Genomic DNA, 70521 nt, shown 5'->3' with positions numbered 1-70521 from the left:
CCTGGTGCTTAACTTTGGGTCCAAAGACAATCCTCGGAGTGGCACTTTTAAACTCATGTTTATCTTGCCACCAGGCGTAGTATCTCACTCTAATCTGACTATCAACAGTTGTACAGGCAGACATAGTTACAGAACAAAGGGGATAAAATGTTATGTCTGTATCCAAGTTTCTGTATCAAAACCATGACTAATGTTGACATCTGGTTTTAACATTGACAAATTAAGAGAAGTGTTTAGATGTGAGGTATCAGGCATTTGGGAAGATGAGAAAGAGATTAAATTAACATCTTGTTTTGAGGGTCTGATGCTAGGCAAACTATAAAAAATATTCCAATAACTGTACAATCAAATATCCTCTAAATGTCAGTTTTACTGGACTCTACAAACTCATAATGGATGTCCTGTGATTTATAATCAACTTTTCAAAAGTTTTTTAGACTTAACAAAAATATATTTTCTGAAAATAATTATTCCAGATTTTCTGAGCACTGGGTGGTCTGAGGGAAAAACATGTATTATGTAAACACACACAGGTAATCTAAGACAGAAATCTAACACTTGAGCACTTGATATTTGAAATCAAAATAATTCCCTTTCTGTGTATTAACCCCGAATATACCTCCAGTTATCACTCACAAGCTTGTCCTGCACTGCATCGCAGCGACACAGTGACACATGCCCTTCCCATATGAAATCTCCCTCATCAAAATTATATACTGCATGAAAAGTTTTTTTTAATGTATATATAACACACAAGGATATTCAATATATATATGTTTTATACTGTATGTATAAGCAAAATAAAAGCCTTCACAAAATAAATCTCTGATTCATTTTACAATATGTAAAACAAAACAAAAATCGTTCTTCTAACACGATTAAAAGTGTTAGCAAGATTATTTTACAACAATGTGCAAATGTCGTTTTATAGATTTTACATTCCCGAAATTATTTTCTTTGACGTTAATAATAATTTTCACCCATTTCCAAATTGATTGTATGTTTTCTCATATGTTAATGGGTAGCAGAATTCCCTGTGGCTGTCCCCCAGAACTGTCCCTCTGAGCATCTGAGCATTTGGCTGGTATGATGAGACCTAACGGGCTCTAGATTTAAGACAAACAACATAAGGCATGGTTTGGCATCGAAGAATCCTCTGTCTGAAGATCGGCAGCAGAAACACTTTTTGTCTGTTATAAATCATAATTTTAATACGTACTTGCTGTCTTGGAAATGGGTTGCCACTGCAGTGCTGATAGTAATGGCCTCAGAGTGACTAATGTTCTCTCTGTCTGAGCGTTCATGGTTGAGATGACAGCTGCTTCTAGCAATGTCTACTAACAAGACCAGAGTCTTCCGGAAGAGAACTGACCTCTCCTGCACGCTGAGACTGTGTCTGGGAGCACGGAGGACTGATACATGAATAGGGAACCATTCGTGTGTGGCAAATTTTATGTACAGACCAGACCAGACTACAGCACACCAACTGAGCCTCGAGCTACATCTGTGTCTCATTGAGAAGCAAGCAAACTATCCTGGGACCTCCGGTTGGAAAGCCACCGGTCTCCCAGCTGCTCAGAGATGGAGGTGAGAGACTTCAACTATTAGGCTGTGGTTTCTACATACATTTGCACAATATAACTCCATAGAGACTGAGGATTAAATCCTGCTCCAGGCTACATCTCTCCCTTTCTCCCCCTCTCTGGTCTATGATCCATTGTTTCCTTGCTTTCTACTTGAAAGTAAAGAAAAATTGGGATGGGACGGTCATTCTTATCTAGAAACATCCATAAGGTAATATGTATCAGGAACAGACAGGACAGCAGCCTTTCTGCTGCTGCTGGTGATCTGTGAAGTTGTCTTTCTGTCTGTCTGTGTCCCTATGAGGAAGACAGACATCTACATCCAGGACAAGGACAACAACCGCTGCCATGACATGGCTGCGTTGCCTAGCATCACCCTGGAGAGTCCAGATATCCAGCATTTCGACAGAGGACACAGAGCATTTGGGACAGAGTCAGGCAAACAGAGATACTGAAGGTAGAGTCAGAGACTAAACTATATGTGGATAATAATATGTGGATCCATAAACAGTTAAGTCTCTGTGAAGTGAATATGGCAACTATAGCCACTCTGCCTGACATCAACCAGAGATAGACAAGAACATTCCATTTGGCACTTCAATAAACCTATGCACAGCCATATATATGTACATACACAACAGTGTATACAGCTATATACTGGGCATGGCATGAACCACACATTACAGTGACGGGGCTGTGGTAATTTGGCAACTAGTTGTATAAGGGGCCTGAAAGTAACAAGGCTACTTTATGTATCATACAGGACAGGTATGTTACTGACAATGTGTCAATTTAGTCAAATTACAGTAGTGATACACAATGTGATACATGGTGAGTGGTACACGATGATAGTGATTAAAAAATGTTTTTTCTTTTTTATTGGATTTTAATGAAAAACATGTCATGTAACTTCAAGGAAATAAAGTGCTTCATTCATGTTCTCGGATAAGGTGTTTAAAATGTAGGTTAAGTCCCAATAACAATGCTCATTGGCTCCCTTCTAATCTAGTCTGTGTGTGTGTGTGCTTGGGTGTGTGTGTGTGTGTGTGCTTGGGTGTGTGTGTGTGCTTGGGTGTGTGTGTGTGTACCCATTTGTAATGTGTTAGTTCATGACATTCCATTCAGTTGGGAAGTAAGCGGAAGGGAATTCTGCGGATCATATTCAAAGGGTGTAAATTCACCCTGGCGCATGGGCCTATACACACTCAGACCAACCCCCACCCCCCCACCCAAATACAAACACCATCCGAGTATGGCCTGGCACCGTGTCTCTATCTCAAAACACTGCAGGACATTGATAACCAACACCCAAGATAGAGAAGCCTGACCTCTGACGTCAATACGTTTTCAAATTAGATTTGGATTTGTTTCGATAAGAACATTGAATTTTCAAAATTGATTTGTCAAAGGTTTCTCGCTTGTAACCCAAGGTGACAACAGGTCAAGGTCACGTGGTGGCTGGTGCTACGTTGCTGTGGGAACAGCAGGAGGAGGTTGTTTGTCATCCGTGGTCTACATCATCAGCCCAGTGTGTTCTACATCACACTCTCGAAGATGATGACCTTATTCTCCTCGGTGCCGGGAGAGAGGGAGGCCAAGCGCTTGATGTCTGTGTCAGGCGCCATGTACTCCAGTTGGTGAGCACCCCACACCGGCTTGGTCAGGTGGTCCCAGCGCTGCAGCGGAGACCAAAACAAACATGCAGTCAAACAACAAATCACGATGAGGACCACATTCTCTCCGTCTGTCTCTGTCAATGCCTCCCTCTGTTAGTCCTATGTCCCGTACCTCTTGGAAGGAGCCCTTGGCCCTGAAGAGCTTGTAGAGCACGCTGACAGGGATGCAGAGCATGGAGGACAGGGCCATGCACCAGCCAATCACCTCGCCCCACCATGGATACACGTACACATTGTTGTAGGTTAGAGGCTTGTAGTTCACCAGGTGGAACAGGAAGATACCCTGGGAGAGAGAGATGTGGAGAGAGTGGTACTGTGAGAATGATACTGTTGGTAATGATGATGTAACGTTTGAACACTTTTGTTAGCGTGTAGCGGTGTGCCGACTGTGCAGGTCTTACCATGCAAACACATGGAGTGATAAATGACCAGCACCACTTCATATAGGGGAAAGGCCGGTAGCCAATCATACGAGCTATGTCATCCATAAAGCGGTCAGCACCTGGAGAACACCATATTGTCACTCAACAACAAACCAAGACTTCTAACTCCACAGGGCTACAGCAAAACTATGACACAAAAGAGTAACTTTTCAGATGTAAACTGTAGCTTCTTAAGAAGCTTTAAGTGTTCAGTCAGGTAAAGGCGGTGATGTCTTACCGTAGACCCAGGCGACAATTATGCATTCCCAGAATGCCTGCCACAGCAGGGTCATACCGCTGGCTGAGTAGTAGTCAAACAGCTGGAAGACGTACATCCCTCCCTGCAGGACACGCAAGCACACAAGAACACATCAGAAATGATGCTTCACAATGATGGACTCACAAACAGGTATTAGATCCTGGCTTTGTCCAATGAAAGAACTCACCTGTGTAACCATGGAGAGATCTATGATGAAGCATAATAAACAGCAGATTGCCACAGCGATTTCACGTCGCCAGCGCATGTAATCCTTTCCCGGAAACAGATCCAGAATGCCTGTTACAAAACCCTCCACACCAACAAACTGGAAAGAGACAGAGAGAAAAAGAGAGAGGGAAATCGAGAGAGAAGATGAGAGGGAGTGTGTGTGTGAGAGAGAGAGAGGGGAGTAGGACTAAGTGGTACATCCTCCTTCATTGTAAGTCCTTAAGTGACGAAACGTATCAAGGTCAAAATGTAGTTCCCCGAATTCCCTCTATAAATGAGGGCACACGGGGTTGTCTGATGTTCAGTATGGGAGCAGTGTGTGCGGAGTGTGTGTTCCGGGCTGCGTACTGCAGGTGGGTGCTGTGCGTACCTGGCTGTCGAGTCCCAGCAGAAGCAGCATGAAGAAGAACAGAGCCGCCCAGACGGGCGCCACGGGCATCAGGGACACGGCCTTGGGGTAGGCTATGAAGGCCAGGCCTGGACCTGGGGGGAGGGGGCACACATCGGCGTCAGACACTCAGCTCTGCAGCAAGGTCACACCAGGCCCTCCACCAGACACACACGCACACACACACAGATGCACAAAACACACGCTCTCCAGCACAGTGGGGTGGGGGTGGGTGGGGGGTAGATAGAGAGGGGGAACGGACGAGAGTGAAATGAAAAGAAAGAACTAGAGAGAGAAAGAAAAGAAAGTGACAGTACATGAGGAGAGGAGGACAGCGGGGTGAGGAAGGAGAGAGAGCGAAGGGGGGGGGGGAAGAGAGAAAAAGAGAGGCGCAAAGAGAGAGAGAAAGAGGCACCTTAGTGAGGTGCCAGTGTGCTAAGTGGTGTGACTGTGTCCTGTCTGCTGTCTTCTCTCCTGTCTCAGTAAACTTTGTGTTTGGACAGTATCATCAAGGCAAAGCTTGTTGTTAATTGTTAGTTGTTAATGTTTCAGTACAGTAATGTTGTGTAGGGTGCAGTCTGAAGGTTTTGTGTCTAATGTCATTACTACTGTTTATAAAGGCCATTCTGTTTAGCTTTCATTTTAGACTAGGTAGTAATGTTAGTAAGGTACTTCCTCAAAAACCAATCCCGCTCATGCTTTGAAATGCTCTTTTAAAGCTGTCTAGATCACTACTGTAGTTAATGAGAGCTACAGTTACATTCATTTAGGTGGGGTGCGTGTATATGCGTCACACAACCAGCAACATGCAAACTATAGCATTTAGTGTTACCAACCAAGTTTAAATAAACCTAAATATTTAAACTTGTGTAGCTTGACAGCTCTATCACTCTCCGCGGATTTATTGAACGACTAATGCCGCCCAAAAATACATATATCGTTTCACTAGAAACTATGACACTACTGTGTAGTCTAAGAAGCAGATCTTCCAAACAGCAGGTTATTTATCTGTGGCTTTGCTGGACTGGGTGGTGAAGACAGCATCGCCACGCAAGTCTGAAGCTACTCTTGAGCATGGTAGGTTGACAGGCCCTAACCCTTGATGATGAATGTGCTGTATGTATGCTGCGTATTACACATAGAGTACATGTACTGTATGGATGTATGCTATGCTATGCTCTGCTCTGCTCTACTATGCTCTGCTCTGCTATGCTATGCTATGCTATGCTATGCTATGCTATGCTCTGCTCTGCTCTGCTATGCTATGCTCTGCATGAAGGTGTCAATGGTCTGGGTTTGTGTTATGTTTGGTGTGTGTTTGTTCGTGTGCTTGTTTGACTGTGTGTGTGTGTGTGTGTGTGTGTATGCATGCGTGTCTTCATAAAAGACCATGTTCGACATTGGAAACCTGATGACTGAGGGAGGTGAATGACAGCCAGATTGTCTCAACTACAGATAGTCATGACAATGACTGCAAGGTTCATACACAGAAAACCCAAAAAAATGACTTGAAACAGAAATAAGGTTTTCAAAAAGGCTACCGATGTGTTTGCAGCGTCTACCTACAAATGGTTTTGACTTGTGTGTGTGTGTGTGAGTGTGTGTGTGTACACACCATTACCCAACTGAGTTAGTTCTAACCATTAATTTTGTTTTACCAGATCTGAGTTTAGTATGGTTAGGGATTGGGAGCTGGTCTACGATTCGTCAACTGTCTGTCCGCTGATTGTAGTGGATTGGTTGCCTTCTCTAGCCCTGTCCTCGGCTGGGCGGTGCCGGAGATGCAGTCTCTGGATGCTGATTGGTGCTAGAGTGCAGTCCCTGGTTCTGATTGGTGCTGGCAGCAGGATTAAAGGTGTGATGCTGTCGTTAGGGAACAGGTGTTTACCTTCTGCAGGGGTCTGCTCCAGGAGGCCTCTTGAAAGCGAGATGAGCTCATCTCAAGAGGCAAAGATCCTGGTTAAATAATCCTTAAATTAATACTTAAATAAATCGAAAATATAGATATATAGAGATATGATGTCAATCACAAGTCAGATAGAGATGGGACTGAGTAAAATCAACGTAAACCCTGTTAAAAGAGGATTCATGATAAGGGGACTCGTTTTCTCTTCCTCACGATTGTACAACTGGCAAAAATGTCTAACGAGACTAACGCTGAAGCAAACACATCTGACCATGAGTCATTCATGTACCTGAACACACACACACGCACCCACACACACTCACTCAATACACACTCACTCAAAACACACACACTCACTCAATACAGACACACACACTCAGGCTTAACTCCCTCGCTTTCTCTCTCACAAACTCACACCGCTACTGCATACACACACATGTCCAACACTTCTGCACTCAATCATTGGCACAAACACACGCACGCACACACACACACGCACCAATCGCACACACACAATCACACACAGGGACTGCACACATGCAGAGTACCAGTGTAGTAGAAGTTGAGTTGTAATGAGGGTCCAACCATCCACGTCCTCGAGTCAAACCCAACCCACTGCCACCTCTTTCCCTCTAACCCCCCCTCCTCCTCCTTTCCTCTCACCCTCTCTAGTCCTTTTCTTTCCCTCCTCTCTTGTTCCTCTCTACCACAGGCTCGCTATCTCCCCCCCCCGTCTCTCTACATTTCTCTTCCTGTTTCTCCAGCCCCATCTCACCCTGTCGTTGCCTTCCCTCAGCCTTATTTGACCCATCTCTCCCTCCCCTCCACCTCTCTCCCTCCCCTCCACCTCTCTCCCTCCCCTCCACCTCTCTCCCTCCCCTCCACTTCTCTCCCTCACTCTCTCTCCCTCTCCCCCTTAGGCGCTAGCAGATGTACTTCACATCAGTACCGATGCCACCTCCCTCTGTGATGCTGGGACTAATGGTATGAGGGAAGTATTATTGGAATCTACTAGCAGGATATTGGAGACCCATTCTTCTCTTGCTGAAGGCAATGGGTTTGGCCCAGAGCTGTGACAAGGAGGGGTTCGTCTGGGTTTATGTTCACTAATGTCACATTGCTTTATGGAGGGCAGCGCAAGAGTTTTCATTGTGGCCGCTCTTTCATACATAGGCCTCCCACCAAGCTGCTATGTCCTCATAGCAACCCCCCCGCAGCAGCCTGGCCCTGTGGTGCTGATGCGGTTACCATGCCAATGGATGTAGAGGATGTACAAATACGTACAACAGCGCTGCTATAGACTGAAGTGCACCAGGGATGACTGCAGGACCAATCAGGGCCAATGCATTGCACAGTTGAGCGACCTCTGTTTGCCTCTCTGGGTAAGCGGTATCACTGTACATTCTGTACGCTCACACCTGGGTCGAGGTCAACTGCTTGGGTGTTAGCTGGAGTCTGTCTGGGTCCACAGATGGGAGGGTTCATATTTCTAACAGCATTGTGCCGCAGACAAGAATAATCAAGCACACACAAGTAAGTGAAATCTTTCTAAGCTAGTATTTCGACCCAGGTCTGCTGAACAGTATGTCTTCATCTGAGCCAAATTGAATAATTGATTGATGATGTATAGAATATTAGGGTAGTAGATGTAGAATAACTGTGACTCAACACTCCTGCTGCACTTTCAGGTAAGTTCCATCCAAACCCTGAAGTATTTCCAGTAGGCCTTATCACACTCCTGTCACCATTGGTCATTAAGAAGTTGTATTTTATTCTTGTATCTGGTATTGGAGTACCATATTTGTCGTAAGTCAAGTAATTGATCAATACAGTCATGTTGACTTTTAACAAAATTATTTTCATTGGGGGGGGGGGGGGGGGTTAATGTACTTATTCTATTTTGGGATATCTACCTTGTTCATTTGGAAGGGATCTGGAAGGAGTAGTCTGTTAATACCAGATCATTTAATCAATATTGAAATGTGTTGATTGCATTACTGATTGATTAATTGAATATTTAAAAAAAAAAGATTTGATTTATTGGTTGTTCTTGAAAAAGAGACCCTCAGACGAATTATGGAGTTGGAATGCAGAATGAGAAAATACCTGGATCAACCTAGCAACTGTAAGTAACCAAACCACTGTTCTCCTCAGTGTCAGCGCTCTCAGAATGATGGAGGTGTGAGTGTGTGGGTTAGGCTGACATGCAGGAGCAGTGAGACATGCCATGTGGAAGAGGTGTGCCGCACACACATGCCCCTGTTCTCCTGCCTCTGGGACACAGCTACCATGGACAGAACTAGACTAACTGACCAGCTGTCAAGGGCTTGACCACCCAGAAATAGCACCACCCATTAGTTAGTGTTGGTTACCGTGGGTAACCAGAGCTCCCATATTAGTTGACACACACGCAGACACACACTCTTCAAACTAAAATGTTAGAGACAAATCACCACTATAGACTAGTCATTCCGTACCACGTACTCACAAACACACACACACAGTTTAGTTTTGAATAGTTGTCCAGACAGAGACACACACACACACATATACAGTACACATAGAATACATGTAACACACACCTACATACATTTTTTCTTTCACACACACACTCTCTCTCTCTCACACACACTCATCCACTCACATAAACATAAACATACATTCTTGAACACACTCACACATGCATACACCCAGACATGCACACACAAATACACGTACACACCCGCTGCCACACACTCACACACTCACTCACACACCCACACACCCACACACCCACACACTCACACACTCACACACCCACACACTCACACACCCACACACTCACACACCCACACACTCACACACTCACACACTCACATCACCGACACACACTCCAACTCTATAGCACCTGTTTCCTAGTAAAGGCAATACATTAACAGTTGTGAAGCAGTACAAGTACATACACAGTTCATGTAAAACAGTATTCACGTTGAATATAATAGATAGATCAAATTTGATTAAAAAAACATTTCACATCACATGTCCTTGGTAAACATGATTTCATCATTTCACATTATTTGAAAGTCCCTTTCATTAAGTTGGCAACAAAAGCATGTCATAAGTAAAACAACATGCACTTGTAAACTGTGAGTGTGTGTGTGTGTGTGTGTGTACACATGTGCTAGTGTCTGTACCTGTTTCTGCCACTTGGGAGATATCCACTCCTTGCTCTTTGGCCATGAAGCCCAGGATGGAGAACACCACGAAGCCAGCGAAGAAGCTGGTGCCGCTGTTAATCAGAGCCAGCATGAAGGCATCCCTGCAACAGACCAAAGCAATCAACTACAGATCATTGTATGGGCACACACCAGAGCAAGATACTAAAGATTTGCGCTAGCATGGAGTCATCCATGTCCATGTCTTACTTGTAGCAGTCATTGTTGAATCTGTTGTAGCTGCCCAGGGCGGTGAGAGCGCCCAGACCAATAGCGTAAGAGAAGAAGATCTGAGTTCCTGCATCGATCCACACCTGTGGGGGGGGAACAGGAAGGACAGACATTTTTTGTTGTTGTTCATTTTAACACACGCCACCTAGATAAGGGTCGACACAGTAAGCTCTGGCCACATATGAAAAGACAGAACCAATCTCACCTGCGCCTCGCCCAGTTTGGACCAATCAGGTTTGATGTAGTACATGATGCCATCATAGGCGCCGGGCAGGGTCACGCCCCTCACCAGCAAGATGATGAGAACCACGTAAGGAAAAGTAGCTGTGAAGTAAACAATCTGGAGAGACATGAGGAATACAGAACTCTTGGAACCATTGTAACACTTGGAGCATTTATATTTCAGGAACATGTCATACATCATAAAACTACAGTCAAAGATTTGTGTAAAAGAAAAGTGTATTACACAAGATAAGTGTTGTATTAAATGTGTTGTGCAAAGCTCAGGTGTGTGACGTCAGAGTATGGCAGTTAGTCTGAATGTGAGCCCTTACCAATACAGTATATATATATATATATATATATATAGACAGTATATATATATATAATCCCTGGCACCAGTGCCAAACTTTGTTCTCAAAGATCTGCCTGCTTGCCAGCCCCCCTGCCTGCCCTTGCTCCTTTCCTGTTTGTCTTTATCTAATCAGTGAAACATTTCAAACATTTCGACCTTTGGCCCCTACAGTCACATGAAGCACAGGGTTATTAAACGTAATCACATAAGGTTAACCACAATGGATTATGAACCTGCTAGCTGACCTGCTGTCACCGGTAACGGCAGTCAATTTTAAGGAAGTCTGTCTGACTAATACACACGTGGGAAACTTCTCAGACTTAGACTCCCCCGAAACTCTTTCCTCCTATCCTCCTCTCCATCAACCTCATTCTGAACTGAACTACACTCCTCCTTTCCTCTCGTTGACACAGTGTTATAGAGAAAAGAGACATGTTCAAACAGCCTTTTATGTCATTCTGGAGCCCTCTTTGACCCTTCAAACATTATTGTGTAACTTTACTGGAATGATAATCTTATTTGATATCACCATTTTATCTAAATAAACCTACACTTCAAGGCTATCAGTTTATGTTCTTAGTGCCACCTATGAATCAAAGCTGATTATGATCTGGCAGGGATCACGTAGCTCTGAAGTATGCACGGGGAACCAGTCACGTCCCACTGCAGACAACCTACCCTCCTCCACCAATCGCAGCTACGCATGTGACAGGCCACAACCCCACCCCCCACTCTTTTGACGTTGCTATAGCAACACTCTCCCTCATCATTTTCAGGATGCACGTGACAGTGGGAGACAAGACGCTGTGTGTGTGTTTGTGTGTGTGTGTGTGTGTGTGTGTGTGTGTGTGTGAATCATTACACAAGGTTAAAGAGAAGTCATCACCCTCTCATTCACTCATGACTGTGAGGCCACAGACCATGTGACTTTGACCACAAATACACTCCCTAATATCTCCCCATAGATACTGAAGTGATACTGTACAAAACCTTCAGTTCTAATCTGCAGTATTTGAGCTATGAATGCAGACTGACTAGCACGTGAACCCTTCAGATCTGGTCTGGCTCTTTCAGCAATACAGATGTTATATAGCTAGCTATATTAGCCATACTGCCATTCTATAGCTAGCTGTATCAGGCATATAGCCCTACTGTAGCTAGCATTTTCAGTCCTAGCAAACTGCTGTAATATCCCTATCTGGCTCCCTACATCTCTGCCCTCTAAATACGGTCTATATTTATCCTTATTGATGCCACCATCCCCCTCCCTGTGCAGGTGCATTAGGAGATGTATAAGTGTGGTGCAGGAGGTCAGTTAGAAGCTAGCAGTGACTTACTGATCCCTAGAGACAGTGAGAGACTGATAAATCAGCTGATCTGTGACTGGTAGCACAACCAAGCGGATCAATGAGCTAATGCTACGTATGAACTTAGCTCTCTACAGGACACCTCCTCAGGAGTTGACAGACGCACAAGTGAAACGGAGGAGAGGGGATGTGGTTACCTTGCCAGTGGACTTGACTCCCTTCCAAACACAGAAGTAGACCATCACCCACACAGCCATCAGGCACAGCAACATCTCCCAGTTAATCGATCCAGGGTGGTCCAGCCCTTCTGAGATGTTCAACACCTTATTTCTGGAAGACAGAAGGGGGGGGGAGGGGGTGGGGGGCATGGGAGGTTTAGAAGACAGGAGGCGTGAGGAACCTATCCCAGCCCTACCGTGCTCTCCCGGCTCATCCCTTCCTCCACCTCCCCGGTCCTAACCTGTCCTCCCCGGTCCTTCCTTGCCCTTTCCTGTTCCCCTCCACCTCCCCTGCCCTCCCGTGTCACTGCTACCATGGCAGTGTACCCTGGCCCTCATAAATGTCAGCCTGGAACACAGAGCTGCCCAGTCATGCAGAGGGGAGTCACATGGACAGCTTAGCCATGAGGACTCGGCCTGCCGCCTCCTCACACATGATTACAGAGAGCACTGCTGCCTAAATAGAGCCGTTTAACGAGCATTGTCACCCTGCTCCTTATAGCACAGCTCAAACACACACAGGGTGCATGCACACACACCAACACCCACACGCACACACAGGCGGCACACACAGGGCTCACATAGGGCCACGAATGCTAGAGAACAATTAGTGCAATTCGTTCTCTAGTCACGACTGGATTTCTGATGACTTCAAGTTGAACTGACAAATGTGCTTTGTTAAAGCAATTAGCTTTTAATCCTAGTGGTCTTAAATCCCTGCTTTAGACTGAACAATGTTATTTCACAGCATCCATACTCCTGATTTAATTTCAAAAACAGGAAATATCACATTGAGTTTTCTGTTGTTGAAGTAACGTAGCCAGGACTCCTATGACGCCAATGAACAACAGGTCTGATTGTGGATCAGGCCATCAAACAAGTGAGAGTAGTTAAACAGTGTTTACACCTGTTGAGAAGTCCTCAACAAAGGGCTAATTGGGGACTTATGGCTGGGCTTACGTCCTCATAACTAGGTCCTCCAACCAGAATGCTTCTTAATGCTTAATTACACATCATCACATTGGTAGTTATTCCCTAAAATGATATATATAATTTAACACTTGGCGGCAATTACATTAAGTGGCAATTGCAATAGCTTCAACAAAGCTACCTATAAAGCTGATGGTCGCAGCTAAAAAAGAACATGCAAAAAAAGGCAACTAACTCCCCAAAATGTTGCTATTTGAAAGGGCTAAAATACTTAATAAAAATGCATTAAAACCTTTAAAAGTGCTACATAGAACATAAAGTCCAGGTCAGATGTCATAGCAACCTAGAACCAGATATCTATTGTAAATGTGCATAATGTGTCTTGAGGAATCCTAACCCTTTATAGCACTGACACACCAGAACCAAAGTAGCACATTAGAGACTCACTCCCAGAACTCGATGATGGACGAGCGACCGTTGGCCAGCTCCTCGCAGGTCATGTTGCCGTGCGTGGTGTTGCCGTGCGTGATGTTGCCAAGCGAGCTGTTGGTGTCGCAGCGGTAGAACTCAATGCAGTTCTCTGAGTTCCAGGGGTTGTCGCAGGTGGACCAGGGCAGTGTGGAGCTGAAGGACTTGATGAAGTAGTAGAAGCCCCAGGCCAGCACCATGATGTAGTAGGTGTTACAGAAGAACACAATCACCATGGAGGCATAGCCCAGGCCTGGGGGGACATAAACAAACAATCAACAACTAGAAAAACCTAAATGTGTTTTTGCTGGTACAGGAAGGAGTACTGTAAAGCCTGTTGTGGTGTAGTTTAACGTATGTATTAGGGTGTGGTTTATCACAGAGGAATTTTGGCAGCATTGTACCTTTAAACAACGGTGCGATGTTCCACACATTGATGCTGCCTGCCTTCATGAACTGTCCCAGAGCGATCTCCAGGAAGAAGATAGGAATACCCCCCACAATCACTATCAGCATGTAGGGGATCAAGAATACTCCTGGAGAATGGGAGGGAGAGGTTGAGAGGGAGAGAAAAAGACCCCATTATGTACAGTACCACATCGATAATGCTATCCACTGTTTAGTCCATATCAAAGTGCACGTAAAGTAGAGAACAGGATGAACACTATGTCTGTCTCCATGTATTGGAATAGAACAGCACATCCTTTTGGAAGTGGTGCTGAGTGATGCACATACAATAAGTACTGGAACATTTCCGCTCCAGTGGCAGGGTTAACGGACACCTATCAGATTCTATTATCTTATCTATCCATCAACGTTAGTTTAAAGAATTATTAACATTCTTCTCATGGTTTGTCACTGCCCATAAAGGCGCCCTGCCTGTGTGGGGTCTGGTTAGCGCAAAGATACATCGGCCTTACGTAATGGGCTGCTGTGTGTGATCATGGATGAGCTGGCAGGAGTACAGAGCATACACACACGCAACCATACCCACACACAGCCCTGCCTGGAATGCAAATTGGAAACAGGAATCCATTTTGTGTCAGAGAACGTGGGCGTGCATGCCCACAGTATGCCTTCTCTTCTCCTCCTTCCTTCCCTCCCTTCCTGCATGGTAGGGTGCCACGGTGCCACTGCTGCCTGTGCTGGCAGACAGGGGTTTGGGATAGAGATAGAGGATGGGAGGTGGAGGGAAGCAGAGTTGAATGACAGGGAACGTGGTAGGGAGGGAGGGAACGTCGGAGGGAGGGAAACCATCAGCAGTGATATGTCTGGATGACTTCACAAGAGCCGTGGCCAGGGTGGGGAGAGGATGAGGGAAGAAGAGAGAGAGCAGGAGGGAGGTACAGAGAGGTTCTACTCTCCCAGCTTAGATTATCTCCATTGAACAATGACCCGCACTGAATGAAGCTATGATGTCACCGCCTACCTAGAGGCTCTCTGATTGGCTGATGAAGAGCGAAGGGAGGGCGGGCTGTGAGCCGAGCTATAAAAAGCGGCACCCCCCGTTGCGTAACGCAGGCTCTGCAGGCAAGAGGGACCAGCCAATTTCTTTCTGCCCGACTGGAAAAAAAAACCAGAAGGAAGAGAAGAAGAAGAGACTTGACATAGCCCTCAGAATTAGCTTGGGTGAATCACCGCAGCAGAGAAGTAACTGAAACAGCCCACAGAGACAGAGAATGCAGACGTGCTGCAGTTATCAAAGTGTTACAGCAAACCACATACTGAGAGCACTGCAGAGTTGATCCTATTTACCGCATAATAAAGCCTTTTGGTTTGTTCGAGAGCAGCTGCAAGGCTACAGGCAGTGTGACAGCACCAGTCAGATAGGGACACTACGCAAGCGGTGTCACGACACATGGTGTGATGTGAATGGGAAGAATTCACCATAAAAAAGATGAATAGACGGCGACACATGCTCTGACTCCTACTTTCCTCGTCATTCTCTCCTTTGCTCACTCTCCCATCCTCTCTCTCTCTCTCTCTCTCTCTCTCTCTCTCTCTCTCTCTCTCTCTCTCTCTCATCTCTCTCTCTACTCTCTCTCTCTCTCTCTCTCTCTTCTCTCTCTCTCTCTCTCTCTCTCTCTCTCTCTCTCTCTCTCTCTCTCTCTCTCTCTCTCTCTCTCTCTCTCTCTCTCTCTCTCTCTCTCATCTCTCTCTCTCTCTCTCTCTCTCCTCTCTCTCTCTCTCTCTCTCTCTCTCTCTCTCTCTCTCTCCTCTCTCTCTCTCTCTCTCTCTCTCTCTCTCTCTCTCTCTCTCTCTCTCTCTCTCTCTCTCTCTCTCTCTCTCTCTCTCTCTCTCTCTCTCTCTCTCTCTGGAGAAAGTCTGTTCATTCACGGCTCAGGCCATCTCTACTATGGTGCCGTTGTGCTGGCTCAGAGTGGGCTGCCGGGGTAAAGAGACTCATTTGCAAACAAAGCGTGCGCTATAGCAGCTCCTGCAACCGGCAGTCAACGGGGATACACACACACACGAACACAAAGGCAGACACAGTACACACACACAAACGCACATGTCGATGTAGACACGCATGCGCAGCAGTCGAGGCAGACACGCCGGTTGTCACAGTGACGTAGTGTGGGTGAGTCATAGGCGCTGTGTCGCAGATGGAGGAGCAACATAATGTAGCATTGCGTGTCGTGACTTCCACCAGGAGTACTGAGCCCCCCACCCCTTCCTGCCTCAGAAACACCTGACTAGGAGGGAGAAGAAAGAGATGGCAGAAGACAGAGAGAGTTGGTCTATGTCTATTCATCTCCATTAGCCTCCAGCAGCAGCTTGTTTCCTCTCCTGCACTAGCTAATGTCATGTGCTGTGTGCTGTAATGCAGTTAACACATGTCCAACGTGGGCCTGACCACATTACAGCCAGTGCAGGCATCTCAATGCCTGGCGCTGACTCATCAAATTTGACTTCCTCTTTATGCACTGAAAATGCATCCTTATTTGGTCGGATTAATCAGCGTATAGGAGGGCTAAATTCACCTATAGCTGTGCAGAACTTGGCCCAAACTGAGCAATCCATAGCTGTACCAGCAGGCCCATGCTAAGCCTGCTAATTTGGACTAAGACATGTTTGGAGCCTGACGGGGTTAGCTCAGACGTGAGAGTCCAGAAGTGCTTCTGCAGCCACGGCAGCTCATTACAGGACAGGTGAACACATCTTCATCATCATCCTCATCCTTGTCATCCTCGCTAGGCCGGGTCGACCCTTCTATAAGCAGCCCGCTTCTCTGTCAAAGCTGGTTCGGAGAGTTGATTGGCTTACTGAGCTTGTTTTGACATGGTATACGTAAGCCTCCCCCTCCCCCCCTAATATCCGCACAAAAATTGTCTCTAGTGCGTAGCTAGCTCGCCGTGTGTTCCAGTAGGGTTTATCTATCGCAGTGACTGTGGGAAAAGTGAGTTTCACAACATGACGTGCAGTCCTTCCGCTAACGTCTCTCCCTCACCCATTCACGCAATCACAGGTACTCTGTATGGGTGCATGATTGAATCAAGATCAGTTTAATCTGGGTAATTGAAAGTTCTGATTTGCAACAATGGAGGGAAGAATTCCAGGGGAACAGAAACACACATCACACACACACACACAGATGAAACAACTAGCAAACATTTGGAAATAGCCCTGTGGGGTTAATAAAAACCAGTAATGCAAAACCAGTAATAAGTCAAATCAGAAATATGTAGGCGGCCTGGTGCCATGATGTAATCATTATTCCCTAACCCTGATGTACAGTGAATATCAGGTCAGATCAGAGAGCACATGGCTCAGTGGGACGCTGTAACATGAGGTGTTGTGTTGGTGTGGTTTACTGGTAGTCCTGTAGGTCACACACATACATGAACACACACGTTATTTTCCGATGTTGGTAAACCTAGGGCCAGTGTACTGTACAGCAGACCACAGAGGTGATGTGTTGTAACTGGAGCATCGACTGTAACGACTTGAGATCATGTCTGTAGCCATGCTGTTTCTGGCACAGTTCCGTGTTAACAAGCCGGCAAAGAAAAGCTCAGCTCATTTAGATTAAACATTGAAATGCCTCAGAAACAGATCTACAGATTAACAACCCCACTTTGATGAACCAGCTGATTGGGAGACTCAAAAATGTATACCTTATTGGTTGGCAAACAATGCATATCAATATATACTCTGATTTCATTAGTACAGCACTGTCATGCAAAGCTCTAAACAGAGATAGCAGACACACAAAAGCAACCTAGTTAGCATGGCGCTAGGCTCTAGCATTTTTCAGACGTATTGTAAACTAGCTAAGGGAAGCTAGTTAGCCGCGGCCTGAACGTTGCTTTAGCTGCCTGGTCACAGGGCAGTCAGGATGGGGATTAAGAGATTAACAGACGCTCTTCTTAATCGCTGGTCCACGTGGGATGGGGTGATGTCAGCAGGGGCACACAGCCAGCTCGCGATATGCACGTCGCCACCACTGATCGTTCACATGCCCACCGTGCACCCCTCTGACCACACAACATGGCTGCAGCCTAGAGGCCCTACCTGGACAGAGGCCCTACCTTCTCTATGGACACTTTTCATGTCTGAGGTGCAAACTATAAGGATTTGAATAACAGTCTACTAAAGCAAACAGCATCACAGCATAATCTCATTGACATGGTCTGTAGAACTCCTTGTGGAATTCATGATGACATTTATGATATCATCATGTTAATTTACACATTTACAATGTAATATTTGTTCCCCTAATATTTGTACTCCAAGTGATGAAGTTGGTGTGTATTGGTGGCAAATAAATACCAGTGTTTACACTGCAAGAACAACAATGTTTTTAAAACATTCCAACTGTAACCTTATCTGATTCCTAAACAACTGGCTGCACATCATTAGAGCAAAGTGATAATGCGGTCATAGGTCAATTACATGTGTGTTTAGGATTTTGTGTCTGATGGCTGGATGTTAACAAATATTTTGCAAAAGATCCCTTGATCTCACTGTAGTTCCTCATTACTAAGATGATGATGGTAAACTGCCCAAGGACAATCCGTCCTGAATCCTAAGTCTGCTCTGGTATGACAGACACACACAACTCAGCTCATCTCAGAAAGATGAAAAAATAAGCTTGTGGCTGTGATGATAATCACTGTGGGATGGTGTGCGGCTTGGTCAAACAGGGCATTACTGCTGACTAGGGGGCTGAGCAGGGGAACATGGCTTAAAAGCTGGACTCCCGAGCGGTCCCAGCAAGGACACATAGTATCACTGCAGACAGTCTGCCAAGGACAGACAGTCACACACAGCGCGGCAGTAGCAGGCTGGCAGGCACACTGCAGAACTCATAAATCTAGTTAGACAGGAGGTCTGAAGATGGGGGCGGAGGGAGGGCTCGAGGCTGGAGAATGGGGCTGGAAGGATGGGGCAATGACCATAGCTGGAGAACTAAAAGGGCAGCAGTGAGAGGCCACAGAGAAGGGAAGGGGGTTCAAATGGGCTGTGAGGTTAGAGGCTGGGGTGTACAAGGTAGGCTGGAGATAGAGGGTCAAAAAAAACATGGGAGGTGTCTTGGGAGCTGAGATAGGGGGTTTGGGAGGTAAGATAGAGGGGTTGTGCGTCTTGAACTAGATACACAAAGTAACTGTCTTTGTAAAAGACACTGAGTCTACAGAGAAACCTTTTCATACAGACTTGACTTGAGTAGACACAGCACTATGATTGCGGGCAAAACACAGATAGGATTGACTCCACGGGTGACCTTGTCATAAATGTCATAAAAACACTCAGATAGTTGCACTGAGGAAAACACTAACCTTGCATCGAGAGGGAACTGAATATCAATACTCTGCATGGTTAATTAGTTTGAACAAAGGTCAAGCGACCATACCAGCAATGTTTAAGTGTTAAGATTCAACCAAAACAATGAGATTCAGGAATGTGAGGCAGTCTGTAAGTCGGCTTGGGTGTTTCGGTCAGTCTAGGTGTCTGTGTGCAGTCGTGCGTGTGTGTGTGTGTGTGTGGGTGTGTGTGCGAACGCATCTCTATCAGTCTCTGTGCAAGTGTGCCATGGCCATGATTCTTACTGTTCCTGTGCGACCCAGACATTTGAAACCGGGACAGACTGGATCTCTCTGGCAGTACCCCGGACAGGTCTCCAGGGTGTTAGCCACTCATCCAGAAAAGCAGCGGCTTCAACAGCTAGAACCCAGTCACAGGCCTCAGACAGACCTGGCACCACCCCCCGGGGCTAAAACAAGTATTACAGAAGAAAGGTTTAAGAGATCAACCACAGTCCTCTCCTCTGTCTCTCCTTTCTTCCCCTGTCAGTGTGGAGACGGGGTCCCTTTGTGTTTCCAGGAGGGATGTTTCTCTGTCCTCCTTCCCACCGGCTGGTTGCCTTGCCCTCCTGGCCCACACCACGCTGGGTCACTGGCTAGCGCCGACCCTCCATCTCCACTGTCTATTATCTAAACACTCTCCTGGACTGGTTTCCTTGTTAGATACTAGGCTAACAGAAACCCTAGCGCAATGACAACACACAGACGCCCAGCAGGAGGCTAGGCCAGCAGTAAGACAGCAGGAATGTAATCATGTTATCATCTACTGGAGGTTTTAAACTGAACTCTAAACATTGTAGGGGCAGGATTTCTCCAGGTTCTCTGGTATGTTGTCTTAACTTATCTTGTCCATATGCTGAAATGTTTTATATTGCAGTGAGGGTTTGGGCTACGCAGTAGACTATCATCTTGGTCAAGTTTAAATGTATATTACCCTCCAACTAATCTTTCAGTGAAGACATCATCTAAGGAACAGTTAGAGTCCAAGATGTCTAGCCCCAGTTGTCACATTCTTCATCAGTTTAAGTCTATGCATAAATTATAATGAATAATCGATTTTTGAATGACTCCATTCTCTTTCAAAGAGACAAAGTTTATCATTCTAGGGGATGTTGTGTCTTTAGTTAAATGAGGAAGTAATTCATTCATTCATTCATTCATTGCGACTGAAGGAGACAAGGCTGCTGCCCAGGAGATGGTTGGCAGGTGGGTGGTACCTGTGTGTAGCTACGACTGTCGAGGCAGTCTACAGGGCCACTGAAAGTATTGATCCCTTTACCTAGTGTTTAAGGCACTTGTGTGTGTCAGACTATAACGGTTAAAGGACAATTCCATGTCATCCATTTTGTATATTAAAACTGGGTCATTGTCCCAACTCGGAATAGTGCGCATTGATGTTTACGTTGGACAAAATGTAGGCTCTTGGACAAATTAAGATCATATACGGATAATTTATTAGGTTGGTTCACCATAGGCTACAGTTAACAAACGCAAAGGCGACGAACAGGGGCCCCCCTCATAGCTCTAATCAGCGTCATCGCAGATTCATAAGCGCGCGCTGACCTGGCAGCGTAGCCAAGGACACACACTGCCGCGCTGTTCCGGAGGATGAATGACCAGGTTTGATTCGTTACATTAACCTGCGGCCACTATAAAGACTAGGCTATATTTTGGTTTAAATAGACTAATACTACAAAGAAACTAAGGGAAGGCTATGCGCTTATGCCAGCAAACCGATCATATTTCGTTGGGGATGATATGACGTGGCCTGTTTGATGTGCACGGTGCACTCCCGTCACATGGACAGGCTACGCAAGCAAGACGTGATATTTGACTCATCCATATTTACGAATGGGAACTGCTTGTGTTACATTTGTATTTCGTTCTGTTTTTGAGGGTAACTGAAACACTGAATATGTAGGCATATGCTAAAACTCACCTCCACCGTTCTTATAGCAGAGATAGGGGAAACGCCAGACGTTCCCCAGACCCACTGCGAAGCCCACGCAGGACATGATAAAGTCCATCTGTCTGGTCCAAGTCTCTCGTTCGGGATACCCTGGCTTCGCTGCTGACGCCATCCCGGCAGGTGCAGCGCCGGCCGCGCCGCCGCTTCCAATGAGGTTGCCATTTACGCCAGTTTGGTGTCCGTTCCCGTTCGGGATGAGATGACCCTTTTTCTCCTCTCCCAGGACCACGCTCACTTCGCTGCTGTCGGTGCTGTATGCAGATTTCTCCATCCCAATTACGCACTTGTAAACAAAACACCCTCAATGTCCAGGTAACACTGAGGTGAAAACCAGTAAAAAGATCAGTCAATAGGATTCAGAATAATCCCGGATAAAACCTTCCACTCTCTCTTAATCTTATACTCGTTTGGGTCGTTTTCCCTTTATGGACCCAATATCGTCCCTTTGATTCACTTCGGACAGCCCTTTAGATAGGGTCTGGTCCGTGCCCTTCTTTATATCACGGTTATGTTTCAAGTCACAAGATATTTAAGTTATCGCTTTGCAATATCGAACACGCAACGATGAGACGGTGGTCAGAATCGATTTTTTTTTAATAAATTTTGGGATTGTAAAATTAAATTATATAATTTTGGAAGACAATCTCTCAAAAGAAAAACACCGAATTGGACAGCACCTTCAAAAACAATCCACGAAACACTTAAATGTGAGTCTGAAGAATCGCATGGGAACTTAGCTCTCAAAGAGGAGACGGGTGTCGAGACGAAAAAAACCTAAGCGGGCGTTGCGCGCGCTCGATGTTGAATGTACTAAAATTACATTCGTGGTTTTAGTCTTGAAAATCCGTTATCAGACCATCTTCTTCATTGGGTGCTTTCAAATGGAAAAATAATGTCGACGAGATAGATCTACCGCGAGTGTTGTCCACTGCTGTCTAGATGCACTGCTCTCTGTCAATTAACAAGCTCTGCAGTCGCGCGCCGCTTTAAAAGGGTAGCTGTTGAAGTGAACGTCACTTGAATTTTACCCCTCCCCCTTGCTTAAGCACGCAGTTGCCCTATTTCAGCCTTTCGGTTGTCATTCCGTAGCTACTGTTCTTCAGAGCTCAGTAACTTTAACGACGCAGCACAGGCTACGTGACCATAGTGACAATAGGGAATAGGCAATGGGCATCAGTAGTTTATCACCTAGCACCTGTCAAATTATTGTGGATGTTTTTGACATGATTAAGTAGTCATTGTGATATCCACACGCAGGCGCGCACGCAGAAACCGTTTTATTGTGGGTACGAGACGGAATACATTAGCTTACCCGTCATGTTGATTTATCATGTTGACATCCATATTTGAACCTTTCCTCACCCACTACAATAATGAAAATAAAGTTCAAGGAAAAATATAAATCCTATGTAAATTTAGTTTTCATATATTGAAATAGTAGCATAGGATGAAAAATACGTGAGATGTTAGGGGTTCAATATGCAAAGTGGGGAAACCTATTTTTACTAAAGAAAGGAAATAAATTAAGCAAGGAGGGCTTTTTAGCAAGTGGGGAACACAACTGGACCTTATCTTACGCATCTGGACGAGTCTAAACGAAGGATAATTTATGTACAGTCTACAATCACCATCAACAAATGTAAATTCAACTTACCAATGTTAGAAGAGAAAAATATAGCGCTTGTTGAATACCAGTTTGCCAGTGTGATGATCTGTGGGTCAAAAGGCTCGCTATGGAGTCCAGGTATTGTAGGCCGACGTTAGATGTCCGTTGAACTATTTAAAGTTCAATTAAAGAACGATTTGGTCAAAGATTACTCCAATACGATGAGACAGAGTTCGGATAATTTAAGTCGGTGAGTTGCAATTAAAATTGCGTTTGGGTGCTTCTTTACTCGATCTGTCCAGGCAGCTTTGCAGTCACTAACCTATAATCCTCTGAAGAGCAAATTGTGCTGTCTTCAACTTTGATAAATCCCGGTAAAGGGAGTGTCTTTGGTTAAGAGTCAGCCCCTTTATGCTTGGTGAATGGAGGTGAGTCCTGGATTCTGTTTTTTGTGACTGCTACACATCTGGGAAACCTTTTCCTTCTTTCAGTCACACATAACCACAGACACACAACTAAGATGCACATATCTCAATTGTTTTTGTTATGTGGATTTTTGACACGCAATGGACATTTGACTCATTGTAATTAGTTGACTACAGAGATATTGCAGTCTGTCACATAATCAAAAAAGGATTTGGACATGATTGCATCTTCCGATGGTCTAACATTCAGTATGTCTCTTTCCTACTAGCTGGAATCAATGGTATATTATGAGGACATATATAAAGCACAATTTTTTCAAACCCTTATGAATTTGGGATCATAAATCAAATTCACAAAGCATTAAAAAATCACAACTGTTGCTTAAATCCTGGAATTGTCATTTTAGTTACTCAATTGCTATCAATGACCTGAACCCTGTAGTACAGAGTGCTACACCATCTTTATTCACAAACATAACCTCTGCCAACAATACTGTACTACACCAGCGCCCGACAAGCAACAGCACCTGCAACTGTAACACCATCTTCAGGGGTTTTACTCAGAGTATTATTGGCAGAGGAATTGTATATATCAGGTATCCTATAAAAATAGCCCCCCTAACCCCCCCCCCCCCCCCCCCCTAGCAACATCACAGACGTGCTCTTCCATACTAGGGTAAGTCAAAGGGATTTTTTTGTACTATGTGTGTGTGTGTGTGTGTGGGCAGGCATGCTTCATCCACATGTACACACAGCCCCACACACACAGTTGTTCACATAACCTAATGATAAATATGGAAAAGCTAACCACTTGCTAAGATAATGGTAAAAAAAAACTTTTACTCCTCAAGCTTCTCTGAGGCCCAGCAGGTTCTTTTCCCGCTAGAAACAGTACCATAAACTTAATGTCACAAATACTTTTGTTTTATTATGTGGAGGAAAAAAAACTGTACTACTGATAGTTGCATTTTAATGCAATTTTTTTGTACTATGTGTGTGTGTGTGTGTGTGTGTGGGCAGGCATGCTTCATCCACATGTACACACAGCCCCACACACACAGTTGTTCACATAACCTAATGATAAATATGGAAAAGCTAACCACTTGCTAAGATAATGGTAAAAAAATACTTTTACTCCTCAAGCTTCTCTGAGGCCCAGCAGGTTATTTTCCCGCTAGAAACAGTACCATAAACTTAATGTCACAAATACTTTTGTTTTATTATGTGAAGGAAAAAAAACTGTACTACTGATAGTTGCATTTTAATGTTGGATTAGAATGTCTTGAATTTTCTGTGAGAAAGCAAAGCAAATGGTCACAGGCTTGAGAGGGGGTTAATTACATTACAAGGGCAGTTGACCATTTGAGATGATCATCTTGGAGTTCTATGATGTGATCTTAGCTGCAAAGAGGTGATCCTATGGAATGTAAGGGTAACAAAGACTGTTTTGGGATAGTTGGTCTAGAGTTAATTATTGTTATACTCTGATTGTACTGAATGATTGTATCCTTTTAAGGAGAGAGACAATTACAGAAGGGTCATGGGACAGCTGCATGTCTGTAATGTGAATATCTTTGTTTTCTCTATTCACTATCAGTTCAATTCTCTGACCTTCCTTCCCCAGAGACTGTGCTACTACCACTGTATATATAACAAAGGTACGTATAAAAAAAATAAAAATACTTTTTGTAACTTTTTGACTAAATCTGTCACAGACTGCTTCACCTCACCGGCACACCTGCTGTCCCTTTACGACTCTGGTAAGGTAATTGTGATGGAGGTTTTTCAGAGAATCAGTCGTTAAACTGAATTAAATGTCCTTCATACTCATATTAATTAAACAGAACAACTATTACACCAACATAACCATCTTTGACACACAAACATAAGACAATAACACAAAACCATCTGGCCATGAATCAGATGGATTCAGAAGTAGCGCGCGCCCAAACAGCGCCTCACAAGTTCTGATCACCATACAGCTCAATCTAGCATTCTAGAGTGGAACCAGAGAATCCAGTAGACACCTGCACTACCCAGATGGTGGCCCTGAACTCCAAAGAACATCCTTCAACACACCATTTTATAGTACACAGTTCTCAAAAGTCCTTGGTCCATCCACAACATACAACTTGTGTTGGTTATTCACCCAGGTAGATACATAACCATGGACACAGCAACCACAGAATTTTAGGAAGGCTTACCATGTCAGGATACCTAGAAGCTAGGTGTAGGGAAGGTCAATATGAGTGTTCTCTTGGCCTTGGAAGTGTCCACCCAGCTCCTATAGAAGGCTGGTTCTTGTCTAATTCATATGACAGCTTAAAGGATAAACCTGATTCAAAATCAGAGTACATGGAAATCACAAATTGCACTTTTAAATATGACTAAATATATTTATACAAAGGACAAAAAGATAACCACATGGAGCTCCTTGACCACTTATATGTGGCTCCCACACAAGTGTAGGATTCATAATAGCCTAAAATGTATTCCCAAATAGGATTTACAAACGTGCAACTTTCAGTAGGGAAAGTGTACAAACATAAATAATTTTAAAACCAAAAATACAGTGCAAATGTATTTAAAACCGCAAACATTTAATGACAAATTTGACAGTGAATGCAAAACAGGAACATCAGGTTAATGCTATCCTCAGATGACTTTTCCTCCAGTTCGTCTCTTAGTTCACACAGCCTCATACACACATTCACATATCTGCCTCCCTGGCATGGCATGTTGGCCTCTGCCAGCACTCACCCACACTGATGATTGCTGGCCCCTAAACCTCAAGCATCAGACCACAGGGGAGTTCCCCATGGGTTCACTGTTGGTACTTTGACTTTTCAAGACACTTCATCCATCCGTCCAACCATTATAACTCACTTATCTGGGGTCGGGTCACGTTGGCAGCAGGTTAAACAGGGTGTTCCAGGTGTCTCTTTCCCCAGCAACATTGTCTTCCTGGAGGGTCTCGAGGTGTTCCCAGGCCAGACGAGACATATAATCCCTCCCGGAAGTTCTGGGTCTACCCCGGGGTCTCCTCCCAGTTGGACGTGCCTGGAAGACCTCAAAAGGAAAGCGACCAGGAGGTATCCTAGTCAGATGCTTGACACTGGCTCCTTTTGACGCGAAGTAGCAGCGGCTCTCCTCCAAGCTCCGTCCGGATGACCAAGCTCATCACCCTGTCTCCAAGGCTGAGCCCAGCCACCACAAGGAGGAAACACTTTCTGGTCACTAGCTCGTTCTTTTGGTCACTACCCAAACCTCATGACCAATAGGTGAGGGTTGGAACGTAGATCGACTGGTAGCTTAAAAGCTTTGCCTTCCGGCTCAGTTTTCCTTTCACCACAACAGTCTGGTACAACACCGCACCAACCCGCCTGTTGATCTCAAGCTCCTTTCTCCTGTCACTCGAGAACAAGATCCCAAGATCCTCTTTCGCTTGGGGTAGCAACTCACTCCCAACCCAACAAAACCCCCAATAAAAATATAAGAGACTCCCACTGTAGTCTCACACTTCAACAACCCTATCTCCCCTGTACAGCAAGATCATCAAAACAGATGGTTTAGAAACCAACTGAATACAGTATGTGGAAAACTGTATACAAATCTTTGGTGAAGCCCTGGACATATTTTTTGAATCCTGGGAATGAACAGGAATGGAAAAGGGACTTTCCGATCTGGAAAAGGGACTTTCCAGGGCCATCTCCATCCAGCACCGGCCTCTCAGCCCTGGCCCTCCACCCCTAACCCTCTCAGCCCTGGCTCTCCACCCCTAACCCTCCACCCCTAACCCTCCACCCCTAACCCTCCACCCCTAACCCTCTCAGCCCTGGCCCTCCACCCCTAACCCTCCAGCCCTGGCACTCCAACCCTAACCCTCCACCCCTAACTCTCCAGCCCAGGCCCTCCAACTCTAACCCTCCACCCCTAACCCTCCACCCCTAACCCTCCACCCCTAACCCTCCAGCCCTGGCCCTCCAACACTAACCCTTTACCCCTAACCCTCCAGCCCAGGCCCTCCAAACCTGTCCCTGACTCTCTCCTGTACTGTATGTCGTCACCTCACAGCAGAGGAAAAGACAAATTTAGCAGATTATAACTAAAGGATATGATTTCTTCCTGCCATTGTTAAGTGCTTGAGTGTGTGTGCCATGCCAGGGGCACAGATATGTGGAGGGGGGACACCGCAATGTGTTTGTCAGGATCTGGCAGTGTGAGGCTAGGTGGCAGCAGCTCCCCCAAGGCTAACCAAGGCCCTGCTAGCTGCTACTGTTACTCCAACACGTTATAGCTCTATGTTTAGTTCTGCCCAAACCCTGTGACTTAGGCAGCAGCTGGCTGGGAAAGGTTAGCGCACAGCTTTTATGGCCCCGGGGCTGTGGAAATAGACCTATAGTCTGTGAGTCACTCACAAGTTCTGCTGTTTTTTCTATCATGTTGGTAAAATGATGGAGGGTTGGGAATCTTCTGATGAGTCCAGATAATTTGCTGCTGGACCAGTTGACCTGCAGTCTGTAGGTGGCCATGTCATAAACACATATTTGTGTTCTATTACTGTTTTTACCAGTTTAGGGAGTTTATGCTTGGCTTCTCTCTGAGTTGAAGTTGTTGATATCTACAAGCTTTATTAAAGCCCTTATTAAAATTTGTGCTCGTGTTAAAATGGGGTACACAAATAACATTTAATTTGATATTATGACACAGCCTTGCAGTATAATCTCTAGATCATTGTAATATATTTTCTTCCCTTTCAGAAATATTTGTTTCGAAATACTTTTAAGTTTTCTCCCACACAAGTCACAAACAAACCGACAGTTTGTGACCGACAGTCACAAACAAACCGACTTCCAGGGCTATGAAGTTTGTGTGAGTTAAAATGAGGAATGCAGTTGTTTTCTGGACAAAGAAAGGCTACCTGAAGTACAGTATTTACTTCTGGTCAATCAACAGCCATGTTAATATGTGCCAGGAATGAGTCCAGGGAACAAAGATGATACACCAGTGTCAACAACAGTCAGGCCTCTGGCATCATACATACAATGGTTGCTAGCTATAACTACTTCCCACTCCCTGTTCCATGCCATGCAGTTCATTTTGCTGTCCCTGTGCAGCCCCCCTGCCTAATGAGCGCGCTGACAGGTGTAGCTGCTGACAAGTGAACTGGGTTTCACACACATACGGTACACACACACTGACAAACTCATACACACCGCTGCATACCACCCACACACACACACTCATATATGCAGAGAGAGAAACATGATTGCTTGCCTGCACACACACACGCTTGGGATGACAAGTGAGGTGGTGGTCTCTGTGGGGGGTAAATGTGTGCAGCGAACTATTTTAGAGGTCTGTAAGGTAAGACAGGAAGTCTAGTCCAGCATACACTCTAGAAGGACATCCATGAAGATGCTACAAACCATCCAACCAGTCCTGTCACATCAGTGATTTCTCCCAGAAAGGACAGTTGTATTGCCGTGAAGTTGAACAGGGCCCATGTGTCACTGGAGTTTAACAGGGGATATCCATTACCTAACGTAGATCCCCTGCTTCCACGCCTTACTGGGAACCCACAGAGGCTCTCTAGCATGTGACTAGGGTATGGGTGTGTGTGAGTCGACACCTTGCATAAACAAGGCGCCCATGCTTTCAGCAGTCAGAAAGCTAGACTGGTATTGACAAGTGTTAGACATATGTCCTCTCCTTCCATAACAGACATAGTCCAGCAAGAATGATGTCTGAAGGGCACAAGCAGCATGCTGCCTGTCTTCAGGTCACACACAGCAAATATAGAGAATCACAAGCAGCATGAATAGAAACACCGGATACATTTGGATTTTTAAGTCTATGCTGTATGTTTAGGGCTACTCGAACTTTTGGTGTTTTTGTACACAGATGTCTAATAACTCTAAATCTCTAAATCACGTTCTTATGCTTCTTCCCTTTGGCACTTATTTGGTTTTTCACAATGTATGCTTCATGTTTTGGTTGCTCGCAATGTTTGGGCTATCTCGTTGTTATGATCAGTGACCTAAGCACTTTTGTAAAGCTCTCTCGTGGAAGTCGCTTTGGATAAAAGCGTCTGCTAAATGCATAAATGTAAATCATGGGAGGTTTTATGGAAATGTCACACTGTCAATTAATAACACACGAGGTTATTAAAATGTCAGTTTGATATTCCTAAACCAGGTGATTCAGTCATGCAATCATTCTTTTTCATACATGGTACATGTAGATCACAGTGCTGTCAACAGATAACAAATTGGAATGTTGGTGCACATCGATGAAGCCTTCAACGCTTAACAGCATAATACTTTGACAATGTTTCCCTCTGGTGGTCAACATCTGAATCGTACACCTTGTGCCTTTAATCTTCACTTCCTGCTTCTCATTCCGCATTTTCCATTAGTTTTTTGAAAAAGATTACACTAAATATTGTCAATTAGCTTTATTATCAATCTATATTCCTATTGATAAATATATCCTTATTGTAAAAAGTTAAGATGATATGGATGGACATATATTCCACATTCACATTTCAATCAGACATGATAACTCTGCTCCTGATAGTGTCATACAACCTTCAGACAATCAAATACTTGACATCTAAAAACATTACATTAAGACAAATGATCCTAGTGACTGACTTCCGCCAGCCTGTCATAGTCCTGGATGCGGTGCACTGCTTTCCCGTATAGCACTCCTTGTGGGGCACTAAGCTAGGCTTACAGTTAGGACTTCAGCCAGGAGAGAGCACCACAGAACTAACATTTCCAGCAGGGTCACACAACATTCTAATAGAAAAAAAGATCAAAAAGGATAAAATAGGATTAATAAAACCATTGGGATTAAACCCAACAGCAAATAATGCAAAGGTTACACGTAGAAAAAGGAAGTTAATTTCAGATCAAGATAAATCAAATTAAAGGCAACAATGTGAAAACAATGCGTGTTTCAGTTTAGGACCAGTTACATGTAAACTAAGCACCATTTAAGTGCCACTTAAAATCCTGTGTACCAGCTGTCAGCTGAGCTAGTCTTCTAGATCACTGTGCTTTGGAATCTTCAAGCTTCTAAAGGCACTTGTCATTCCGGAAGTTAGGTTCTCTTTTGGCATGATGGGCAGGTGTGGAGTGAAGGACAGTCATAGAGTAGGAGTCATTGCCCTCAGCATCCTTTCTCCTTTCCTGAGGTCCTGGAGGGAGAGATAGGAGAGAGAGATAGAGGCGTAAGGAAAAGTGACGGGGAACAGGACAAAAGCTATCAGTTAAAAATAAAAATATTAGAAAGGTTGCTCATTACTTTAAGGCAGGTTAGTTAATTAGAGGCCATTGATTAGTTGATTTAAAGCATAATTCTAAACTATTTCTGCAATCTATTAAAGATTTTGGTCACAATTTAAGCGGTCAGCAGATCTTGTTGCACGTCTTTCATCCAACTCACTTCTGCCTCTGTTTTTATCTCTCCCAGTGTGGCATGCAGAATGGCAGGATCTCAGGTTCTACAGGTTCAACAGGTAGTAAATTCCTGGATATTACAAAGGATCTCTCTGCCGGCCAATCCTTCCTACAGGGTGTGTTAACAATCTAAAATAATATGACAGGCGTAACAACAATAATGTGGAAGAGCTTGTTTTCACCCAATTATGATTGAAGACTTGAAGAGTAGAAAAATCTATTTGAACCATATTTACCTAGAAGATCTTTTACAATATAACCATGTAAAGTAAGACAACAGTGGAAGCGGGGTTTAAACCATGTCCCGTTTTATAAAAGTTTTACTTGAAGTACAAATACAGACTGCCATTCGTACAAATGAAGTGCAAAACTAAACAAGTGAACATAAAGTAAAAATGAAAACTATTGCCTTCCTTTTTCTTCATGAAATGTTTCCATCGTTTCATTTTCTCAACCCACCCACAGAGATGTTGAAGAGATGAACAACATGGAGGTGGATGTAAGACACAAGATGAAGGCCAGTTGAGCTTTGTATTTGCACTAGACCTGGCTCCAAATACTACTATTCACATTTCCAGGGGCGAACTGGCTATGGGTTCCACTGTGCCAGATGAGAACAGTCATGCACAGTCACTGAACTGGTTCTAAATGGTATTTGGACTCAGGTCTGACCAGCATCAAATACAGTTCTGCACAGGCCCACTGACAGAACAAAGCCCATGGAGGACTACTCTTGTACAGCAGAGGTTGGGCTATGCTACACAGACAGACATAAGTGTTCTGGACATGCTTACATGTTGTCTGTGAAGAAGTCTCATGTATGGAAGGTAATACTTTTCAGTAGGCCACTATCAATAATCCACAAGTGTTCCAACTGTAAAACTAGCCTAGCAACTGTAATTCTGTTGATATGGCTGTGTTGAAAGTTGGTGGATGGTTAACAATGTCTTTTGATAGTTAGTCGTCGAGAATCTATATGTGGATTAATGGCATGCTCATATGCAGCCATGGGCTTCCTGTCAGGAGTAAAAGCAGCTTTGCTTCCATTCATACCCCACCTCACCATCATCATAACGGTAACACATTAACATAAAAACTTCCCCCTGCCTAAAGATGGCCCATCTTGACAGCTTTAACAATAAAAAAAGTATTTTTGGGCAAATACAAAATAACTCTACCTTCCATATTACATTGGGATATCACCTTAAATAGCCTTCAATAGAAATGGCAATAAAGCCACACCGTAGCAACGAGAAAAATCATCATGACCAAATTAAGACTTCCCCACCCCACACAACTGGGCCAAGTTTCAAAACTCATTCTTCTCTCTTTCCACTTGTGTGACATGACTGGCTAGGGGCTAGTCCTGCAGAAGACCCCTGGTCACCACTCATGTTAGGTTAGAGATGATCATCTTCAGGAAGGGAGGGCAGAGTTTTCAAACCAGGCCCAGGACACTGATGGTTATGACCTTCACCGAGACAAAGAAACATGTTGGACTAAAAAAAAGGACATATAAACATTCAACCTCAGTAGACCCATTGAAGAAAGAAAAAATATTGTCCAACATAGGACAGTTTTGGTGTATAAATATCTGCCTGTGTCAAAAACCCCCATTGTCACCACAATTATCTCCACCAAAAAAAACTAAAAACATGAGTGAATCATAATTCAATATTATATATGTACATTTTAACTATCGAGTTCAACCTATGATATGTACAGATGACAGAAAAAGGCACAGCATGACCATTGGTTGTCTCAGGTGGACCCCAGGTAGCCACACCCACTCTGACCTTAACTGGCCTGAATCTCCGATGGCCTGAATCTTCACTCACTTCTTCTGTCCTCCATTCCTCGCCAATGAATTTTGAGAAGGATGGCAAGGAAAGAGGATACACACAAGACAGACACCAGCAGGCAAGAAAGGAGGTCACAGACTAAGGAGGCATGTGAGATTCAGCAGTGCGTCATTTGGGCGAGGCCCGCTTCACTGGGTCCAGACCAGTCAGGTGACCTGAGGAGGCCACATTAGAGCACACAACCATATGCACAACAAATGCATGTCCAGACACACACAACCACACACAATCAGTAACAGAGTAGCCCATCCTTTACAGACATTGATAAAGTGTCCATGCCAGCTGGAAAGTTTGATATCCTACGTTGACTAGATGTGAGTAGTACAATGTATTTCCAGGACTCTTTACATAAAGATAGATGGATGACTTCACCCATGTAGCTGGGTTTTTTCTAAAGACCTGATAACTTCAAGAGACAACATTCAAGTTGCATTGCAACTGTATCTTATAGTCCTATATCGGTATCCCACACACAAGTCATCAGGATGTGTGGCAAGGCTTTTTCTGATAAGATCATAAAAAAAAGAAGAATCAACCGTTTTAAGGCAAGGAGGGGTGGGTAGTGCTGAAGACTATATGACTGAAATAAGGTAGACAGACAAACTGATGGAGAGAGGGAGAGGGGGGAGGGAGACAGAGAATGGATGATATGAATAGAGTATCATCCTCCTCGTGGCCTGGTTAAATGATACTTCACCCTCTTGTGCTTTTGGAGAAGAAAACCAGGTCAGGCCACTGAGAGGACAAGCCCAACACTCCCAAAGATGAGGGGGACGGGACCACGTGACACCAACCCCCCCCCCCCCCACACACACACACACACACAAAAAAAGACAAGCAACTGACAAATGGAGGAAGGTGAGTTCCCAAATCGCAGATGAAGCAGCAGAAAGAAAGAAGGGGAAGAGAGGGAGTCAATTAGTTTTAAGTCCAGCGGAGGAGTAGAGAAAGAGAGAGAGAGAAAGCTGCAGATAGTTTTGTTCATTTCACCAGCACTGACTTTGGGAGGAAAGCGTCCATCTCCGAGTCCCCAACACCGTCGCCCAGCTCGCCCCGCGGTGGGCTGGAGGAAGAAAGGGAGGGACCAGCGGTGGAAGGGGTGGGGCCTGCAGGCTTGGGCAGACTGTACATATAGACGGCGCCTATCACTAGCCCCGCCCCCACGGTGAACAGGAGGTCCACGTGGAATCCGAAGAGGTAGATGGAGGTCACGGTGGACACGATGATGGAGAAGGACGTGGCGAAGCCTTTCAGGATGTTGTCGGCGTACTTCACCACCACGGCCACCAGGAGGCCTCCGAACGCCTGGTTGAAGATCACGCCCCACACCATGGGGGTGTACCCGTGCAGGAAGCCACGCTCGGTGGCCGCCATGGCCTCCCCATCGTTCCACCAGAGCCCCAGCAGCCCCATCAGGGTGCCAAAGATGCCCAGCTGGACGTTGCGGATCCAGACGGACGCCGAGCTGCCCTTCAGGATCTTCTCGAAGTAGACTCCTGCGAAGCCCGAGGACAGGCAGGACACCACCACCGCCACCAGGCCTTTGGCGTAGTTCTGGCTGGCTCCTCCCTTCACGCTGGTCTCCTTAACCTTGCCCTCCTGCTCCACCTGAGAGAACCCACAGCATTAAAAACAGTCAACCTGACACCCAACACCAGCTCACATCAACAAACAGCTACAGCAAGCCACATCCCAATCACACCCCTTTATCTTTCTCAATATAGATCACGTATTATCCTTCCTTCCGCTTCATTTCTTTGACTCCTCCATCCCCCACAGAGCCAGCTGTACCTGTACGATGGCTACACCAGCGAACAGCAGCAGCAGGGAGATCCACTGGACCCTGGACAGACTCTTTCTCAGCATCAGCACCGAGAACAGAGCTGTGGTCAGGATCTTCAGCTGGTACGTCACCTAAACACACAAATCACATGCAAAACATTGTGTTTATGTTCCAGCAATTGTACGCATGGGTACACAAATGGGTAAACACACGGGTAAACAAATGGGTAAACAAATGGGTAAACACATGGGTAAACACATGGGTAAACAAATGAACACAGACACACACTCAAACACACCTGGAAGGTGGCTGCCGGCAGGTTGGAGATGGCCACGTACTGCAGGTTGTTCTGCAGGGTGTAGATTAGCGAGGGCACGGCGAGCTTCAGAGTGTCTTTGTATTGCACCACGATGGAATCATACAGGGACAGGACAAAGTCCCTGATGTTCACTAGCAGAAGAAGGAGAGGAACACAGCTCATTTCAGTGGACATGCCAAGCATGGCAAAAAAAAACGACCTCAAACCATTCACTACATTTTTCCTTTTGGTAGTGGTTCAGAATCGCCAGAAGAGCATGCTGGCTTACATACAACGAAATACAACCAGGTGTAGTATGTCTTTGTGGATTATTTTTGCATATTGTTGTGTATTTAAGATGAAAGAATATCCTAAATATTTTCCAACATAGTATATAACATGGTAGTATGACATGGTTTTGAGTTAGGGAGTGCCACTGGCTGGGCATATTTACAGTTGGATGGTATGCTATATTATGGGGGCTCAGATGGGTGAGCGGTTAGGGAATCGGGCTATTAATCAGAAGGTTGGAAGGCCTTTCATCCTACTTGCCTCGGGGGGAATGTACCTGTACTTACTGTAAGTCGCTCTGGATAAGAGTGTCTGCTAAATGTAAATTATGTTTCGCTACACAATACACCTATAATTCCATTATCGAGTATTTCAAGTTTGTTTCCCCACTGTTGTGAGTTTTGTAGCGAACTACAGCACACAGAGTAAACATAAGGTCCATTGCATGCCGTGCCAAAGGTCACATTTAAGCAAAAAAAAGAACATCTGTCAAATGTGTAGATAGTCCAAGTGTTTACAGATTAGACAATTTCATAACTCTATAAAACATTTAACATCCTAGGAGACCATCACATGAAAACAAGCTTGCACACAAAATGACCTAAGGGGTAAGGTGGTTTATCAGACTGACCTCTCTTCTGGACCAGGATGATAAGCAGGCAGGTGAGCACCTTAAGAACCTCTGCCATTACCACAGCAGAGGTGGTGAAGAAGCGGTCACCAGGCAGCGTGCGTACATAGCGGATGCTGAGGATGAGCGAGGCATTCTGGACCACCAGGATCGCCAGACTAGTGTACTTTAACTTCCTGTTCACTGCAAGAATCACAGGAAGCAGGAAATAAAAAGACTATGAGACACTCACTTTCTGTCATATCTCAATACACCTTTAGGAGGGCCATATGTGTCACATTTGGCCCCAAGAAACAGATAACGTTTAAATCTAATAATTTGCATGCTACATTTGAAATAAGTAGTGGATGTATGTAGCTGGCTTAATGCAGATCGTTGCACAATCTTCAAAACACAAAGGTGGTTTGAACAAGTGCTTGTGTCCAGTAGCTACAAGGAAGCGGTTCATTCATTAACATATTCAATATGTTGACACACGGCCGTAGCTACAAGGAAGTGGTTCATGATTCATTAATATATTGAATTGAATATGTTGACACAAGGCCGTTCTTGGCCCCACCTTCACCTGGGTGTGACTGACTGAGTACTGTACACGAACACCTCCACGTCACCAAGTGTGTTATGGTTATCCTACAGCTATAGCTGTCTACTGAAGATCTAAAGAGCTCGAAAAAATCACAGTAAAAATATTTTAGAAACTTAGGAGTTTACTTAAGAGTTTACTTAAGAGTTTTTGAAACCAATGACAGCTGTCGCTTACCAATAGTAAACCCATTAGTTTGCATACGCCAAATTAGGTGGCGAGATTGTTGTTAGTGCTAGCCAGCTAACTATTATTTTACTCTCTTGCGTATTCTTGTTCAGATTTAAACAACCATTTTCAAAATCTTGCTTTTACTACGTTAGCTAGCAAGCTATTAAACTTTACCTTCATTTTGTCGACTGAGAGTCTTGTCTGCTGTTTCTTGGCTGTCGTTGCCCCGTGTCATGTTAGCGATTGTACAGGCGTCGTTGTGAACTGAACGAAGTTGTCACTTTCTCTACCTGCCTTTTAGGAAGCTAGTCTGTCTAGCTGCCTACCTGGCTAGCTAGCTTTTTCTCAAACGTCAGCTAGCTTCCCAGCTGTCATCTAGCTCTACTCCCTTCCACACTTAAATGAGTTATATGCTAGATCACCCCACTAACTGAGCCATTCTACGCTTCGAGAACACAGTGGTCTTCTGTTTTTTTGCGCCCAGGTGGTTTCGCCCAGGCTTGACTGGCAAGCTAGCTGACTAGCTACCCTTACAATCGTTTCCCTGTTTTTTCTTCTTCTTCTATTAATTAGATTGGCAGATCCCAGCCTACTTATAAGTGCATTACCGCCACCTACTGTGCCGGAGTGTGTGAACAGTCACGCCTACCCAAAAAGAGCTACATCACATCAGTGCACATCAGTGATGTTACTGTTCTGGGGGAACACAGAATAGTCTTTAAACATGATAAACCCTTACTTCACCAGAACCAGCCAAAGGTTAATCAGTCCGTAGCTTTTTATTAAGCACCAGGGAAATTCCCATTGATCTCACAGAATGACTTACCAAAGATCTTCAACCTTAACCAACCAGCCTCCATCATGGCATTGTTGTTGGCTTGTAAGTTCAGATCACACAACTACAGTATTGAAAAGAGACTATGGGGTCCTTGAAAGGCCCCCATAACAGCTTAAACACAATTAAAAGCCAAACTCAGTATTAAAATAAAAAGTGTGCGGACAAGCGTTACTAGTTATCATAAGACTAAATTAATTTAACATATTTAATACATGACACCAAAAAAACTGTGTGACAAACATATCCTCATTTAATATAAATAATTTTAATCTGTGACACTGAACAACAATAATACAAATGTATTTACATAACAATTACAACTGTACAATCACAGTGTTCTCCAGGATGACCAAGTGGCATCATACTGTATTTCTATGTCATCACAAGATTTGAAGGTTGAGTTAAGTATGAGCAAGTTAAATAGAGTGTTGAGTCCTGAGTGACATGGTGCGGCTCCAGAGTTTAGTTTAGGTTTTGAAATGGAGGCCCTAAGTAACATGCCTCATTATAAACCATTCTCCTCAGAGAAAAGCCCAAGAGAAAAACATGTACAGCAAGCATAAAGCCATCCTAAACCATGGTGTACAATGGACCATCATAACTGACATGAAACAAGCTGTCAACAGCATGCACACTTTAAGTTAAGAACAAATGAAAATATTAACAAAACATTCCAGACAGCAGTGTTGGACAGGTGGACAGACCAGAGGCAAGGCCTTAGTCCGTGTTGGAAGGAATGCTGCTCAGGGCTTAGAGGATCAGTCCATAGGTAGCAGGATAGGTGCATAGTGCTGTGGGTGTTTCCTTTAAGAATTGTAACAATGTGATACATATGTTACCCTGGTCCAGTGAGGTGTACCAGTAAACATAAGATAGTCCTTTGTTCCTCTAAAACAAGGAAGGTAGGTATATGTATCTAACCTGTAAAACCAGGTCACTCTTTTGAGAAAGAGGGTGATCTTCATTAGACCACAATGAGAGTTTCTGTCTCAAACAAACCCAGGGGATGCCAGAAACTTCAACATGCCTTCAGTATTACTGCTACTGTAAATTGACTTCTCCCTTGAAATCAAATAAAAATACAACTATACTGTCCTAAATACCCATAAGTTAACAAAAAGTATACATTTGTTCTTGTGGTCATTGTTCCTATAAAGTGTAAAGATAATTTTGAATTTTTAACTTAAATTATTTAGGTTTTTATACAGACTTCTTCTTAAAAAAATAATATAGCCCAGGAATATAGACAGTGCAACTTTTTGACACATGTTTGCAATACCTGTCAAATAAATTACAAATATAATAGAAAAAAAAAAACCCTAAACTGAACAATAAATAACAAGGTTTCGGGGAGGGCTGGATACACAGAACACAGTGCATCGGTTAGTCCCTCAGACCAGACCAGCAGGAACTACAGACAATGGCATGTGAAGTTTCCCAGACCATCCTTTGCTCAAGTGTCATTGTCTCAGATGCTGGATTGGCTGGGTAATGAGCTGCTCTCCCCAGTCAGGTCTCCAGCCTCACCCCCCTCCTCTACGTCCTCGCCCTGCTCCATCCAGGGGTGATGAAGGATCTGCTCCAGACTGGGGCGGTCCTCAGGTTGGTAGGATAGGCACCAGCGAATCAGAGACTGGCATTCTGAAGGACACAAAGGGTGAGAGGGAGACTGTCAATCATGGAAAACCAATCTGAGAATGAGCAGAATCAAGTTGTATTTGATGAACTGATGGATACTGAGGCTTCGGAATCCGGCCAACAGAACGCAAGTTCTTAGACGCACCTTTGGAGATGCGCTTAGTGAAGCTTGGCATGGCCTGCTTGATGTCACAGTCCCTCTCGAAGGGGATGTCACCACACACCATGTCGAATAGAAGCACACCCAGAGACCAGACAGTCAGTGGCCGTGCGTGGTAGTGCTGCTCCAGGATCCATTCAGGAGGACTGTACACTCGCGTGCCTGAAGAGAGGAGAACGAATAGGAATGACAGGTTATTACATGATGCAAAGTAGGTATAGTAGGATATTACATGTCATGTAACGGGTTCATCTACATTGTGTCCATATCGTAGTTTAGTGTCCATATTGTAGTTTAGACATACGCCACCAAGTGCAGAGATTGTATACAAAGTTTTACAACCTGAGGTTGTCCTCTCACCTTCAAACTCGGAGTAAGCCGTATCCTTGAGCAAGGCCCCGGAACCAAAGTCGATTATCTTGACATCTCCTGTCCGTGTGTCCACTAGTATGTTCTCATCTTTGATGTCTCTGTGGACAATCCCCTGAGCATGGCAGAACTGCAAAGCCTCCACAATCTGACGCAGGAACCTGGCAGGAACAACAAGAACAACATGTTAGACTTCAGATACAACCATACTACCACATTTAAAATGAGTTTCCAAAAATAATCCATGGTAAGTCAAAGCTAGTGATCGAAAGACAGATGTTTATTTAACATAAATGATCTATAAACTGCTAGCACAGACAGTATCCTGGTCTAACACCAGTTCAACCAGGTCTGTACACACCTCTGAGAAAGCTGCTCGTCCAAGGATCCCCTCTCTGTGATAAAGTCAAACAGGTCCTGGCAGGGCTGGGGCCTCTCAAACACCATGAGGAAGCCCTGACCTGGGACCTCAAACCAGTCCAACATCCGGATAATTCCCCGGTGCCCCGGACTCCCAGCTACCCCGGGACCCCCACCCAGATGCATCAATAGTGCAATCTCCATGGGAACCACAGTAGAGGCTTCACCAGGCTAAAGAGAAGGGAAGGAGAGAAGAAAGGTCATGTTAGTATATCTGACATTTTATAAGAAAATGCTATATCTGTTAAACATGTAAAAAATATAAATATATAACTATAAATAATATAACCACAAAAAGCTGCGGAAAGACTGGGAAAATACCGCTGAAAATGCTGTAAATTCTCGTTTTGTTACGAAGGAAAAACCCTACGCGTCATTTCCCACTACTATGTCATGCGATATGAATAACCGCGCCAGTGGAAATAACCTGATGTACCTCAATCTATCACCAACAGAGGGCGTAAGGGACTATAGTTCACATTTTATTTTGCATTCGGAAGATTTGAAATGCATTAAACTGGATTGGAATCACAACATGGTATAAAAACGTCAATGCGCTTTTACACTTACCAATCTCGCCCACTGTTGAACTCTTTCACTTGTCACTTGTTTTATGGCCACCTGAAAACAAATAAAAATAAATGTATTAGCCTCATGAAATATTTTGTAGGCTACTAGTTCTCGGAGATTAAAAAAAATATATATAATAGTTGTCTTTCTTGTTTAAATACTTTTGTGAATTAGCCTACCTGCAGGCCATCTGAAAGTCGTTGCCCAGCAAAGACGGACCCAAATCCACCGCTTCCAAGAAGTGCTCCAAACTGGTACTGCTTCTCAAAATCCTCTTTCCCTACATTTTTGGATGTAAAAATATTTATAAATACACATTGTTTTAAAATAATGGTAAAAAAAAAAACATCTATTGGTTTAAATAATTTCACAGGATAAAAGACAAGCATGCGATTCCACGGTAGGTAGACTAGAGCTATCTGTTTTGTTGTGGTAACAGAAACAAATAGCCCCTGTGAATTCCAATGCTGTGACCCAACCATGTAGCCTACTAACTACCACCTCAATTCCAAGCTCATTACAGTAACCAACATCATATTTATAACTAAACTAAGGCTGAGGCTAGTAAATATAGCCCAATCTGCTCAATCTGTCTCTTACCGCTTTTTCCTCTGGCATCTTGATCCAAATGCAGATCAACAACAATGCGTTTGTCCAACATCTTTCAAACTGGAGAAATTAAATAGTATAATATTGTAGGCTACTTCCAGTGCGGTTTGATTAATGTTATATCCATTCGTTCACGATAGAACTTCCGTAGTAAATTCTTCTCAAGTTTCAAAATATCCGACAAGCAAGGTTCCAACGTTCAACCTGGACGACTCGTGAGCTTTATAAACTGTCAAGTCTCACCGAAGTTTGTTGCGGATTTGTAGTATCAGCATTAAATACGCCCACAAGTATCCCTTATCCAATAGGTGTGGTGAACATGACGATATTTTGAATAGATGTCCAATCAAATGTTAAGCACGGTTTGATGATTTTACTATTAATGAGCTGCTGTTTACGTTTCTCCGAATTTCACCACTTCGCCTGGGTTGCAGTAAAGGAAGGCGTTTCTGATGAGAAAAGGGTCCGTTCTGCTTTCAGTAACCTACAATATCGCACATATTTATATACAGCAAGAAAAAAGAAATGCATTCAATTTTTGTATTGTGCATTCAATTTTCTCATACCACGCAAAATACTTTGAATTTCTCTCCCTGAAATTCTGGTAAAACATTCAAAAAGTGCGAGCAAATTTTTCTGTTACAATTGTAAAGGCGGAACGGTAAGATTATGTATAAAGTGGGACTAACCGTTTTGAGAACCTAATCCGTATGGATTATAGCCTACATTTGAACCAAACCATGACAAAAGGAATACAGCATCGTTTATTTTGGGCGGGTTCACCATTGAACTGCCTCGACAGATCGGTATTTTAAAATGTTAAAACAAAAGCAAGGCTAAAACAAAGTAATGTCCACAAATTAACAATTAACTGCATGCTCTTATGGTTCATGTTTTGGGTGCTCGCAATGATTGGGGCTATCTCGTTATGATCAGTGACCTCTGCTCTTTTGTAAAGGTCTCTCTTGGAAGTCGCATAAATGTAAATGTAATGTAAATTCCCAGGTTGATTTCAACAATAGTTACATTTGCTATGTCTTTGACCGGTTAGGTTTGTCACCAGTTTCATAAATCTCATAAATCTAATAAAACAAGGTAGTAAGTCAGGGACAAGTCATATATTTCAGAAAGATTTCCTCTTTTATTCCAAGAAAAAAGGTATTTTCATCCCAAACAAGAAAATAAAATAAAACAAACTTATATTAATGAATCATTAAGAGGATAAGTATGACAATTTTTTTTAGCTATTTTCTCCATGTTTTTCTATGATGATATTTGTTGTGTTCCATTAAACATGCACCTAAATAAGTCCAGATAATGGAGTCAATGGTATTAGAAAGGAGGGGGGGTGGAGCCTGGTTATGATGGGTCTTTATTGGAGGGTGTGGAGAGTCAAGGAAGGGGTGTGTAGGAGAGAGAAGGAGAGAGAAGACCAGATGCATGATGACGTTTGGAAAACGAGTGTGGGGATCTCCCTGGTCAGTCTTCTCCGAGGGTGAGGGAAGACAGGGTTAAGGGGTGGGGGGGGGTTGAGAGTGTGTTGGGTCCCCGTTATCAACTGCTGTCCGGGGAGGGCTCTCTATGCATGGAGTTCTTCTTGATGCTGTCGAGGTACTCTTGTTGTGACACGGCCAGGACCGAGGCCAGGATCTCATCATCCTCCCAGTCTGTGAGGCCTGCAGTGAACACACAGACAAACAGCCAAACACAGAAAGGTTACGGTTAACATCATAAGACTTTCCTTTTTTCCCCTCTCTTCATCCCTCCCTCCATCCATCCACCTCCACACTTCTCCAGCTTCTACCCATCCATCCCACCACCTATACAGTAGTACCCCTTCTCACTGTCAGGGCCGTTCTTACTCACACTGTCATCGCTCCATCCTTCTCTATCTCACACCCCTCTATATCCCTCCCTCCCTCATCCTCCCTGTTGTTTGGGCTCTCTGACACTGTGTATTGTAGCTACACTGTAGACTGCTATCTGATAACAGACAACAGAACTGTCCTGTCCTCACCAGACCTAATCTGGTCCTTTTCGCACAGACACACCTACTTCTTCCCATCCTCACCAGGCCAGCAGTAAAACTGCTCTTGTTATCTTTTGTTATCCTCTATTTGACTGTCAAAGGACACTAAAGTATATATATTTTTTTACACTGGTAGCCCTTTGAATAATTTGAATACTGTCAAAACGTTTCTTGACATTAAAGGACTGGCAAGTTTTGAGCGTGTGAGTGAACCTCCTGGTACACAAGGAACATGAAAATCAAGAAATCAAATGTACATAATGAATTTAAATTCCATCTGTAAAAACCACTACGCACCATATGTTCCTTCTTTTTCTGTTCCTTAACTGCGTACACTTTTATGTAGCAGTGCACACATCACAGTGTTGATTTAAATTTCCTTTCCCTTCCCCCTAGTGACAACTAGGCCATCTCTATAGTATTCTACCTGCAGTGTAACATCACCCTACACACACCTGATACTGGATCGGCCACTTATGTAAGACAATCCCGCTAGTGTTGACAACTAGCCATGTAAGGCAATCACAGTTATATAAACACCAGAAAGTGGAAATTCAAGGCATCTTCCTCTGAATGAATGAATGAATGAATGGATAGGACTGGAAACAATAAGGGCTGTGAAGGAATATATCATATGAAGGGCTTGTGTCGGTCTAGAATTACAATATTGGCACGGCCGGGAATCGAACTGGCAACCTTCAGATTACTAGCCCGATTCCCTAACCGACTGACTGACTCCCGTGCTATACATGAAGGTCATATAAAGTACCTATGAAAGATCTATAAAAGGCCATTAAAAGGTAAATAAAAATATAAGGCAATTAAAAGAGGGTAAAAAAGTCTATATAGGATCTATGAAGGGTATATTTATAAGGCCAAGGAAGGTTTTTACCGAAGGCGGTGGGTGACATCTCCTGCATGATTGCACGGTACTCCAGATGGTGACGCCCCACTCCAGCCTGGTTACTAGGACCTGGAGAGAGGAGGGGTGAGGAGGGAGCTGTACAATTCGTCCATACAACTATTATCAGGCTATCCAATGTCTATAACCTCTGGGATGGAGCGTGTGTGATGGGGGAGGGAGAAGGAGTCTTACCTGGTGCGCAAGGCGATGGGGGCTTGGGCAGGATGAGTGCAGCGCCAGCAGGAGATGGGGGCTTGGCGCTGACGTCAGGGTGGGAGTGAGAGGGGTCAGGGTTTTCTGGGGAAGGGGCGGAGCTTCGCTGGCGAGGAGATCGAGCGCTCCACTCCTCCAGACCGCTGGAGGCCGCAGCAGTGGCCGAGCTACAGGTGGCACTGGCCTTACGAGGCTGGGAAGAGAGAATGGTGAGAGGCAGTGAGTGTATGTGTGTTATATGTGTTTGAGTGAGTGTGTGTGGGTTTGTGTGTTAGATGTGTTTGAGTGAGTGTGTATGTGTGTTATATGTGTTTGCGTTATATGTGTTTGACTGTGTGTGTTTGCGTTATATGTGTTTGCGTGAGTGTGTTTGTGTTATATGTGTTTGAGTGTGTGTGTTATACATGTTTGAGTGTGTGTGTGTGTGTACCTGTCGGGCCTGCTTCTCTTGGTCCTGTAGCCACTGTAGGTAGGACTCCCTGGCCACCTGCTCCTCGATGGCCTCGTTGGTGGCCTCCCAGTCGGTCGCTCTCTTCTTGTCCTCCAGCATCTGCTGTTCGATCCACGACTCCTCCGACGTCTTGATGGCGTTCTTCATCAACGACTGGTCTGCATACTGCTGGGGGGAAGGAAGAAGAGGGATACAGAGCGGGGGAAAGAAGGGCAGAAGAAGAGGGGTTTAGAGGAAGAAAGCAGAGTCAAGGAGAAGAGACAAGGAGAAGAGACCGAGGTCAGCCGTTTGTCCACGTCAAAGTAGCAGAACGTGCAGTTCAGTGTTTCAGGAGTGGCCATGGCCCCCCTAAACCACCTCCCAGTCAGAACATCCTGTGAGCAACTAGCAGTCTTCAAAATTTCCTTTATTGCATTTATCTAAAGGAACGGTTAAGGAGGACATGACACAATAAATGTGTTCTCCAAAAGTACACTTTGTTTTCTATATCTGACCAGAAGCTTCTGTACACACATGCACAGACTGAACCTGACGCTGGCTATAGCCTTGCCTGGAAACCTACAGCTGATAAGAATCTAACAACATCAAATAGTGTGGGTGTGTTTGTTGTACTTGGACCATGGCAGTGTTCACGTGTGTGTGTGTGTGTGCTTCCCTAAACGGTACGTTCTCTCTGGATGAATGAGGCGACCTTACAGTCTGTTGTCCGTTACTGTGTCCCTACTGCTAAACACTACTGAGTAACCTGAACAGCCCGCATCAACACCCCACCACAACACAGCTCACATGCTCCAGGGTGGGCATGACCTACACAACTCCAAGTTAGCATGACGGCCTATTTTAGCTTTCAGTTTACTAGGCCAGTAAGTTGAAAGTTCTGCAGAATCCTGATAACAACCCCTTCATTTGAATCAAGTGTGTTGGAGCAGGGAAACATCTAAAAAAATAGGACAGCGGGCCCTAAGGACTAGGGTTGAAGACCACTGAACTAGGCTAAAGTAGCCTTGTCTGATCTGGTCTAGCCTAGCCAAGGGTAGCCCTATCAAGTTAAGTATACTTCACTGTAAATTAGCCTCACAGTGATGAGTTGTACAGTATTGGCTAGTCCCAGAGATAGTTTCACTTTATCTCACCACTCAGGGAAAAAGCCTGGGTTATTCTGTTGACCAACCTGATGGTGGAATTTGTATGGGTATAATGGGAGTAGTGGTCACAAAAAAACAAGAGTCTCTGTTCCCCATGAGGCGAAGAAAGTCAAAGAACGTCAACATAAGAGAGGTGTTCAAAATGTCCGCTGTCTGTTCCTGCTCCCTCCTGCTTCAGACTGGACACATCATTTGCTGAGGACCATTGGAAGTGTTCCAGTGGGGAATCTCTGGTAACCTGGCTAAGAATAGGATCAAACGAGCCCGCAGTGCGCTTGTGTTTGTGTATATTTCAGCAGACATGTCAGAGTTTACAGAGCAGTGACCTGCTAACAGAGAGAACAGAAGCCAACAGTGCCATGAGGAATGTGTCTCCTGGCTGAGGCCTGCCTTCATGCCTGCCTGCTCTCATCTCTGTCTGGGAGTGCTGCATCAGACACACACTCGGCCCTCTCTACTCCCTAAACACCACACCCTGACTCACACTCAATGCCCCCAACTTTTATACCCAGCGACTTCTTAACCATGACACACTCTGTAACCTTACTCCCTACACCCCTTCATGGATTGGATAGATGCAAAGGACGACTCCACATCCTTTCCTTACTGCTCTGATTTAAACAGGTAAAAGGGTGGGAGGCTTGGTGTGTGTGTGTGTTTGGGGGTGGGTGGGGGGAGGGAGGGGGGTGCACGAGGACCGGTACCTACCCCTGGTTTGAAGGCAGGGAGGCCCAGGCCCACTCCGATGGTGGCTTTGTTTGGGTTCACTACAGAGTTATAGTGTATGTTACGGTGGTAGCTGACTCTGATTGGCTCATCATTGTTCTGATGGATACCATGGAACGTGTTGATTGGTTCTGAAACAGAAGGTAGGACAGAATTTCAAAGGTTACAGGCACTGTCTGGTTAGTTACCCACACACAGCTGAAGGTCTGGGGAAGCTCTCACACACACACACTCTCATACAATCAATCTTTCACACACACCTGTGCCATACTGGTAGACCTCCACAGGTCGATTGTACATCTCTGCCATTGCCTGCATCTCAATGTGGTTGCCATGGCAGTTGTTTTTCCTCTTCCTGTTGATGTATGTGGTGAAGTCTTCTGTCACATAGTTGGAGAAGTAGTCTGCATTCTTCATCTGACAGACAGACAGGCAGGCAGTTAGCATCGATTATGCATTATTGACATCCAACCTTCATATTAAAAGACTAAAAGCAAAAGCTTACAGTTCCCATCACTGGGCAGTCATGAGGCCTTGCAGCGAGCGGACTTACCAAGTAGTCCATGCAGTGTTTACGAACAACTTCATGCATATCTTGGTCTCCATACACTTGGTCAGCTGCAAAGATGGAGAGGGAAAGAAAGAGAAATAAGAATGACAGGATAAGGACCGATATCAGGCAACATGAATTGTTCTGATACATTTTCTGATGAATTGCAGGTCTGACCAACAATCATCATCATCATTATCATCATCGCATTGGAAAATGTGTGTTTTAACAGCAAAGGTGCATGGGCTGTTAATGGGTATGGGTATGACTGATAGTGTGATCTGCATGATCTGCAGACTAATTTGGCGGGCTTCCCCTCAATGCTATTCTGAATGTGATTTCTGCTACTGAGTCAGATGTGAGAGTACCAGATGTAAACAAAACCTAAAACCGGTTTCACCCCACAGCCACCTCTTCTCACCCCCCCCCCCCCCCCCCACTACGAGAGCGGTATGCAAATGAGCTTCGCTCTATATTCCGGCATATCACATGACACAAGCCGCAAAGATTCTCAGAAACTCTTGGTCAACTTCCTCTTGGTTCTGAGTATGAAAGCAGCAGTGTTGAGCTGTAGCTGCAGTGCTGCAGCCGCATCCCCTCTGCTGCAGCACTGCAAGCAGGCAGCTTGGCCTTTGATCACACACCTCACATAGTACATCAGTCTTGCTGGTAACACTATATTTAGAGACCCCCCACCCTTATAGATGGCTTTTATATACTCGACTTACTGTCAGCAACCCTTTAAGTTCCCCATCCAGTAACACTAACCATAGCCTATATTTTGAGCTGCAAGGGACTGTTTTGATAGCTGTTTGAGCAAATAATACACTGGGCTTCCTAGAATGAGATGTTATCTTAGGCCCATGATAATGTAGTGAAACTTTAAGATGTAACCATTTTATTGTCTATATCCAGCTATTTATGTAGGCCAGAATCTGATGCACTATACAGACGTGTCTCCAGAGGCTGAATGGACAAAGGGATATGTGTAGGCAATAAAGAGACAATAACACTGAAGACAAAAAGCTGATTCTCTGATTGTGTTATTGAAGAGTGAGCATAAACTAGTAACCCAGATAAGAAGCAGAGGAAGAAGACTCAGGTCACATGGTCTGCTATTGTCTGACTGACTGAATTTGGGTTGAGCGGTTTCAGTTCCCAGTTCCCGGTTCCATTGCAGAGGTAAAGATGTTAATAGAACACATACACACACACGCCCCACAGTATAGGTGGCATACGCCAGGTGCTTTTATTTTTTATTATTTTATTTAACCTTCTGGGGGCGGGAAGGGGGGTTCCCCACTAATACTAATTTCTGTGTGAGTCATCTTTAGAAAAACACATTTTCTCATCTTTCCACTGCTTCACTCAGCTACGAACAACTAACCAACCACACAGACTAACAGCTATGCGGAACTAGGCCTCGACAAGCAAAACAGATCATCTACAACTAGAAGTCCAGTGTGCTAGAGTTCTGCTTTAGAAAATGACCGGCCACAACGACCACAATCAGCTGCACTCACATGACCACCTGCAACCACAGTCACACTATAGACATGTAAACATCATCAATGTCATCTTGAAAACTAGCTTCAGTACTGACTGGTACTATTAGCTCTCAGCCAGTTCCATTGGTCCGGGCTGTGACCTCTGGACTGGAGCTTAATTAGTCAACAGTCAACCAGGGAAGAAGCAGAAGAGGAGAGTTAGAGGAAGGCATTCATTGCTTAAAGCTACTGGGAAGTGACCACAGAGATGATAGGCTTCACAAGAAAGGAGAAGAGAACCAACACCCACAGAGGAAACTAATAACCGCAACAAGCCCTTCTCCTGCCGCTGGCCTCTGATAGGTCGGCCACAGTGAGTTTCTCGGAAGGGGTGTGGCCACAGGCAGCGAGAGAGAAAAGGCGGGATGGTTGGGTTCCCGCCCTGTCAGTCTGGAAGCCCCCGATAAAGTTTTATCAAATACGACAGAAGAGTGTGCGCGTTAGTAGTCAATGGAGAGTTGGTAGTAACCCCGCAGAAAGGCAGAGGGTGCACATGGAAGCACGTCATTATTGTTCTCTAGAATCCCAAGACCTGGCAAGGCCCACAATCCCCTTCACTACAGTACACACACACGCACACGCACACACTACTCTGTCTCTCTACAGTACCAACGTGTAGTTGCCTAATCCCCATTGACAGGACTTCTTTGAGTAACGAGACTGTACAAAAAGTAGAAAAGAGAGACAGAAAGAGTGAGGCAGATGGTCTGTGCCAGGTCCCACTGACCTGTGCTATTTGACCACAGGGTGACCATGTTCACTCACCACCAACTTCAAAGCTAAACTTTGATCCTCAAACATAACAGGTCAATACTGACTCAAGGATCAGTCTGAACTGTCATTGTAATCTCATTGTAATGATCAGAAAAACAACACCAGCGCTAGCAGTTGTATGTAATAACAATAATAATGTATGTATGGATATGCCCTTCACTGGTTTCATCCAGTCTCATATAAAGAGTATCGGGGGAAATCAAGAAAGTCCTCTGACCCTCCCATGTCACTTCAGTCATTACAACCTGAGACAACAGGCCCCAGGATTCCTGGAAGGATCCTTCCATGTAGCTCCATCCAGCAGTCTTTTGGAAAGCATATTGCAATACTCATTGTATCATGTTTGTCTTGTATTTAATCCATCTGTCTAATACCACCACAAAGTAGAATTGTATTTAATGTTGTTATTAATAATAGAAATCCTAGCATTGTAGACATTATTTGCCCACATTCAGTAAAAAAACAACAACCTATGGTCAGGATGGAAGAGGAGCCACAATCTGCAAGCTCCCCAGTCTTATTTCCTTCATAAGAGTGAAATACATTTACTATTAGGAAAACCAGACTAGGCGCCTTGCAGATCCTTTACTGTGGAGCCGGTCTCCCTCGGTAACCCCCCCCCCCCCATGTCTTTAATGGGGGGGGGGGGGGGGGGGTCAGAGTCTCACACGGCCACACAGACGGACAGCCTGTTTCACAACTGCAAATCTAGCTGGGAGACATCTGTATGTCAAAGTTCACTCGCCTCTCCACGCAGGGCCCTCCGCTGAGAATGACTGGCCCGGGCTGACACATCACTGTTCACGTGCTCTGGGTTTGTGGTTGTACATGTGTACTGTCACCCTTCTGAGTGAGCAATGCAAGAATGACCCTAGTCCACCGTGTCCTCGTGGACTGTGCATGACACAGGTCAGGCTTACAGTAAGGCCTGAATCATGGCATTACAACACTCCAGCTTCACCCCAACCCCCCAACCCCCCCACCCCCTTCCTCTTTACTGGAAGAACTGAGGCTGATATGGATTGTATTACAAAATGTGTGTGTTTGTTAGTGAGAAACAACTGCTGATTTTAAACTGAACATGTGTGTTATTTCATTCCAATACATCCCAATGAGTGGAATGGAAAGAGTGAGAGGCAGACAGAGAGAGATGGAGACAGTATCAGAAAGTTCCTCTCCTAAGGTCAGTCAGGGGGATATTGCAGAAGAATGGGTTTCTCCAGAATAATCATGCAACAGTGTGCGTCTGCCGTGTGAAAATGTCCAGTCCAGTCTAGCCTGAGGCCTGTTACAGTAACCAAGCCAAAGGACACCATCACCAAAGTTCAACAATAAAGCAACACAGCCGGCATTCACATGCCCAGCTCTGACATCAGCTGTGACCTCATCACAGGGTTTCAAAACAACACAAAGGGGATATCAGCCCAGACTGGCTGGCCCTCAATGGGACACCAGCAGCCCCAGCCAGGCCAGGCCAGGCCAGGCCAGGCTCTGGCAATCACATCAATGCCAAAGCCTTAAAGTCTAATTCATACGAGATGTAGGGGTGTAATGATACACTCAGCTCACGATTCGATACGTATTACGATACTGGGTGTACAATACAATACGTATCATGATATTTTGAACTACATTTTAAATGAAACTTAAAATCAATTAACAGATTCATTTCCAAAACATTAAATATTTTCAATAATTTTCTTTGTTGTACATACAATTTAGTTAACTCAGTTGAAGAGCTTTCTGTGAATTCAATGAATGCACACGACGCAGGTGCAGAGTAGGTTGGGTGTTGGTAGCTCAACCAATAGGATCAAACGGAAGTCATATTGTAAAAACATTGCAATAACTCTACGATACATATTGTAAAAATGTTGTATTGCGATATATTGTTCCACAATATATTGTTACACCCCTAATAGCAAGGTACCAAATATGGTGGCAATAGTGCTTTGGGATTTTACGCTGCAATGGAAAGGGCTGCAGACCACTGAGTTGCTGTAGGTCATGGTGCACAGTGAGCACACATCTAAGGTGGTAGGTCCACAAGAGAGCAAAGTTCAACAAAGGCAGGTTTGTGTGTCATTACCATCTTTCGCAATGGAACTGGGAAATGAAACCACTCACCCAAACAGCCCAAGTAAACACAATGACAGGTATTTGTGTTTCAACCTGCCAGTAAGTCCACAGGTAAACTTAATAACAGGTACCTGCATGTCTCCCTTCCTGCCTGCCTGCCTGCCTGCCTGCCTGCCTGCCTGTATGTAGGCGGACACACCGACAGGTATCTGTTTACAGGTAGAACTAATGTCAGGTGTCGTTAGGCATCTATGGAATGTGACAGTCCCCGAAACGCAACAAACCAAACAGGCCGACATCTAATTACTCATGGAGCTTTCAGCTTGATAGACATACTGGTGGGCCCAAAGCACAGTCCTGTTCATAGTTACACATCAGAGGTTAGGGCAAAGAGCAGACAGAACTGTGACACCAGTGAGAAGCTGTGTGTGTGTGTGTGTGTGTGTGTGTGTGTGTGTGTGTGTGTGTGTGTGTGTGCGAGCGTGCGTGCATGTGTGTGAGAGAGAGAAGGGTATGTGTGAGTGTGATGTGTGGGTGTGAATGTGTGTGTGTGTGAGAGAGACCTGAGAGGTGACAGGTAAAAACCCAGATGGGTCTGGTGGTTAGTGAATGTGCTGCTCTGACTCACCCGGTTGCCACCGAGAGTGTGAGAAAGACAGAGAAACAAAACATAGGTGAGAAAGAAGGAGAAACTATCATCAGGTAACCAACTAACAACGAGGTCCAACTGACCCTCAGCTGGTCGCAGGGGACCGTGTTTTCTGACCACACGTCTAAATGACATTTTAATCATGAATCAGACAAGAATAGGATGAAATGCACATGGCTCTTCTCCTGAGTAGACAGACAGCTCCAAACTGCGTCAGGGCTCTGCATACCTGCTGATCCCTGGCATTCCTGCCTGAGTTGCTGATCACCATCAGCACAAGTCTGCTCACCTGACACACACACGCACACACATGACCACGGGGTTTAACTAGTAGAACCACACTTTTCCAGCCAATTCATACCCATAATGAGCTGGCTCCTAGCCTGGTTAATGTACGGTGACCTACCCTGAAATGGATACAAGAGAGAGTTCAACATCAAACACCGCCTTACACCTTCCCTGCTGGTTTCAGGTGTGCAGAAAAATAACCAAGTAATAAAGAATAGAAACCGGGGGGGGGGGGGGGGGGGGGTATTTCCCTGTTCTTTTATAACATTTGAGACTTTCTTAACCTAACCACAACAGAAACTTCAGCAGTCCAGCAGGGCAGACTGTGAGATACGACAGTCACTAAAACACAACACGCTGAGACACTCTACCCTTACACACTCTTGCCGGCCAGGTGGTGAGTAACACACCTGGGCAGAGCAGGAGGTCGGGGGGGAGGTCAAATTAGTGTTTTTCAGTCAAGCACCGGCACACGGTGATGACACAGATTACACTAATGAAACCAAACCATCTGTTGCGTGTGGGCTTATGTTAGACATAGATTCTACGGTGTTGTTAACCTACGAGTCTCGTTAAAAAACATTCAATGAAATGATCAGATGGGCCTGGATGTACTAGGGATGAAGACAGAGAGAGAGAGAGACAGAGAGACAGAGAGAGACAGAGAGAGACAGAGAGAGAGAGAGAGAGAGAGAGAGAGAGAGAGAGAGAGAGAGAGAGAGAGAGAGAGAGAGAGAGACAGAGAGAGACAGAGAGAGACAGATACAGAAAGATGCCAGTCAAAGGTCATTAGATATATGCTAATGCAACATAATTATGACTACAATAGTCAAACATCTGAATGCACTGTAGGCTAGTTTCTATAGACGGCCACAGGAATGCAGCTAAAGTGTGTGAAAGGGTTCGGGGCGATCTGGCAACAAATGCTCCACCTGTGGCTGAGGAGGTGAATGCATGGTTACATCACCTCAATTCAAACCAGGGATACCATCAATGAACTGGCATGGTAACATGCAAATGTCTAAGAAGCCCTAGGGCAACAACACATTACCTAACACAAACTGTGGAAATCTGAACACACAGGTTTCCAACCTGAAATGAATCAATTATGAATATAATGATCAATATTTTTGTTAATAATGGGAAGTGATGTAAAAAGGTGGGACTTTACACTAACTGTAAACGTCCTTGCACAAACAAGAAGCAGGAGGGGAGATGAGAGGAAGGAAATTTTGACGACTGAACTCGCATTCTGTTTCCTTAGCACTTTACCAGTACAACTGATTTGGAAACAAAAACATTCTTTAGGCATTCCTTCCTTATTGTGATGAAATCAAACTAAACAGGAAGCCTTGGCTTTGTTTCAGTGTCACTCTTATGTAAGTGGATTTTTCCTGGTGCAGTCTATTTGTTTGGCCAGGTATGGGTTCCCCCCCCCCCCCGTAGGACTCAAGCTGCTAGAGCCTGGCTCAGGTTCCTGCTGGGAACTCTCACATCTAGGTCACTGGGAGTGGAAGGATGGAGAGAAGGGGGCATGGATGGATGAATGGAGTTTCGCTCTGTGCCTTAGGGTTAGTGCAGCTGAGAGAGCCTGCTGATACTAGCAGCCATTCCCAGGACTCTCTCTGTCTTTCTTTTCTGTTTCCCTTCCTCCCTCCCACTTTCCCTTTTCACTGTTGTTTTCTTTTTAGGGTTAACTCAGGTGAGGGAAAACTACTGCAGAACCTGAGGCTAACTCAGGAACACTAGGCCCCACAGAACACATTGGAAATTGTACTAACCACTAGGATTTACTTGTATATTCCACAAATGACTAAAGAACCAGGTTAACTATCTAGAATTCTTTGAACTTAGATACACTCCACAGAGAGAATAACCACTTAGAACTGTCTATATCTGTACAAAAAGCGCCATCTAGTGTAATCTACTGGAATGGGACCAAAGGAAACAACGTTGTTGGGAAAAAGCAATAGTATGTGTGTGTGCGTGTTTGAACATACGAACCGACAGCTCTGAAGAGACAGGCTCCATCCTCCTTCATCTTCTTGATGACAAACCCCTTTTTTTCCCCCAGCGCCTTCTCAAACCAGTGCTCCTGCTGGGGGGAAAAATCCCGTCAGTCAGGCATGGGGGAAACACAGATCTTCAGGTGCACAGACTCACACACGCTTTGGACATGTTCGTAATAAACTCAGAGATTCATATTCCTTAATGAATGAGGGAAAGAAAACAGGAAGGATGGAAAAAAGGAAAGATAGGACATCAGGAGCCATATATTCAATCAGGGGCCTAACCAACTGATGCTAGTCCAAACAAAGCTCAAACATATGCATTTAGTGCCACCATGTGGCAAGGCAGAAACATCATTGACAAGGTAAGGCCTAAAGACACACCTGTGAATACACTTGGTTCTGTCTTGACAATATTGTTTGATTCCTTAGGCCAAAAATACTGCCAAGACAACGCACAATTCCAGTACAGTACTATTTCTGATTGCATTGTTTTATAATTGTTCACAATGAATTGGATAAGCTTGATTTTTATGGGCTGTAGCATATAATTATACATGTAAAGAAATTCGAACAAAATGTTGCCGCTGGTTTAATTTCCTTGGTGTGCAAAAGAATAAATACAGCCTACAGCTTCAGGTGTGACACATTATTGCTGTCCTATATTACACAGCTAATGGATACAATAAAGTAGACAGCATTGGTCATTGAATAAACATTTACATTTAGCATGTACCTTTACTTAATTTAAGTTTCGTATATGTTTAGTGTTTGCACCTCCCTGCCACAGTAAATTCTGTGTTTGTATAACATACATGGCGAATAAACCGAATTCTGATTTCTTGAATGCATTGACTTCCAAGGCTGTGTCTTCCACCAAGCTGATAGTGCATTCATTGTGCATTTGTGTGTCTATGGGAAATCTGAGCACCAGACTGCTCATCATGACTCCGGGAGAGTATGCAATTGTCAGGTTGTACGGATAACTTCAACAGACTCATTTTTCTATTGAATCTAAAACCTTCCAACCGGAGAAACAGCTGCAGCAGTGATCTATATCTACAGCACAGCTCAATAGCAGTTGTGTTATTATTTGATAGAAGTTTGCTACCACGATCAACTAAAATGTAGCTACAAATAGATGCAAACAAATCTGAATCTGATTGCCCATCATACTGTTATTAAGACAATATAAACATGCATTTACATTTTCCATTAGATTGCTCTTATAGTGTTTACGTCTTCCACAGAAGTTAAAAGCCGTTTTGATACTATATGGAATAATGACGATAAGTCAATATGTCCCAAGCTGATCTTGTGTTATTAAACTGCTGTTCCTGTATATGACTGATGCTTGGCAGAAAGTAGTACTGTGTATTCACACTTTGCTGAACATTTTTGCATATGCAGATCATCTATTGGGGCACCTAAAACTTAAAATACAGTGCTGTTGTTGATCAAGCATTTGTGATACTGACAACACGTCATTGGACCCATGTGTAGTAACACAGAACCACCCAGAGACAAACTGAACTTGTACCTGCACATACTGCTATACACACACCTCCCTATATCAGGCAAATTCTGGATCAGCCATATAAAACAATAGGCTATGTTACACCATTTAGGCAACTGTTTGTGAGACCTATTTTATTTCCATCCATCTATTTGCACAGGCTACGGCATAAACAGACCTAGCCTAATCCTATGATCTTGCTCAAGGGCTGAGATGAGACACATTGAAATAAATACCTACTTCAATGATTACAATAGCAACATTTCTAAATATGAGCCATCTAGACCGCTTATCTTTTTTAGCAATAAGGTAAACACGCGACTGAGCAAGAATCAAATTAGAGTGATATCCGCTGTCCTTTCATGGTGTCATTCACTCTTGTCTAGCCTTTCTATTGGCCGTCTACTAACAAGTAGCTGGATGGCTAGCTAGCTAGCTAGCTAACTGGTCATCAATTTTACCTGCTCGACTGTGGCTGGGTCTTCGGACTGCAGTCTAGCGGCATTCTCGTACTCATCTTCACTATTGTAACCCGCACCTTCTTCCGAGTCGGCACTGGGACCCCCTCCACCACCTCCAGCAACACCGGGTGTGCCACCCCCGGCCACCCCACCACTGCAAGTGGCTTGTCGTCGCCGTTTACTCAGACCGGGCCCCGAACAGCAACTACCGATTCCTCCACCGCAGCCGACGCTTCCTGACAGTTCTCCTCGTGTTCCAGCCACGCAGGCTATGCCTCCGGCCACGCTCCCGTCTCCAGGTCCGACAGGAGAGCCTGAACCCCCGGGTGGAGGGGAGGCCTGCTGCGGCCGAGAGCTGGCCTCGTTCCGTCTGTCCTCCCTTGTCGAAGGCGGAGCGGCTTGGTAAGACCATGGCGGCGGCGAGGCCCTTGGTCTCGCACCTGTGCGACCTCCATGCGGATGCTGATGTGGGTCTGAACTGCTCCTTCTGTCAGTCTCGTCAGGGTGGTCCGAAACACCGACGCTAGAGTTCGGTTTCTTCTTCGGAAGAATCGTCATGGTTGTCTGTAAGGGAGGGGGTCAAAGGGGTGACGATTCTTCCTTTCCAGATTGTGGTCAATTACTTCTAGCTTTAGGCCGTCCGTTTTATTCGATATTCGACCTAAAACTCTTAGCTAACAAAAAATATCAGTATGATATGTTATTGGCTTGGTTTTCGAGCTTTAGGTGAACAAAAACAAACCGTCTCCCTCTTCCCGTCCTCCAAGCTCTCCAGTCTCCACAAAACATCAACACAGATCTGACGACACACCAGGACGTCACTTCCCTATTGCAACTGCTTTTTTACTTTAGACGTTTTCGCCTAGCGGTTGTTCTGCCTGGTAACTATTACATGGGAAAACCAAGATGTGCTTTGAAGATAATACGGGAGAACAAAGGATTATGTCAAACCAAACATTATTTCTGCATTTGTTAGTTCTTTATATATCGATAAGAGCTGGTCACAAAGACAGGCCTATGATACGGGTGTTTGCTTCGTTCTATTTGCTAAAATATGCATATAATGGTAAAAGATAATTACATTATTCATAATAATAATATGGCTTAAGCGCCGTGAGGTGTTTTTTTCTACGGACAGAATGTAATGATTTATAATGTGTATGTGTGTGTGTGCTTAGGCTAGGCTATGTAGGCCTATATTTGTCTTCTATTAGCTACATTTTAGGACCAATTGTGTAGCCTAATGGTCTCGCGTAGCATTGGAATTAACTTAAATTATATTGCTGGAAATATAGCGTGGTGTACAACTGTTATGTTCCATCCAAAAATAAAAGGAGACGGGAGAGTTCAGACAGTGGGATACAGAAGTTTATTAATTTGAAATCTCCGCAGACACAGTCACCCTTAACAATAGACCACACACTCACACGTAGTGCGGTTGAGTAATATACTAAACGTCGATTGAAATATAACAATAAACTTCATGTTACAAAATACCCTGCATACCACGTCTGTCAACTCTTATCTAATTAAATAGCATATCATATACTACGGCATTACAGAACAGGACACTGCGCTGTTTCAGTCTTCTACCGCCGGAGGGAGTTCTTACACCTGGTAACATCTCATTTCCAAATTCACCCTGTTTTATTAGTCTCGTTTTACCAAAGCCTTCTCGTTTATTGTTGATCAAAATATGTATTTACCAGCACCTGTGGAACAATAGGCTATAAAATCATCATACACAGATAATCAAATTAATAATTATCTAAATTAAAATCCTTGGCTTTGATTGTACACCTCTAACAGAAGCGTGGGATGTAATCTCACTCTCCATTATTGGTTACGAAATATATAATACATAAGTAAACGTAGCAATAACAGTTTAACCCAATAAATAACTCCGTTGGATAATACAATAAGCATAAAAAGAGATTCCCCACATGAAATTGTAATGCCCAAAACGTGTGTTTTCCTGAAGTAGTATGAGTAGTCTGGTACTGATGTTTTGGTTGCTGGGGTACATTTGGTTAGGTGCATTGCACTTTAAACAGATAGTCCATCTTCACCTGGTTAACTGCTATGTAGTATGACATACATGGTTTAAAACAGTCAAGAAACAAGAGTGCAAAGACATGCAATGAATTACTGCTTTAATGTGCAACCTCTAACCGATATACTCAAAACATCTACTTACCAAGTAAATTAAGTGTTGAAGTGGAGATGACAAAAATTGAGCATTTAAAATGTTCACTGTGTGAGTGAAGATACACTGTGTCAAGGTGACCAACTAACTGTCCATGCAGTGAAAATAAACCAGAGTCTGCATAACGCATCCTGATCAATGTTAGTTAGAAAGGTTATTAAGAGGTAAAGTTACAGTGAAGGGAACTGATCAAAGCTGCATAGGCTTACATGTAGATATCATGAAGAAACTCTTTCTGCAGAAATCAAGGGAAATGAATGGCTAGTGAAAAAAAACATACATGTACATTCAGACGCCGTTTCTCTATTATGTGTAACAATAACAGCAGTGCTCGCTGTGAAAGCACAATAGCATGAGCCTGACTGCCATTGCAGGCTGGCTCATCGGCTAGGGTCAGGTTTTGTTAAAGCTTAGTTGAAGATGTAAGTACTGGAACTGCTCATCCATTGGAGGAGAGGAAAACGCAAGAAAACAGAACCGTTTATACGTGGTCCCTTTCTCCTCAATTTGTTCGGAGAGATCACTGATCTGACACGGCTGTACAGCTGTGTAAAGAACCACATACTAAAACATACACAATCATAACAGGTCAGATACTTTCATTTTCGAACAGCAGAGGAGAAGAAAACAAATAATGATCTCCTTACATCTGTGTTCTTGGCAGAGAGGACCAGGGATCCCAGAACACAGGAGGAACATGCAAGTTGACATGCAAGAGATCCCACCACAACCAGACTCTACCTGTCAGCATGAGTGGGCAAGTCAGAGTTCTAGATTAAAAGGTGCTCTCGCTCTGGGAAAAATTCAACGTGGTGTCATAAATATTGCCTGTGAAGTGAATTATATAAAGAATTAAAATATAGAATACATGCGGTATTAGAATGTATTTCTGTGGAGGTGTTTGGCCACTTAGTAATAGTTGGCCTGCTGCACACATCTCCTTATATAAGAAAACAGCTTTACAATAAGATGATTATTCAACAATATATCTAAGTGTGCTTGAGAGAAAGAGCGTAAGGGAAGGATAAGTGAGAGATTTGCAGTCTAAAAATACGTATCTTTCACAATGACATCTTACTCTTAAATCTGAGAATCAGAAAAAACTAGATTAAATACACAACAGTTCATAAACGTCTTCTTGAGAGTAAGTAGTCTCTCCTGCAGTCCTCCACTACCACATGTAAGTCTTGGAGGTGTCTATCTGCGACCCAGGGGGGTCCACTGAGCCCTCCTTCTCTTTCTCCGCTTCACTCTCCCAGAGGTTGATGAGGGGTGGGTAAAGCTCGTTGAGGGGGATGGAGGTGGCGTGCTGCATGTACTTCTTCAGGGAATGGTGGCAGGACTTCTGTTTCACCCTCCGGCCCATATACACCACCAGGAGAGCCATAATGCAGATGGCAAACAATGATCCCATCACGGCCGCCAGCGCCACGTTTGCAGGCTGTGCCACCATCTCCACAGCAAAGCTGGCTTCTTTGGTGGTGATGTTGAGACAGGAGCGCTGGGTGTGGGGCTGAGCAGAGGCGTAGGCGGCAGCAGCAACGGTCAAACAGACCCGGTACTCAGTGGAGGGCAGCAGGTGTGTGAGGTTGTACTCCTGTACGTCCACGGGCACCTGGGCACTGTAACTGATCTGGGGGTTGTGAATGCTCATGGTGGCACTGGCCCAGCGGGGCTGGGGCAGCTGGGGCACCTCGTGAGCCCCCACGGAGGGAACAGAAGAGGATGGGTACAGCTTCCACTCCAGAACCACAGACTGGGCATGGATGATCTTGGCCAGAACCACCAGGGACCCAGTGGTGGTGTTGACTGAACCAGGGCCCCTGGATGTACCACTGCCACTCACCCTGCCATCCTGCCAGTCTTCCCCCTTCTCCACCCACACAGAGACACTGCGTGTGTCAGCACCTTCGGCGTTCCACGCCACACACGTGTACAGACCTGCATCCTCCGGTTCCACGTGAAGAACCTCCAGGGCTCCGGGTTCCTGCAGGTAGTGCTTCCTCCTGCCCCGCCCCTCTGCCATCCCCAGTCCTCCTGTCTCAGAGGTAACCTTATCCCCAGTGGGCGTGACCCAGTAGAACTGGGGGGCCGGGTCGGCCTGGGCCCAGCAGTTGAGGACCAGAGGTCGTCCGGCAGTGACGTTGAGCTGTGGGGGGAAGGTGTGTGGAGAGATGTGGGGGAGACAGCTGTTATAGGCCGTACCCACATTCCAAATGCCACTCACTACTTCCTGCAGGCTGTGGCCTACCAAGTGGGGCGGGGACGAGCACAGTGTCATCTGGGACTCTAGCAGCTTGAGGGAAGAGCGGTTCCCCAGAGCCGGCCCCCAGGTGGCAAGGCAGTCACACCTCAGGGGGTTGCTGTGCAGGCTCACCTCATCCAGACTGGGGAAGGACGACAGCACCTCGTGAGAAAGCAGGCTGATGTCATTGTTGTGAACCAGCAAAGTCCGCAGTCCCCCCATGTCCGTGAAGGCCCCCCGGTCAATGTAGGAGAGCCGAGGGTTGTTGTAGAGCTCCAGCTTGGCCATCTCAGGTAAGCTTGAGAAGGCTCCTCGCTCCACTGCGACCAGCTCTTCCATGTTGTTGAGGCTCAGCTCCTCCAGATGAGGGAAGTCATGGAAGTCTCCTTCCTGGACACGGGTGATGGGGTTCTTGTTCAGATCCAGAAATTTTAGGTTGGGGAGGAGACGCAGGGCCTCCCTGGGGACAGATGTCAACTTGTTGTCGAAGAAGGAGAGACTCTCCAGGTATTCAAGACCTTGGAAGGCTTCAGATGGGACCTCCTGCAGCCCCATTCCGGCCAGGACCAGGCTGTGGAGCCTGGAGAGGGGATGGAAGTTCCTATCCTCCAGACCCAGGATGGGGTTCTCTCCAATCATCAGGATCTCCAGGTTAGGCAGAGCTTGGAACCAGTGGCTGTCTATGGCCACCAGGCGGTTGGAGTTGAGGTGCAGCCGGAGGAGATTGGTCAGGCCTGTGAAGGCTTTGGGCGCAATTGAGGATATCTGGTTATGGTTGATGTAGAGCTCCTCTAGATTGGCCAGGTCCTTCAGACAGAAGTCCTGCAGCTCCGTCACTTGGTTCTCTTCCAGGTACAGGGTGACCAGCTGGCTGAGGTTCCCCAGCCCAATATCCTGGATCTGGTTGAAGTGGTTCTGGGAGAGGTCAAGCTCTGTCAGGTTGGCCAAACCCTGGAGCTCCACGCTGACCAAGGAGATGTTGTTGCTCTGGAGAAGAAGGACCTGGGTGTCTGCAGAGATGTTCCAGGGAACTCCACGGAGGTGCAGTTCATTGCAGTCAACTGTCTTGGCCTGGTGGTAGACTGACTGGGGGGTGTACCAGGGTCGTGTCTCACACACACACTGGCCTGGGCAGGGGGTGTTTGGGCTGGAGCCAGGGCTGGGGCTGGGGTTTGGACTGGGGCTGGGAATGGTGCTGAAGCTAGGGCTGGGGCTAGGGCTAGGGCTGGGGCTGGAGTTGAGGCTGGAAATGAGACTGAGGCTAAGGCTGGAGCTGGGCATGGCACTGGAGCTGGGGCTGGGGACATGGCTGGGGCTAGCAATAGGGCTGGGGCTGGGGCTTGAGCTAGTAAAAATGGGTCTGGCGGTGGCGTTGGACTGAGGGCTAGAGCTAAGGCTGAGGTTGACGCTAGGGAGAGAGGTAGAGCTTTGGCTGGTGAGGTTGCCGAATGACACAGTCACCAGACAGAAGGTCAATATCACAAACACCGCCAACAGGGGAGATCCCATGGTGCAATGCAGGTAGGTAACCCTGACAACGGACAGATGACTTCCTCTAAGAGGAGGATGGAGGTGGGGTCATCTAGTCCTGTAAAACAGACAAACACAACAAATAAAGATTAGTGTGTGATGACAAATATTTCTAGATTATTGATTCCAACTCTCAACAATATCTTGTTTTTTTTACAGAAACAAAATAATGTGAAATTAGACGTCAAGTCTACAACAGCTAACAGAAAGGGTATCTCACCACACACACAGAAAGAGGCGAATTAAACTGTCTTTATGCTCATAGCATGTAAAACACAGCGCTCCTTCCAAGACAACGCCCCAGGGACTCGTAACTATAAGAAAGAAAACACTGTAGAGAAAACTAGACACAGGGCGTTGTTGCTCAGTAAATCAGCCTGACTAGGCAGAAAAAACAGCTTGTCAGTGTGGAGCCATTTAGGTGTCAGTCAGGCAGTGTTTGGCTGGCTGGCTGGCTGGCAGCTTGCCTCGCTGGCGCTATGGTAACAGTCAGCCACATAGTCTCTACCTGCCCACATACTGGCATGGTGGCTGTGTTTACCATTGACATCATCCCTGAAAGAGGCTTAGAAGTTTGGCCATGAGCCAATCGGAGCCTTAAGATGTCTCGCTGCTGCCTCAGTGATGCAATGTCATGAAACTCCCACTCTTCTCCTGATCTACTCCCCCTTCTCTGTCCCCTTCTTCCATTATCTACTCTCCCCTTTCCCCTCCAAGGTGGAGAAAAGTTTCTGTACTATAAACATCATTATTGTGTCCATCTAAAGGTTGTGACTACCCATCCCCCTCCCTTTTCTTGTTTTGAGTAGATCCAGCTCTTTTTGCGCCCAAAGACCCAGACCTCCTGCTGTCACAGTTGCCGTTTCCACATCCAAACAGCACTGGAACAGCCTCATTCAATTATTTACTCGCGTGTGTGTACATAGAAAGGTCCAATGACAAATCAAATCAGCTTCCTCACAAAACCCAAGCCAGCGTGGATATCCCCAGATGTGTTCTCTCCTCTCCCTGCTCAGCCTTTGGAAACACACGCGCCAGTGATAGAGCCTCGTTTGAAATCCTCAGAACAAATCCCGTACATGGAACCCACATTGCTGTGCAGCCGACTCAGAGCAGACTCAGAGTAAAGACATGGACATGAAAACTAGGAGGGCATAATTACCCTGCTCCTTTCAAGTTCTGCTCACAAATTGACTCCCTAGAGGGTTGCATCAGGCTAGAGCTGACTGAGCTGTTCCAGGTCTAGGGGCTGGGGCCGGGCTGTACCGGGTCTGAGAACTGGATTGGGTTTGGCTGTACAGGGTCTAGGGGGTGGGGTGGGGCTTTACCGAAAAGACCAAATGGATGGAAGGAAGAGAAAGAGAGAGACGGTAAAAGAGAGAGATAGAAAGACATAACAAGAGAGGCAGAGAAAGAAAATGAGAGAGTGAAAATATATGATGAGCAGCAGGACTGGGACATGATACTGAGTGAGCAGCGCTCGGATGAGCAGCGCTCGGATGAGCAGCGCTCGGATGAGCAGCTTGCTCTCTGTGATCGTCTTGGGCCCCTGTCTGCGTCGGTCCAGGATGTGTGACAGTCCCCAACACGCCTGTCTGATCACATTAGAGGACCAGGGAATATGGGTACACACTTACTCCACCCCACCCCTAGGCCCTCTGGGAAGGCAGTAAATAGGGCCACCTTTCCTGATGCCATGGCAACTTGACAGGAAGAAGTAGATGAGCAACCCCTGCACCGCACTCTGACTGGCTGGTGCCCAAGCATCAGCTTGTTGCCCTCGGATTCCATCTGAGACTGACTTGCTGGGCTTCCCTGGGAAGAGACGTAGATGTAACAGCCAGCTAGGGTTGAAATATATCACCTTCTAAAATGGTACTAGGTCAGAGTCTAGGTGACTTAAGTCAATAAACCCAGTCCTTAAAGGAACATTACACAAATTACATTGCTCTCTCTCCAACTATAATCAATCTTTCCTTGTAGGATCTCTCTCTCTCTCTCCCTCTACAACATCTCTTGCCCCTATGAGAACAGTTCTCTTTTGTCTAATAATCTAATCCAGAATGTTAGACTACAGCCTCACAAATTTGCACTTGTATCGAAGGCAATGAAATATTCATGGTTGCTGTATCAATTATTGAGTGTGCTGCAGGCAGGTCTGTGTTTCCCTCCCTGCATCCTGCCCAGGGAGCAGCACAACAGCAGCTGCTAATTGGTGTGACAGAGACGGATCCGGAATTACACAGTTTGTCAACACCTCCAGTCCAGCCCCCTACATCGATCTAACAGACACAGCCACAAACACACACAGACATAAAAACATCTACACACACAAACATTCACACAGACAGACATAAAACACACATACCAATAAACATCTCTTTACACAACCTTTCCTGCATTCCATACATGGGCATGTCGTGCGTAAGTACAGCAACCAAACTCTGTCTGTTGTCTCCTTGGTGACGTGGTACCTCCAGGATTCCTGATCGTTCCAGCACCCGTCACTGACTGACTGTGCTCATAAACATTGCTGCTACCTGGCCCCCGCAGCACTGCACGCTAGTGGGAGAACAAATAAGTGAAGTGCTGCCATTTGCTCTGGGTGAGAATGAGTCTCCCACTCAGGGACTCACTCGAGTAGGCGTGAAAACACTCACTGTATCTCTCTCTCGCTCTCTCTCATGCCTCCTCTCTCTCATCTCACACTCTCTCTCCCTTTTCTCAACCCGTTCTCTTTCTAACTCTAACTGCTATCTCTATCTCACACTCTCTCTCATTCCGTTTTCCTAACTAACTGCTATCTCCATCTCACACATTCTTTTTTTCTCACCCAGTTTTCTTTCCCACTCATATTGTCATTTCTTTCTTTCTCTCACCCAGTTCTCTTTCTCACACACACATACGCTCTCACTTTCCCTCTCTCAGTCTGTTTTTATACCCACCACCTGGTCCGCCCACATATTGTTGAAGATGGGTGCAGATGCCATCTGAACACAAATATGCCATCTCTGAACATAATGTTGCCAACTGAGCACAGCAATGCCATCTCTGAACACCATCTGCAAACAGGGGCACTTAGTAGAATCATCAAACCAAGCCATTTCTCAATGCACCAACCAATTCAACCATACTCAACAATATCTTATCTCCTCCTTCCTGTAAATGCAAAATTAATAAAATGTAATGGATTCCAGACCCGCAGGGAATAAGAGGTCTAATGTCTAAAACTTTTAAGGATTTTTAAATATATTTTTATATGAACACCCATTATTCATATATCTCTGTATTCGGTAAGATTATTTGGCAGATATTTTTAATAAGAACATTTAACATGACTTAAACTAGTTCTGTTCTCCAGGACACTACTACAGCAGGTAACATTGTTTAAGGAAGCCGGTTCTTCTTCTTTATCTGCCGCTCTGTCTTTCTCTCCCACCATTACAATTTCTCCTCTCCCTGCTCCTCTTATGTCTCCCGCTCTCTATTTCTATGACCCCCCCCATCTCCTCTCTATCTCTCTCTCTCTCTCTTCTGGCTGCTGTGAGATTGTGAATGTGACAGCCCAGTGAGGGCCAGAGATGCACATCACCAGGGAGATCTTCTGAAGGGAGAGAATTAAAAGTCACTCAGGAGAGGAGAGCAGTGAAAAAGAGAGGAGAGCAGGGTGAGAAACTGAGAGTAGACAGGAGGACGGGGTGAGAAAAGCAGAAGACGGGAAGAGAGAAGAGGAGAGGAAAAGAGGAAGAGGAGAGGAAAAGGGGAAGAGGAGAGGCAGGTTCATGGACAGGCTTGGCTCCGAGCTCTTTCATCTACGTGTGTCCAGGGACTCAGAGGTTCTCCTCCTCCCACAGGCCCAGCTCAGGCTGACTGAACATCTCTAAACTCCTCCATCTAACCCACACAGCCTCTGTAGTACCCGCCTCTACTCGAGAGGACTCCAGTGCATCCCATTGTTTCAGTGTCAGTGTGTGGGAGCCTGTGTGTGTGAACTTTATCCATACCTGCTTGTACAGTCATGAATTAGCCTGACTCGTCAAATCCTAATGGTCAAAGACTGGCCAAGACTACATGTGCTGCTAGTGTCACTTCTTATACCATCCCCACAGCACAGGGGAGAGAAAACGCATCTAAAGAACCTTCATCCAAGATGAACACTAAAAACACGTCTGACCAGTCATCACTTAGCTCAACAGTTCTCTGTGGGAGTCCATGACCAGATCTCCTTGAAGGGGAATCTTCATGTATGTAATGATCCTAAGCTGAGAAACATCAAAGAGTTCAGCTAGCATGAGGCTCCTGGTACCCATGCTGAAATATGGGCCTGCATTTCAATTTAACTAAACAGAGTCTTTTTTTAAGGGAATGGAATTGTATGTATGTCAAAGGCATAGATCTTTCACAGGGTCACCTTCCTTAACCCATCACGGAGGCTGTTCAGTGATAATGATGATTTAATTGACCATGATTTCCCAAGCGTTTCTGAACTTGCATGCTAAGCGCACAGCAATCCCCTGGCCGTTCTAACCAAGAGATCAAACAGATGAGGCTTGAGGAAGGAGAAGAAAAGTGATCCTATTGGAATGCCAAGATATCCAACAGAAAATGATTTGATGAGTCTACATTTAAGTAAAGAATAACCGCTCCTGCTTGTCACTTCCATCTAGTAAAGAGTAAAAGGCATGTTAGAGGAGACTGTGAGAGGCAGTAGTTTATCATTGGAAGGCCAAGCTTTCTCCTCAGGCAGGCTCCACTTTGAACATCAGGCTGAAGACAGGTTGGCTAAAGCATCAATAACCTGGTAATGGATGGAGTCAATGTGAGAAATTACACGATACATTTGTAAAATACTATACATCTGATTTCTCTCTCACACACAGGTCGGGTAGCCTATACAACGATGCAGCAATATTATGAGTATATTTAAAGGAAGTGATCAATATATTGTTTTTATAATTCACATGGAGATGCTCCACCTGGTACGATAAAAAAAAATGCCTAGAGGTGAGTGACGCCCTTCACCTACCTTTAGCAAATGCAACCGTCAACACCACATCCAGTTCCTCCAAAATTTCGTCGTCACCTTGAACAATATATCACCACATAGCTTCCCCTTTAGCAGAAAAAAATCTCCTTTTACAGTAAATTAATCGTTCACCAATATTGCATTCAAAGAGAATACTCCGAGCTATGTAAAAAAAGAAGCCTTAGCATCAGTGCGATACTGCCCTTCTCTGTCTGTATTTGAAGCTCTCTGCCCGCTCCACGGAATACGTCTCTCACGTCCTCCAGTACCTCGTCTTCAGCCAATAGGATTATTGGGCCACGACTCTCCTCCAATGGTAGATAGGGAGGATGCTGTCAGGCTTTCTCTCCATCAATGATGTAATGCTCTAGTTTCATCCTCCTGACTTGATGTTTACCGCTTATGCAGCACTGGGGATAAGACAATGTTATAAACCCAGTGTATCGTTCTGACTTTGATTAGGTCATCCACTTTCAGTAGAGGAATAATAAAACCTCCTGCCAGCTAAGTGTAGTGAGCTCACCGTATTCCAGAGAACCGTAGAACACGTGTTAAAATAATGAATATTTACTGGTATGATATGTTACATTGTTAGAATCAATATACAAATATATGCAATTGAATTATTGTTGTTGAATTTGTTAAGAGTTCAAATATAAAGGACAACAATTTGTATTGCCACTATAACCCACACTTTAAAATGTACCTGTTAAAGGTAAATGTACACAGGCTGAATAATAATAATTTCTGTACTTCAAATCAAATTTATTTGTATAGCCCCTTTTACACGCAAGCATGTCACAGAGGGCTCATAGGACTTGTGGTCCTATGAACATACTGCTATCCCAGTGACCTAATTGTTGGCATTTTAACATGTCTCTGCCCTCTGTTAAGCCAGACAGGGTTCTGGCTGGCCCGGCCATGTCTTTGTGTGTGTGTGTGTGTGTGTGTGTGTGTGTGTGTTTGTGTGTGTTTGGCAGATGTCCAAAGCTCTCATTTCTGATGCAGATCTCCCAGTTAGCTTAGTGGCAGACCAGAGACTCTTCCAGCCCTATGGTGTGGCCGTATGTCAACACATATTTACAGCATGTTTTTTAATGTGAACACATGTTCAATTAATGTTCGTCCTGCTAACAAAGATACTGCTGCATGTTTGTGTGTGTGTGTGGTTGTGTTTTGCCCATGTCTCTCATTAAAGTTGTGGATATACCAGTCTACATTTTCAAAAATTAATATCCAGCTAGGCATGGATCAGACAGTGATACTGGGCATAAAAACTGTGACAGTAACTGGATTGGGAAGTTTCCGACAGGATTAGATCAGATCAGATGAAAAGAGATATTAGATTTTCAGCTCTGTTATCCCCCAGTAGCTCGTCTCAACTCAATTTGAACTTTGACCCCTGGTTAAAACAGGAGCTCCCATGGGCACAAAAAATAACAAAAGTATAAAAAGGTTTCTTTCCTTCCCTCCCCTTCCTATTCCGCTAAATACTACAATCAGTTTCAATAACAAAGGAAAGGAGCTCCGTCTTGTCTTTGTTGTCTGATTACACCAAAGTTGCTTAGGTTGCACCTGATGCCAACGTTTCCATACACTCCTTCCTAGAGAAACGTCATGTGGGAAACCTAATCTCAGCCGTGGTTCGATTAGAAGACATTAAGCGACAAGCCAAAGATCACCACCACAGCGAAAAATAAATAATATCTCTGGATTCAGCATAGGTCTATTTGTGTATTGTGACATATTGCTAGATTGCTTAAAACGGTCTAATACATTGTACTGTATAAATATCTTGGGCATTTTCCCAAATTCTCACTTATTGTAAAAGGGTATTTATAGGAAACTTCATGATAACTCACACAAGTGCTGAGTGCAGGGAGACAGTAAAACTGTGGCCCTGATTCTCCTGCTGTACATGTGATACTTGGTGCTGGACAGTGTGTGAACTGTTGATATGCTAATGTTGATGTGAGATGTGAATCTTAGGAGCAGAGAGCTTTTAGTTAGCCACACCTCTCTCCAGAACACCCCCCCCCCTTCCCAAAACACACACACACACACTGAGTGGTTAAAGTGTGGCATGTCAGACCTGGCTGTCTAGCCCTCAGTTTGGACCCATCAGAATGAAAAACAATCACATCCCTTGAAATCCGGGATTAAGTTGGATTAAGCAAGTATTAAATCGTGGGTGGGGGAGCAGGGACAGGAGGTGGGGATGGGAAGTGGACGGGGAAGGCAGGAGGGAGGGAGGATGCATGTCTCTTCACAGCACTGGGTGGCCTCAGACTGCTGCTGAGAGACAGTCACGTTGCATCTGACACCAAAACATCTAAAGGCCCTTAGATGTGTTGTGTGTGTGTTTGTGTGTGTGTTTGTGTGGAGAGATGCTCATGTTTGTTTGGGATGTGATGCTGCCAGAGCTTTAGATGCTAGAATAGTGAGATGATGATGAGAACATGAACACACAGATTAGCTCAGTCCTATAAACAGTCCAACAGGGACAGTCCAAACGTACAGTATGCATTTAGGGATGTATGGCTATTCCCTTAGGTAATTAAGAGCTATGTCCCTTAAATGTTTCTGCTGAGTCAGTGTTGTGCAGCCATAGTTATTATGGGATGTATAGGTCATTGAATGTGGTAGATATTGATCCTGGGTGAGCGCACCCCTGCTGAGTCATCATCGGACCTGGGAAAGGTTACGTGTTCTGATGCTCCTCTCTTCTCAACAACCTCTCTGCAACCTCGCCTTTTAACAAGAGAGAGGGGAACGTGTCAGTTTGGCAGGGCTGCGTGTTTCTCTGCGTTGTCTGATAACTTTCCAGCTACCTGCCCCTCCCATCCGGTGGATTCCTCTCATCTTTTGTTTGCTTCCCCTCGGAATGCGTCGGGTTTCATTTCACGTGGATGAGGAGCCTGAGAGAGCAAGATCGTACCACTTCCACCAGGTCAGAGGGGGACGCTACCAGCCTGAGAGAGCAAGATCGTACCACTTCCACCAGGATCAGAGGGGGACGCTACCAGGTGTCCCCCAAGGGGGGATGGAGATGATGCGCCCTGGAACTTTACAAACAACTGTTGGAATGCAAATTTGACCAATCATCTAACATGATCGGTCATTCATAGCCAAACCTGATCTCACGTATAGCGGACTGACCATGTTAGATGGTTCAGAATTGTCATCACACGTGTACGTCTTCCTCTGCTGTGAAGAACAGATCCAGATTCCGTCTTTCATCATTCCTCTCTCTCTCTCAACGCCCAGCCAACTTTTATCAAAGGAAGTTATCATAT

At 44.9% G+C, this 70521-nt stretch overlaps 5 protein-coding genes across 11 annotated transcripts in view; all 5 read right to left on the bottom strand.

Annotated features, from left to right (window-relative positions):
• Window positions 1-22126, bottom strand: part of slc6a8 (solute carrier family 6 member 8) — a 23067-nt gene extending 941 nt beyond the window's left edge. Inside the window, exons 1-13 of the mRNA XM_062459852.1 lie at window positions 21128-22126; window positions 13789-13920; window positions 13364-13637; window positions 11966-12098; window positions 10093-10227; window positions 9867-9970; window positions 9636-9760; window positions 4539-4651; window positions 4128-4265; window positions 3920-4022; window positions 3661-3761; window positions 3372-3542; window positions 1-3259 (exon numbers count right to left, since the gene is read on the bottom strand). The exon at window positions 1-3259 is cut by the window's left edge and continues 941 nt beyond it. Coding sequence (XP_062315836.1) covers window positions 3119-3259; window positions 3372-3542; window positions 3661-3761; window positions 3920-4022; window positions 4128-4265; window positions 4539-4651; window positions 9636-9760; window positions 9867-9970; window positions 10093-10227; window positions 11966-12098; window positions 13364-13637; window positions 13789-13920; window positions 21128-21428 — 1971 coding nt within the window. The 5' untranslated portion in view covers window positions 21429-22126 and the 3' untranslated portion in view covers window positions 1-3118. The remainder of the gene's footprint in view (window positions 3260-3371; window positions 3543-3660; window positions 3762-3919; window positions 4023-4127; window positions 4266-4538; window positions 4652-9635; window positions 9761-9866; window positions 9971-10092; window positions 10228-11965; window positions 12099-13363; window positions 13638-13788; window positions 13921-21127) is intronic.
• Window positions 22127-29636: 7510 nt separating this feature from the next.
• On the bottom strand, window positions 29637-36827 carry slc35a2 (solute carrier family 35 member 2). 2 transcript variants are annotated; one of them, XR_009929981.1, is made up of 7 exons: window positions 36448-36827; window positions 35520-35702; window positions 34598-34749; window positions 34308-34430; window positions 33517-34124; window positions 30216-30392; window positions 29637-29991 (listed from the first exon to the last, which is right to left on the bottom strand). XR_009929981.1 is itself a non-coding variant. In XM_062459853.1 (6 exons), the coding sequence occupies exons 1-6, from the start codon at window positions 36506-36508 to the stop codon at window positions 30365-30367; spliced, it is 1155 nt and encodes a 384-aa protein (XP_062315837.1). In that variant the 5' UTR covers window positions 36509-36827; the 3' UTR covers window positions 29637-30364. The 2 variants fall into 2 exon arrangements, 1 of the variants encoding a protein (XP_062315837.1); XM_062459853.1 differs by having other exon boundaries at window positions 29637-30392.
• A 529-nt stretch (window positions 36828-37356) lies between these two features.
• On the bottom strand, window positions 37357-41123 carry pim2 (Pim-2 proto-oncogene, serine/threonine kinase). The gene is made up of 7 exons (XM_062459851.1): window positions 40869-41123; window positions 40448-40548; window positions 40269-40319; window positions 39640-39869; window positions 39270-39439; window positions 38895-39071; window positions 37357-38752 (listed from the first exon to the last, which is right to left on the bottom strand). Exons 1-7 carry the CDS (start codon window positions 40927-40929, stop codon window positions 38580-38582), a joined length of 963 nt encoding a protein of 320 aa, XP_062315835.1. The 5' UTR covers window positions 40930-41123; the 3' UTR covers window positions 37357-38579.
• A 1270-nt stretch (window positions 41124-42393) lies between these two features.
• Window positions 42394-57038, bottom strand: otud5a (OTU deubiquitinase 5a). 4 transcript variants are annotated; one of them, XM_062459846.1, is made up of 9 exons: window positions 56219-57038; window positions 54237-54330; window positions 46899-46963; window positions 46606-46762; window positions 46328-46476; window positions 44454-44642; window positions 44003-44216; window positions 43799-43879; window positions 42394-42553 (listed from the first exon to the last, which is right to left on the bottom strand). In XM_062459846.1, exons 1-9 carry the CDS (start codon window positions 56774-56776, stop codon window positions 42432-42434), a joined length of 1629 nt encoding a protein of 542 aa, XP_062315830.1. In that variant the 5' UTR covers window positions 56777-57038; the 3' UTR covers window positions 42394-42431. The 4 variants fall into 4 exon arrangements, with proteins under 4 accessions (XP_062315830.1, XP_062315833.1, XP_062315831.1 ...); XM_062459849.1 differs by having other exon boundaries at window positions 54237-54327; XM_062459847.1 differs by having other exon boundaries at window positions 44454-44639; window positions 56219-57037.
• A 530-nt stretch (window positions 57039-57568) lies between these two features.
• On the bottom strand, window positions 57569-67465 carry si:ch211-180f4.1 (uncharacterized protein LOC100144405 homolog). Of its 3 annotated transcripts, none has more exons than XM_062459843.1 (2): window positions 67226-67465; window positions 57569-62257 (listed from the first exon to the last, which is right to left on the bottom strand). In XM_062459843.1, the coding sequence occupies exon 2, from the start codon at window positions 62176-62178 to the stop codon at window positions 59596-59598; it is 2583 nt and encodes an 860-aa protein (XP_062315827.1). In that variant the 5' UTR covers window positions 62179-62257; window positions 67226-67465; the 3' UTR covers window positions 57569-59595. The 3 variants fall into 3 exon arrangements, with proteins under 3 accessions (XP_062315827.1, XP_062315829.1, XP_062315828.1); XM_062459845.1 differs by lacking the exon at window positions 67226-67465 and adding an exon at window positions 63161-64306; XM_062459844.1 differs by lacking the exon at window positions 67226-67465 and adding an exon at window positions 62420-62910.
• Between the last annotated feature and the right edge of the window lie 3056 nt (window positions 67466-70521).

Source organism: Osmerus eperlanus, chromosome 4 (genome assembly GCF_963692335.1).
Source record: "Osmerus eperlanus chromosome 4, fOsmEpe2.1, whole genome shotgun sequence".
Taxonomy (NCBI): domain Eukaryota; kingdom Metazoa; phylum Chordata; class Actinopteri; order Osmeriformes; family Osmeridae; genus Osmerus; species Osmerus eperlanus.
This window is presented reverse-complemented; position numbering and strand designations above follow the sequence as displayed.

What these genes read in the sequence shown, in the direction of transcription:
- slc35a2 (XM_062459853.1), bottom strand. Translation starts at nt 36,508, where the DNA reads ATGACACGGGGCAACGACAGCCAAGAAACAGCAGACAAGACTCTCAGT. An exon ending in CATCCTGGTCCAGAAGAGAG is followed by an intron (nt 34,750 to 35,519) that starts GTCAGTCTGATA and finishes TTCTTCTGCTAG; the next exon opens with TGAACATCAGGGACTTTGTC. An exon ending in CTGGTGTAGCCATCGTACAG is followed by an intron (nt 34,125 to 34,307) that starts GTACAGCTGGCT and finishes GGGTTCTCTCAG; the next exon opens with GTGGAGCAGGAGGGCAAGGT.
- pim2 (XM_062459851.1), bottom strand. Translation starts at nt 40,929, where the DNA reads ATGTTGGACAAACGCATTGTTGTTGATCTGCATTTGGATCAAGATGCC. An exon ending in AGATGCCAGAGGAAAAAGCG is followed by an intron (nt 40,549 to 40,868) that starts GTAAGAGACAGA and finishes CCAAAAATGTAG; the next exon opens with GGAAAGAGGATTTTGAGAAG. An exon ending in GACTTTCAGATGGCCTGCAG is followed by an intron (nt 40,320 to 40,447) that starts GTAGGCTAATTC and finishes ATTTGTTTTCAG; the next exon opens with GTGGCCATAAAACAAGTGAC.
- otud5a (XM_062459846.1), bottom strand. Translation starts at nt 56,776, where the DNA reads ATGACGATTCTTCCGAAGAAGAAACCGAACTCTAGCGTCGGTGTTTCG. An exon ending in AAGAGAAGCAGGCCCGACAG is followed by an intron (nt 44,217 to 44,453) that starts GTACACACACAC and finishes CTCTCTTCCCAG; the next exon opens with CCTCGTAAGGCCAGTGCCAC. An exon ending in GATGTCACCCACCGCCTTCG is followed by an intron (nt 42,554 to 43,798) that starts GTAAAAACCTTC and finishes TGTTCACTGCAG; the next exon opens with GCCTCACAGACTGGGAGGAT.
- si:ch211-180f4.1 (XM_062459843.1), bottom strand. Translation starts at nt 62,178, where the DNA reads ATGGGATCTCCCCTGTTGGCGGTGTTTGTGATATTGACCTTCTGTCTG.